This window comes from Engystomops pustulosus, chromosome 6 (genome assembly GCF_040894005.1).
Source record: "Engystomops pustulosus chromosome 6, aEngPut4.maternal, whole genome shotgun sequence".
Lineage (NCBI taxonomy): Eukaryota > Metazoa > Chordata > Amphibia > Anura > Leptodactylidae > Engystomops > Engystomops pustulosus.
The window spans coordinates 130,783,811-130,855,331 of NC_092416.1; the positions used below are offsets into that span (position 1 = coordinate 130,783,811).

Consider the following 71,521-nt stretch of genomic DNA (forward strand, 5'->3'; position numbering starts at 1 on the left):
CACAGTACAGGGGGGTCTCCTGAGTGTTATACACTGTATAGGGGGGTCTCCTTAGTGTTATACACAGTACAGGGGGGTCTCCTTAGTGTTATACACAGTACAGGGGGGTCTCCTGAGTGTTATACACAGTAAAGGGGGGGGGGGTCTCCTGAGTGTTATACACACTACAGCTAGGTCTCCTGAGTGTTATACACAGTACAGGGGGGTCTCCTGAGTGTTATACACAGTACAGGGGGGTCTCCTGAGTGTTATACACAGTACAAGGGGGTCTCCTGAGTGTTATACACAGTACAGGGGGGTCTCCTGAGTGTTATACACAGTACAGGGGGGTCTCCTGAGTGTTATACACAGTACAGGGGGGTCTCCTGAGTGTTATACACAGTACAGGGGGGGAAGGGGTCTCCCGAATGCTATAGACAGTACAGGGGGGTTTCTGAGTGTTATACACAGTACAGGGCGGGTCTCCCAAGTGTTATACACAGTACAGAGTGGGTGTCCCGAGTGTTATACACAGTACAGGGGGGTCCCCAGAGTGTTATACACAGTACAGGGCGAGTCTCCCGAGCGTTATATACAGCACAGGGGGTGGGGGTCTCCCGAGTGTTATACACAGTACGGGGGGGGGGGGGGTCTCCCGAGTGTTATACACAGTACAGGGGGGTTTCTGAGTGTTATACACAGTACAGAGGGGTCTCCCGAGTGTTATACACAGTACAGGGGGGTCTCCTGAGTGTTATACACTGCATAGGGGGGTCTCCTAAGTGTTATACACAGTACAGGGGGGTCTCCCGAGTGTTATACACAGTACAGGGGGGTCTCCTGAGTGTTATACACAGTACAGGGGGGTCTCCTTAGTGTTATACACAGTACAGGGGGGTCTCCTTAGTGTTATACACAGTACAGGGGAGGGAGGTTCCTGAGTGTTATACACAGTACAGGGGGGTCTCCTGAGTGTTATACACTGTATAGGGGGGTCTCCTAAGTCTTATACACAGTACAGGGGGGTCTCCTCAGTGTTATACACAGTACAGGGGGGTCTCCTGAATGTTATACACAGTACAGGGGAGGGAGGTTCCCGAGTGTTATACACAGTACAGGAAGGGTCTTCCGAGTGTTATACACAGTACAGGGTGGGTCTCCCGAGTGTTATACACAGTACAGGGGGGTCTCCTTAGTGTTATACACAGTACAGGGGGGTCTCCTCAGTGTTATACACTGTACAGGTGGGTCTCCTGAGTGTTATACACAGTACAGGGGAGGGAGGTTCCCGAGTGTTTTACACAGTACAGGAAGGGTCTTCCGATTGTTATACACAGTACAGGGTGGGTCTCCCGAGTGTTATACACAGTACAGAGGGGTCTCCTTAGGTCTCCTTAGTGTTACACACTGTACAGGGGGGTTTCCCGAGTGTTATACACAGTACAGGGGGGTCTCCTTAGTGTTTTACACAGTAAAGGCGGGGGGGGGGTCTCCTGAGTGTTATACACAGTACAGGGGGGTCTCCTGAGTGCTATACACAGTACAGGGGGGTCTCCTGAGTGCTATACACAGTACAAGGGGGTCTCCTGAGTGTTATACACAGTACAGGGGGGTCTCCTGAGTGTTATACACAGTGCAGGGGGGTCTCCTGAGTGTTATACACAATACAGGGGGGTCTTCTGAGTGTTATACACAGTACAGGGGGGTCTCCTTAGTGTTATACACAGTACAGGGGGGTCTCCTGAGTGTTATACACTGTATAGGGGGGTCTCCTAAGTGTTATACACAGTACAGGTGGGTCTCCTTAGTGTTATACACAGTACAGGGGGTCTCCCTAGTGTTATACACAGTACAGGTGGGTCTCCTTAGTGTTATACACAGTACAGGGGGGTCTCCTTAGTGTTATACACAGTACAGGGGATGGAGGTTCCCGAGTGTTATACACAGTATAGGAAGGGTCTTCCGAGTGTTATACACAGTACAGGAAGGGTCTTCCGAGTGTTATACACAGTACAGGGTGGGTCTCCCGAGTGTTATACACAGTACAGGGGGGTCTCCAGAGTGTTATACACAGTACAGGGGGGTCTCCTTAGTGTTATACACAGTACAGGGGGGTCTCCTGAGTGTTATACACTGTATAGGGGGGTCTCCTTAGTGTTATACACAGTACAGGGGGGTCTCCTTAGTGTTATACACAGTACAGGGGGGTCTCCTGAGTGTTATACACAGTACAAGGGGGTCTCCTGAGTGTTATACACACTACAGCTAGGTCTCCTGAGTGTTATACACAGTACAGGGGGGTCTCCTGAGTGTTATACACAGTACAGGGGGGTCTCCTGAGTGTTATACACAGTACAAGGGGGTCTCCTGAGTGTTATACACAGTACAGGGGGGTCTCCTGAGTGTTATACACAGTACAGGGGGGTCTCCTGAGTGTTATACACAGTACAGGGGGGTCTCCTGAGTGTTATACACAGTACAGGGGGGAAGGGGTCTCCCGAATGCTATAGACAGTACAGGGGGGTTTCTGAGTGTTATACACAGTACAGGGCGGGTCTCCCAAGTGTTATACACAGTACAGAGTGGGTGTCCCGAGTGTTATACACAGTACAGGGGATGGTCTCCCGAGTGTTATACACAGTAAGGGGGGGTCTCCCGAGTGTTATACACAGCACAGGGTGGGTTTTCCGAGTTTTATACACAGTACAGGGGGGTCTCCCGAGTGTTATACACAGTACAGAGTGGGTGTCCCGAGTGTTATACATAGTACAGGGGGGGGGGGGTCTTCCGAGTGTTATACACAGTACAGGGTGGGTGTCCCGAGTATAATACACAGTACAGGGGGGGGGGGGGGTCTTCCGAGTGTTATACACAGTACAGGGTGGGTCTCCCGAGTGTTATACGCAGTTCCGGGGGGGTCTTCTAAATGTTATACACAGTACAGGGGGTCTCCTGAGTGTTATGCACAGTACAGAGTGGGTGTCCCGAGTGTTATACACAGTACAAGGGGATCTCCTGAGTGTTATGCACAGTACAGGTGGGTCTCCTGAGTGTTATACACAGTACAGGGGGGTCTCCTTAGTGTTATACACAGTACAAGGGGATCTCCTGAGTGTTATGCACAGTACAGGTGGGTCTCCTGAGTGTTATACACAGTACAGAGTGGGTGTCCCGAGTGTTATACACAGTACAGGGGGGTCTCCTTAGTGTTATACACAGTACAGGGTGGGTGTCCCGAGTATAATACACAGTACAGGGGGGGGGGTCTTCCGAGTGTTATACACAGTACAGGGTGGGTCTCCCGAGTGTTATACGCAGTTCCGGGGGGGTCTTCTAAATGTTATACACAGTACAGGGGGGTCTCCTGAGTGTTAAGCACAGTACAGAGTGGGTGTCCCGAGTGTTATACACAGTACAAGGGGATCTCCTGAGTGTTATGCACAGTACAGGTGGGTCTCCTGAGTGTTATACACAGTACAGGGGGGTCTCCTTAGTGTTATACACAGTACAAGGGGATCTCCTGAGTGTTATGCACAGTACAGGTGGGTCTCCTGAGTGTTATACACAGTACAGAGTGGGTGTCCCGAGTGTTATACACAGTACAGGGGGGGTCTTCCGAGTGTTATACACAGTACAGGGTGGGTCTCCCGAGTGTTAAACACAGTACAGGGGGGTCTCTCGAGTGTTATACACAGTACAGGGTGGGTCTCCCGAGTGTTATACACAGTACAGGGGGGTTTCTGAGTGTTATACACAGTACATGGGGGTATTCTAAATGTTATACATACTACAGGGGGTTCTCTCGAGTGTTATACACAGTAATGCAGTGTGACATGTATGTAATGTGGGGGTGCAGGGTGACATGGATGTAATGTGGGGGTGCAGGGTGACATGGATGTAATGTGGGGGTGCAGGGTGACATGGGTGTAATGTTGGGTGCAGGGTGACATGGATGTAATGTTGGGTGCAGGGTGACATGGATGTAATGTGGGGCTACAGGGTGACATGGAAGTAATATGGGGGTGCAGGGTGACATGGATGTAATGTGGGGCTACAGGGTGACATGGATGTAATGTGGGGGTGCAGGGTGACATGGATGTAATGTGGGGGTACAGGGTGACATGGATGTAATGTAGTGGTGCAGGGTGACATGGATGTAATGTGGGGTGCAGGGTGACAAGGATGTAATGTGGGGGTGCAGGGTGACATGGATGTAATGTGGGGGTGCAGGGTGACATGGATGTAATGTGGGGGTGCAGGGTGACATGGGTGTAATGTTGGGTGCAGGGTGACATGGATGTAATGTTGGGTGCAGGGTGACATGGATGTAATGTGGGGCTACAGGGTGACATGGAAGTAATATGGGGGTGCAGGGTGACATGGATGTAATGTGGGGCTACAGGGTGACATGGATGTAATGTGGGGGTGCAGGGTGACATGGATGTAATGTGGGGGTACAGGGTGACATGGATGTAATGTAGTGGTGCAGGGTGACATGGATGTAATGTGGGGTGCAGGGTGACAAGGATGTAATGTGGGGGTGCAGGGTGACATGGATGTAATGTGGTGGTGCAGGGTGACATGGATGTAATGTGGGGAGCAGGGTGACATGGATGTAATGTGGGGAGCAGGGTGACATGGATGTAATGTTGGGTGCAGGGTGACATGGATGTAATGTGGGGAGCAGGGTGACACGGATGTAATGTGTGGTGCAGGGTGACATGGATGTAATGTGGGGTGCAGGGTGACATGGATGTCATGTTGGGAGCAGGTTGACATGGATGTAATGTGGGGAGCAGGGTGACATGGATGTTATGTGGGGGTGCGGGGTGACATGGTTGTAATGTGGGGTGCAGGGTGACATGGATGTTATGTGGGGGTGCGGGGTGACATGGTTGTAATGTGGGGTGCAGGGTGACATGGATGTAATGTGGGGAGCAGGGTGACATGAATGTAATGTGGGGTGCAGGGTGACATGGATGTGATGTGGGGTGCAGGATGACATGGATGTAATGTGGGGATGCAGTGTGACATGGATGTAATGTGGGGTGCAGGGTGACATGGATGTAATGTGGGGTGCAGGGTGACATGGATGTAATGTGGGGGTGCAGGGTGACATGAATGTAATGTGGGGGTTCAGGGTGACATGGATGTAATGTGGGGGAGCAGGGTGACATGGGTGTAATGTGGGGGTACAGGGTGACATGGATGTAATGTGGGGAGCAGGGTGGCATGGATGTAATGTGGGGAACTGGGTGACATGGATGTAATGTGGGGGTGCAGGGTGACATGGATGTAATGTGGGGGTACAGGGTGACATGGATGTAATGTGGGGGTGCAGGGTGACATGGATCTAATATGGGGGTGCAGGGTGATATGGATGTAATATGGGGGTGCAGGGTGACATGGGTGTAATGTGGGGTGCAGGGTGAGATGGATGTAATGCCGGGGTGCAGGTTGACATGGATGTTATGTGGGGGTGCGGGGTGACATGGTTGTAATGTGGGGTGCAGGGTGACATGGATGTAATGTTGGGTGCAGGGTGACATGGATGTAATGTGGGGCTACAGGGTGACATGGAAGTAATATGGGGGTGCAGGGTGACATGGATGTAATGTGGGGCTACAGGGTGACATGGATGTAATGTGGGGGTGCAGGGTGACATGGATGTAATGTGGGGGTACAGGGTGACATGGATGTAATGTAGTGGTGCAGGGTGACATGGATGTAATGTGGGGTGCAGGGTGACAAGGATGTAATGTGGGGGTGCAGGGTGACATGGATGTAATGTGGTGGTGCAGGGTGACATGGATGTAATGTGGGGAGCAGGGTGACATGGATGTAATGTGGGGAGCAGGGTGACATGGATGTAATGTTGGGTGCAGGGTGACATGGATGTAATGTGGGGAGCAGGGTGACACGGATGTAATGTGTGGTGCAGGGTGACATGGATGTAATGTGGGGTGCAGGGTGACATGGATGTCATGTTGGGAGCAGGTTGACATGGATGTAATGTGGGGAGCAGGGTGACATGGATGTTATGTGGGGGTGCGGGGTGACATGGTTGTAATGTGGGGTGCAGGGTGACATGGATGTAATGTGGGGTGCAGGGTGACATGGATGTTATGTGGGGGTGCGGGGTGACATGGTTGTAATGTGGGGTGCAGGGTGACATGGATGTAATGTGGGGAGCAGGGTGACATGAATGTAATGTGGGGTGCAGGGTGACATGGATGTGATGTGGGGTGCAGGATGACATGGATGTAATGTGGGGATGCAGTGTGACATGGATGTAATGTGGGGTGCAGGGTGACATGGATGTAATGTGGGGTGCAGGGTGACATGGATGTAATGTGGGGGTGCAGGGTGACATGAATGTAATGTGGGGGTTCAGGGTGACATGGATGTAATGTGGGGGAGCAGGGTGACATGGGTGTAATGTGGGGGTACAGGGTGACATGGATGTAATGTGGGGAGCAGGGTGGCATGGATGTAATGTGGGGAACTGGGTGACATGGATGTAATGTGGGGGTGCAGGGTGACATGGATGTAATGTGGGGGTACAGGGTGACATGGATGTAATGTGGGGGTGCAGGGTGACATGGATCTAATATGGGGGTGCAGGGTGATATGGATGTAATATGGGGGTGCAGGGTGACATGGGTGTAATGTGGGGTGCAGGGTGAGATGGATGTAATGCCGGGGTGCAGGTTGACATGGATGTTATGTGGGGGTGCGGGGTGACATGGTTGTAATGTGGGGTGCAGGGTGACATGGATGTAATGTGGGGAGCAGGGTGACATGAATGTAATGTGGGGTGCAGGGTGATATGAATGTAATGTGGGGTGCCGGGTGACATGGATGTAATGTGGGGTGCAGGGTGACATGAATGTAATGTGGGGAGCAGGTTGACATGGATGTAATGTGGGGTGCAGGGTGACATGGATGTAATGTGGGGAGCAGGGTCACATGAAGGTAATGCCGGGGTGCAGGGTGACATGGATGTAATGTGGGGGTGCAGGGTGACATGGATGTAATGTGGGGAGCAGGGTGACATGGATGTAATGTGGGGAACTGGGTGACATGTATGTAATGTGGGGTGCAGGGTGACATGAAGGTAATGCCGGGGTGCAGGGTGACATGGATGTAATGTGGGGGTGCAGGGTGACATGGATGTAATGTGGGGAGCAGGGTGACATGGATGTAATGTGGGGAACTGGGTGACATGGATGTAATGTGGGGGTGCAGGGTGACATGGATGTAATGTGGGGAGCAGGGTGACATGGATGTAATGTGGGGAGCAGGGTGACATGGATGTAATGTGGGGAACTGGGTGACATGTATGTAATGTGGGGAGCAGGGTGACATGGATGTAATGTTGGGTGCAGGGGGACATGGATGTAATGTGGGGGTGCAGGCTGATATGGATGTAATGTGGAGGAACAGGGTGACATGGATGTAATGTGGGGGTACAGGGTGACATGGATGTAATGTGGGGGTGCAGGGTGACATGGATGTAATGTGGGGGTACAGGGTGACATGGATGTAATGTGGGGGTGCAGGGTGACATGGATGTAATATGGGGGTGCAGGGTGACATGGATGTAATATGGGGGTGCAGGGTGACATGGATGTAATATGGGGGTGCAGGGTGAGATGGATGTAATGTGGGGGTGCAGGGTGACATGGATGTAATGTGGGGTGCAGGGAGACATAGATGTAATGTGGGTGCAGGGTGACATGGATGTAATGTGTGGTGCAGGGTGATATGGATGTAATGTGTGGTGCAGGGTGACATGTATGTAATGTCAGGGTGTAGGGTGACATGTATGTAATGTCAGGGTGTAGGGTGACATGGATGTAATGTGGAGGTGCAGGGTGAGATGGATGTAATGTAGGGAGCAGGGTGACATGGATGTAATGTGGGGTGCAAGGTGACATGGATGTAATTCGGGGATGTAGGGTGACATGGATGTAATGTGGGGTGCAGGGTGACATGGATGTAATGTGGGGGATCAGGGTGACATGGATGTAATGTGGGGTGCAGGGTGATATGGATTTAATGCCGGCGTGCAGTTTGACATGGATGTAATGTGGGGGTGCAGGGTGACATGGTTGTAATGTGGTGGTGCAGGGTGACATGGATGTAATGTGGAGGTGAAGGGTGACATGTGTGTAATGTGGGGAGCAGGGTGACATGGATGTAATGTGGGGAGCAGGGTGACATGAATGTAATGCCGGGGTGCAGGGTGACATGGATGTAATGTGGGGTGCAGGGTGACATGGGTGTAATGTGGGTGCAGGGTGACATGGGTGTAATGTGGGGGTGCAGGGTGACATGGATGTAATGTGGGGGTGCAGGGTGACATGGATGTAATGTGGGGGTGCAGGGTGACATGGATGTAATGTGGGGTGCAGGGTCACATGTATGTAATGTGGGGTGCAGGGTGACATGGATGTAATGTGGGGTGCAGGGTCACATGGATGTATTGTGGGGGTGCAGGGTGATATGGATGTAATGTGGGGTGCATGGTGACATGGGTGTAATGTGGGAGTGCAGGGTGACATGGATGTAATGTGGGGGTGCAGGGTGACACGGATGTAATGTGGGGTGCAGGGAGACATGGATGTAATGTGGAGGTGCAGGGTGATATGGATGTAATGTGGGGAGCAGGGTGACATGGGTGTAATGTGGGAGTGCAGGGTGACATGGATGTAATGTGGAGGTGCAGGGTGATATGGATGTTATGGTTATATGGATGTAATGGTCCTGGTTATGGATCTACTCCTCAGGACTCCATTTTAGTCTTAAACTTACAAAAGCAGAGTAAGTCCTCAAGCAGATGAATAAATGTTCTCCTGGGTGATCATACAGCCGCGCACAGGAGAGAGGAAGAGTGAGCGCTGCTCACCCGGGCGATCATAGAGCCGCGCACAGGAGAGAGGAGGAGTGAGCGCTGCTCTTCTGGGCAATCGTACAGCTGCGCACAGGAGAGAGGAAGAGTGAGTGCTGCTCACCCGGGCGATCATAGAGCCGCGCACAGGAGAGAGGAGGAGTGAGCGCTGCTCTCCTGGGCAATCGTACAGCTGCGCACAGGAGAGAGGAAGAGTGAGTGCTGCTCTCCCGGGTGATCATACAGCCGCGCACAGGAGAGAGGAAGAGTGAGCGCTGCTCTCCCGGGTGATCATACAGCCGCGCACAGGAGAGAGGAGGAGTGAGCGCTGCTCTTCTGGGCAATCGTACAGCTGCGCACAGGAGAGAGGAAGAGTGAGTGCTGCTCACCCGGGCGATCATAGAGCCGCGCACAGGAGAGAGAAGGAGTGAGTGCTGCTCTCCTGGGCAATCTTACAGCCGCGCACAGGAGAGAGGAAGAGTGAGCGCTGCTCTCCCGGGTGATCATACAGCCGCGCACAGGAGAGAGGAGGAGTGAGCGCTGCTCTTCTGGGCAATCGTACAGCTGCGCACAGGAGAGAGGAAGAGTGGGTGCTGCTCACCCGGGCGATCATAGAGCCGCGCACAGGAGAGAGGAGGAGTGAGCGCTGCTCTTCTGGGCAATCGTACAGCTGCGCACAGGAGAGAGGAAGAGTGAGTGCTGCTCACCCGGGCGATCATAGAGCCACGCACAGGAGAGAGGAGGAGTGAGTGCTGCTCTCCTGGGCAATCGTACAGCCGCGCACAGGAGAGAGGAAGAGTGAGCGCTGCTCTCCCGGGTGATCATACAGCCGCGCACAGGAGAGAGGAGGAGTGAGCGCTGCTCTTCTGGGCAATCGTACAGCTGCGCACAGGAGAGAGGAAGAGTGGGTGCTGCTCACCCGGGCGATCATAGAGCCGCGCACAGGAGAGAGGAGGAGTGAGCGCTGCTCTTCTGGGCAATCGTACAGCTGCGCACAGGAGAGAGGAAGAGTGAGTGCTGCTCACCCGGGCGATCATAGAGCCACGCACAGGAGAGAGGAGGAGTGAGTGCTGCTCTCCTGGGCAATCGTACAGCCGCGCACAGGAGAGAGGAAGAGTGAGCGCTGCTCTCCCGGGTGATCATACAGCCGCGCACAGGAGAGAGGAGGAGTGAGCGCTGCTCTTCTGGGCAATCGTACAGCTGCGCACAGGAGAGAGGAAGAGTGGGTGCTGCTCACCCGGGCGATCATAGAGCCGCGCACAGGAGAGAGGAGCAGCGAGTGGCTGGTGCTGTAGCAGAGCAAATTACAAGACATTTCCTTTGTTTTTCAGCTTGCTGTGCAGTGAGACAACGTATGCTCACCGGAATCAAGACCAGGCGCCATTTGTGTGCATGGGGCCTAAGGCCTTATGTACAGGAATGTGTGCGGGCTGGGTCGTGAGGTCCATCCATTCAGTATAAGGAGTGGGCACAGGAGTCCCATAGTCTCAGGAGCATAGTGCATGACATCTAATCCAAAAATAGGAAATAGTCATTTCTATATGAGGCGTCTATATCCCATAACTCAGAAGGACCTTCTCCTACATAACCCAATCTCCCCATATAGTAGATAGAAAAGGTCCTTCTGGATCATGGGAAATAGTCATTTCTATATGAGGCGGCTAAACCCCATTACTCAGAAGGACCTTCTCCAACATAACCCAATCTCCCCCTATAGTAGATAGAAAAGGTCCTTCTAGGTCATGGGAAATAGTCATTTCTATATGAGGCGGCTAAACCCCATTACTCAGAAGGACCTTCTCCAACATAACTCAATCTCCCCATATAGTAGATAGAAAAGGTCCTTCTGGGTCATGGGAAATAGTCATTTCTATATGAGGCGGCTAAACCCCATTACTCAGAAGGACCTTCTCCTACATAACCCAATCTCCCCATATAGTAGATAGAAAAGGTCCTTCTGGACAATGGGAAATAGTCATTTCTATAGGAGGCGGCTAATCCCCATTACTCAGAAGGACCTTCTCCAACATAACCCAATCTCCTCCTATAGTAGATAGAAAAGGTCCTTCTGGGTCATGGGAAATAGTCATTTCTATATGAGGCGGCTAAACCCCATTACTCAGAAGGACCATCTCCTACATAACCCAATCTCCCCATATAGTAGATAGAAAAGGTCCTTCTGGGTCATGGGAAATAGTCATTTCTATAGGAGGCGGCTAATCCCCATTACTCAGAAGGACCTTCTCCTACATAACCCAATCTCCCCATATAGTAGATAGAAAAGGTCCTTCTGGGTCATGGGAAATAGTCATTTCTATATGAGGCGGCTAAACCCCATTACTCAGAAGGACCTTCTCCTACATAACCCAATCTCCCCATATAGTAGATAGGAAAGGTCCTTCTGGATCATGGGAAATAGTCATTTCTATAAGAGGCGGCTAAACCCCATTATTCAGAAGGACCATCTCCTACATAACCCAATCTCCCCCTATAGTAGATAGAAAAGGTCCTTCTGTACAAGGGGAAATAGTCATTTCTATATGAGGCGGCTAAACCCCATTACTCAGAAGGACCTTCTCCTGCATAACCCAATCTCCCCATATAGTAGATAGAAAAGGTCCTTCTGGGTCATGGGAAATAGTCATTTCTATATGAGGCGGCTAAACCCCATTACTCAGAAGGACCTTCTCCTACATAACCCAATCTCCCCCTATAGTAGATAGAAAAGGTCCTTCTGGACAAGTGGAAGTGGTAGAGTTTGGTACTTTAGCCAATGTTAAAAATTATACAAAATATAAAATAAGTGTGTATTTAGCATGAAGAAGCCAAAAACCCTCATAGATCAAGTCCAAACCAATAAGAGAATAAAGAGTCCCTCCAGGTCATGGAAAATAGACAGTTGCTTCAGAGTTGGCTAATTCCCATGACTGGGGAGGACCAGGTCCCTCTGAGTTATAGGAAGTAGCCTCTTCCATGTGAGAAGGCTAAATCCTATAACTATCCAGCACCTTCACCACTAGGGGGCGCATAGGTCCTTCCCAGTCATGGGAAATAGACAGCTCATACAGAGCCAGCTAAATCCCATGACTGGGGAGGACGGGTACCTCTGAGTCATGGGATTTAGTCACAACCCTTCTATTACCTCTACTAGGTGGTTTGTGGTAGGTATTACTCATCACAGCACATCTATTTGTGTCAGGGAAATCCGCCTATCGATAAAGCTTTAAAAAAAAAAAAAAAAAAAAAAAAATTATAACATGTGACCCGGACATTACGTTTACACGCGCAGTTCCTTATATTACTTCTTTGGATTGGTTAAAAAATACCGGCACTTAACTGTGATTGGGTAACAAGCGACTCGGTCGTGATTGGTTTACAGATCCCTGTCCTCTTCTATGATTGGTTCTTTTTGAGTCTCTCCTTTTCCGGTCGCGTTCTCCTATTGACCTTCTGTCAGTGCCATTTCGGTCGGTGATCGTGTGCTTTGCGGCTGGAATCATGGTGGCGTACTGGAGACAGGCCGGGCTCAAGTAAGGAGCGAGCGAGCGCTGCTGCTGTGTAGCGTAATGCAGTATGGCTGTGCTGTGCAGGCCGCGTCATGTTGTGAGGGAGGCCTAAGGGACCAAGTCTATAACATCCACCGTCCTCCTATATATCAGCGGTGCCTCGTGTTCTGACAGGTTCTAATGTGGTCACCATTCACTGTTGTATATAAGGGGTTAAACATCTACAATCCTTTTACTTCTCCTATGTGCTACTGTAATGGTGAGCATTAACTGGTTGTGTGCTGTACTTCTGCACCTTCCCCTTAGGGGTTAATACCCTATGAAGCCCCAAATGCTTCTATTGACTTGCTATTCTGGTTCCCTGTCCCTGCATTGCTGCAGCTGCTGTTCTGGTGGTCATGGAGCCTGCTTCAGCCCATCAGTGACCTTCAGCACATGATCTGATATCCTCTAATGAATAGAAGTTAAAGGGGTGTTCCCACTTTGGTAAATTCGTGTTATTGTTTGTATGATGAAAAATCATCATACTTTTTTCCAATTAACTTCCTATATCCAGTGGACATAAATCTGACCCTGTCACACAGGTGCACGGCTCGTTATATCACACATCTCTGATTACTCTCTACGATATTAACAAGCCATGCACCTGTGTGACCATGGTCATATTTCTGTCTACTGGAAATAAACAATGAAGCTTTCTATAGAATGACAGCAAGCAGAGATCTATAAAACCGTGGGGAATTGATACAGAAAATGTATTAGAAATTTGTACAACTTTTCATTATTCTAACAATATCAATTACTTGCTGAAATGAGAATACCCCTTAAGTCCCATGGTCAGAGTAGACCACTCTTTGGATAAAATGTGACATTCCACCCCCTCCAATCCTGGCTGGGCGCTGGCTTGAAAACTGAAAGTACTTGACTGCCCCAGTAACTGGAGGACATAACTATTTCTGCTCTAACCCTTTTAATTAAGAACTTGCAGGAGACTGTAGTGACCGTGTGGCTGTAGGTAAGATTCTAATCATGAGGTTCTAACTAATACACCATCTCTTCACAGCTACATCCGCTACTCTCAGATCTGTGCCCGGGCGGTGAGAGCAGCTCTGAAACCACAGTTCAAATTGGAGGCTGAAAAGGTTTCGGCTGCCAATGTGAAGATCATGAAACCGAAGAAAGAGTGAAACGGGTGAGTTTACATCCCATATCCTTAGGGTGCGCTCACACCCACTTCTTTGACTCCGTTTAGAATCTGAATCAAAGCACACGGGGGAGTGACATTACCTGATCGCATATGTTTCTATGGAAACGCATGCGATCAGTAACCACCAACCAGTCTCTTGTATTGTTTAAATGCAAAAACTGGGTGCTGTTTACAGATCGCATATTAAAGCATATGGCTGTCCCTGTGCGCTTTGAGTCTGTTCCTCAACGGAGTCAGAGCGGTAGGTGTGACCGCACTCTTACTGCTCCTGTGGTGATGGTTGTCATTACTGGGGTCACTGGTTCATACAGGAATGTAAAACCAGTAAAGGTTATTTTATTTAGGAGTTATCATCAGCTGATGGTCATCACCCAGCCTTACCAAGTTAAAACTCCTTGTATTCATAATGTGGAATTGGATGCACTTCTACAAGTACTTGATATTAATACAACTTGGAAAGTTGAAAGAAGGTTCTGAAAGGATTTACAATAGTTTTAACATATTTACAGATTTTGTCCTGAATTTCACATCAATGTCTAACAACCAACACCCTCGAAGGATAGCTGTCCTCGAGAATTAGAAAGTGTATGGCTCCTTTGTCTATTTAGTGGTCAGACCAGGTTAGTTTAAAGGGTAACAACTTTCAAGTCCCTATTTGGGAGGTGGTTTGGCACTTAGGTGGATCTTTTTTTTTCCTATAAATGTGATCCATAATTACATTTCACCCCAAAGCATTTTACTTGAGTGCTGCAAGTTAGGATCTCTAATGTATTTCCATATAAACTTGTGTGTGTGACTCTATTATTTCTCTAGTCTTTCAGAACCTCTACATTAGAAACTCATTTATGGAACAAGATTCCCATGGAGCCGCTTCTACCTGCATCTAAAAATGTCACTGTTCATGTTCTAAATTATACTGACTAAATTGGTCAATAAAGTAGAATAATATTTGTAACTGTCTGTTTTTCTACATTCTTGTTTTATTCTATAGCTGGACTCCTGATATGGTTACTGTAGGTAACATCCATAATTTACCAGCCATATGTCTTGTGGTTTAGGAAGCTGAGATGTGTCCAGTTGTTTAATGGGTTCTCTCTCAACTATAGAGTTGCTGTAGCGACTTGGGCAGGTTGTTAATAATCGGTGGCGTAACAACATCCGTAGCGGCTGCTACGGGGCCCGGCATGATCAGGGGGTGGGAGAACCAAAATGCCATTATCCCGGGCCATCTCTCTACTGTTGCTTACAGAAATTTAATAGGGCCTGTCTGCTGTGCTGACCCCAGGCCCGCCCACCTTTTACTGGCCTCAAAATTGCCTGCCAGTTCGTCCGCCCACTCACCCAAACGACTACCAGCCTCCCTCCCTCCTGGCTGACGGCGCATCGAGACCACATCCCCAACCATCCACCCTTCAACCCGCTGGGTGACTGATCTAGCCGAACTCCCCCCGTCAAAGGTGTCCGACATAACAGACTCCCGAACACTCGCTGGCAACACAGCCACTGATTCTGAAAACACCATTATCAGCAGATCTAGTTTAAAATGTTAGTGTTTCCATCAAGAAATAAGTACGATGGAAGAACAGTACAGCTACATATATGATGGCCAATTCAGCACAAACGTCCTAGAACGCCTCTTCACAGGAAATCAGATGTTCAAAAAGATTTTTGGTGCAATATTAAGTGGCCACTACCTTGAGCAGCAATATGACATTTGTTAATTAAATCACCTTAACTTTAAAAATGTCTGTAGTACAATATTGAGTGACCACTAGTTGAGCAGCAAATACTTCGTAAGGTGGCATTTCAGAGTTTGGGCACCAAAATAAGTGTTTCCTAGTGTAATCATACGTCAGCCCATTCTGCAGCCAGGCAAAACCTGCTCTATATCCTCTTGGCATGGAGGTGGTTTAAGGGTGATATAGTAAAGATTCCTGACCATGAACACAGAATTTAAAACCGTTTTGAGACGGGAGTCCCTGCATCATATTTCCATATAATTCAGGGACTCCCGTTCACTGCACTTTGTTCAGCCTGTGTGGTCGTGCCACCATATGGCTCATATACACAGTGTGAAGCAGCCCTTACTGTACTCCAAAATGTCTTTAGTGCTGGGTTTTCCCATGAACCAAGTTAGCCGTAATCCACAGGATAGGGCCTAACTTGCTGATTGTTGGGGTCTCAGTGATGAGACCCCACAGATCACAAGAACAAGGGGTACGATGGGGTCCCAGAGTAAAAGAGCAGATGGCCACGCATGACAGTTCTGCTCCATTGAGATGAATGGAGCAGAACAGTCATGTGCAGCTGTCTGCTCCATTAATCTCTGGGAGCGACAAGGGGTCCGAGTGAGGTACCTGGGACCCCATTGGATCCCTCGTTCTTGTGGTTCTGAGACCCTACCGATCAGCAAGTTCCACAAACCTAATATGGTTTGTGGAAAACCCCTTTTAAGGTTCCTGGGGTATAATGGCACCAGTGACATGGTGCAGGGCCACACTTTCGCTGTAACAGTTTGACAATTTCTTAGACAATGGATTTGAGTAAGGGGTGAATTGAGTGGCCAGCTCCTTCTTCTAACTTGTTTGTCATTAGAATTCTTATTCTAGGGTTATTTAAAAAGCCGTGTCTACAGTACTTTTTGATACGCAAATTATTAAAAATGCTCTTAAGGAAACCTGTTGCCACATTTTCCTGACTGTCATCACCATCTCCCTCTGGAAATCTCGTGCATCCCCCGGGGAGTGCTGGCAATGTTGTTCTCGTGCATTCGCAGAATTTACGGAGAGATCTGGTGACGCCACCGTAGGCGGAACAAGTAGGCCCAGAGGCATGGATAAATTATATAACGGCGGAGCACGTTTGCTCATTTGCATATTTTATAAAGTTATGTTTCCACTAAATGCACCAGTTATACCAAAAGAAGATCAGTGCATCCGGGGACGGGGAGATGAGTTGTAATCATCTACCATCAGGTAATTTGATGCTACATGTTCTTTAACATTTGGAATGGAAAATAGATTTTCATAATTTGTAACCCACCTGCTCCGCACAACCGCCACAGGAGGAGGTGGTGTGTTAAATTTGGAAACATTGCTTTTTTTCATTGCTTTTTTCATAGCTTTTAGAAAAATATTGCATATGTGTATTTATGGAAATATCTCCCTTTTCAATGTTTTTGAACACATTTTGACTTTTGCCGATTACAGCGCCATCTGTCACCAACATTGAAAAAGACCCCGGTGAAATGTATGTAATTTTTCCTGGGGGATTTCTCTTAAGATTTTTAAGGTGCCCCATCCCCATAAAGTGGAGATAGGGGACTGGGTTTGGTATCATTGAATAGATTTTTGAAAAATATTTGATATTTTTAGTTTTCTTGTTTGTTTTTTGATATGTGTATTTTGAGAGAAATTCCATTGTCCTGAACTTTTGTCATAATTGCCGGATTGGCGAACAGCCATTACCATAGTGGTCCGTCAGGACACATCATTAGCTGATATCTCACACAATATGCTGTAACACTTCACCCTCAGGGCTTGGGTCACTTTCTCACACTCCTGCACTTGTACTGAAGCTCAGGCTGAAGGATAACGCTTATCCAATATCAGTATCTCACCTCACAAATGCTCTTCCAGTTCAATGAGCAAAAATTCCCATAGACGCACTCTAAAATCTAGCACAAAGCTGTCCCAGAAGATTGGAGGCCCACTCAATATAGTCATTACTGTGAAGAATGGGATGTCACTAACGCTCCTACAGGTGTAATATGTAGGTGTCTCAATATTTTTGTCCATTTAGTGCAGGGGTCAGGAACATTTTAGGGTGAGAGAGCCATAAGCGCCACATATTTTAAAATATAATTCTTGGAGAGCCTTATAATTTGTTTATACAGTATATAGCCAGACACCCCCCCCCCCAGTATACAGCCTGCAGCCCTCTGTATATATCCAGACTCCCCCCTGTATATTGCCAACCAGCCCCTGCCGTATATAACCTGCCCCCCAGTATACAGCCAGCGCCCCCCCCCCCAAGTCTACAGACTGCCCCCCAGTATAAAGCCAGCCAGCCCCCTATATATAGCCAGCTAGCCCCTCCCCTGTAAACAGCCATTCTGCCCCGCCTTTATACAACCCCACCTCCCCCCTGTATACAGGCAGACACCCCCCCCCTATATACAGCCATCCCCTCCCTTGTATACAGCCAGCCTTTCCCCCTGTATACAGCCAACTCTCCCTCCCCCCATGCATACAGCCAGCCAGTCCCCCACCCCAGTACATACAAATAAAAAACCATGTACTCACCTTTCCGATGCTCCCCTGCAGCTCCGCTACTTGATGCAGTCCGGCCAGTTGGGACAGCTCCAAGCTCGCCGGCGATTCACAGACCATGATGTGCCGCTATGTTAGCCGTTTTCCGTACTCTGAGCCATAGGTTCCCGACCCCTGATTTAGTGTATATGGCAGATTGTATAAAGCAAAATATGCTGAATGTTTCCAGGGAGTTCCTTCAACTCAACCCCATTCATCTGCATACAGCTCAGCTACAATACCGGCACAAGCCATGGTCAGGGGTGGTGCTGTTTCTGAAAGAAAGCAGCAATGTCTTCCAATCTTTGGATAACAATCAATGGGGCTTGCAGAAATTCATGTGATTGCTACAAGTTTTGTGCTTGTAAACCCATTTCAATTATTTAGGACAAAATAAATTGTAATGTGTTGTCCTAAACATGGTGAATACCTATGATTGATGGAGGTCTTATGGCGCCCTCTTCTGGTATTACTGACACAATAGAAACTTTCCATAAAACACTACAGGAGAAGAAGTACGTGTGACAATGACATATAAATTGAGATTAACCGGAATTTTGTTCTATTTGTGGTCCCCAGGAACCCTCCCTCCCCATAGTTCTTATTGAAGTCAACTTTCATCACCTATTGAGAGCTCTGCAGAATGGGAAACTGTGCCCAACTAGTGGTGTACTTAATGTACAGTCTGTAAAGGAGAACCACAGCAGATGAGGGTGCTGGGCTTCCGTCTTATGACCAGCTCACGTGTAATATCACACTGCTGTGTCTGCATTATGTGATGTATGGAAACCTGATAATGGGGGAAACTGACACAAGTGACTTATAGAAGGTTTGGTTTCTGGTAAATGTCACATGTCTCAGCAGATTTCCATACAACTAAGCATGTAACAGAGGGGGTAGCAGCTTTATAAGAAGAAAAATATTTGTTTCCGGTAGTTTCCTATTCTTCAGCTCCGATCCTGTTCCCCTATCTGAAGAACTATTGTTCTACAGGCAAAAAAAATTAACCATTTACTTACCCTATAGGAAAACTTTATTAATATATAATTTTTATTTAAAGTGGAGTTATGGTTTCTCTTTATATAGGAAAGCAGTGGTACTGAGGTGAAATGTGCAATATTTGACTATGACAAAACATTTATTAAAGCACCTATGAAAGCTCTACTCAATTCTTAAAGGAAACCTACCATTTGCTTTTATGTGTTATGAACCAAACCTACCTTGAGAAAGCTGTACCTACACTGATGCAGAAACATATCTTGTTTAATCCCTGAACTGAATGGTTTTGCAGGAAAAAAACTATTATAAAATTAAGCTATGTTGCTCCTTTGGCTGGCTCAGCTCTTCTCCTCTAATTATGCACTTCTCCAGCTTTGTCCCGCCCAGCATAAGCTGGTAATAGTAATCACTGTGTTGTCCCTGACAGTCAGAAGTAATTAATATGCTGCACCATTCCCAAGCTGCTGTGTATGAGTCATCCAACTCAGGTTGATTAGGCTTGTCTGGACAGTTCAGGAAGCTCCATGTGTAATGTGTTTATCTAGGCACCCAGCTTTCCCAAGGTCTTGAATTTTATAATAGTTTTTTAAGCAAAACCAGGGATTAAACAAGATATGTTTCCGCATCAGTGTAGCTACAGCATTCTCAATGTATGTTTGGTGCACAATGCAAAAAAAGAAGGAAATTTCCTTTAAGGAAATCTACTATCATCAAAACCCATCATGATAAACCAGGGCTTCCTGGCTTCAGTGATTTTTCACTGATTCCTTACTGAACCATTCTTTTCAATGTTTTTTCACACTAGTGCCCTGCACTTTTTGGTTCACCAAAAACTTTGGATCAGTTGAAAAAAATTTAAGCCCACTGAATAGAATGGTTCAGTAAGAAATCAGTGAGAAATCACTGAAGCCAGGAAGAGAAAAAAAAATCTGTATGTGTCCATAACCCGAAATGGTTCAGTTAGAAATCACTAATGTGAAAAAGCAACACTGTTAAAGAGCCCTTAGGATCCGCAGTGCATATTTTTTTTTTCTGCTTTGCTGCCATTTTTTGTCCGCAATCACATGTGCTCTCATTATGATGGCTACAAGTCCTGCTTGGCTGCAGGTCTAATGACCTGATCTAACAACATCAGATACTAATAGTCTTGGACCTGGTTGAATCAGGAGGGGCAGCTGTATTTTGTCCATTTGAAAAAGCATAAGTTTTACTTGGAAATCTCCATTGATCTTATTAACACCAAGTCCGGTCTTTTGCTAACCCTTTAGTACAGTCTCTGTTACTTGAACTACTTCAGTTTCTTCAACTTCTTCAAAATAGTCCTCAATATCTGCAGTGGCGTCCTGGTACTGCTGGTATTCTGCAATCAGATCATGTGTGTTACACTCTGCCTCGGTAAATTCCATCTCATCCATGCCCTCTCCTGTATACCAGTGAAGGAAAGCTTTCCTTCGGTACATAGCTGAGAACTGTTCAGCTATTCGCTTAAAGATTTCTTGGATGGCCGTGTTGTTGCCTATAAAAGTAGAAGCTAACTTCAGACCACGGGGTGCAATGTCACAAACTGCAACCTTGACATTGTTGGGAATCCACTCCACAAAGTAGGCACTGTTTTTGGACTGCACAGCCAACATCTGTTCATCTACTTCTTTGGTAGACATCCTTCCTCGGAAGATTCCAGCCACTGTCAGGTAGCGGCCATGATGTGGGTCACAAGCGGTCATCATGGTCCTGGCGTCAAACATCTGTTGGGTTAGCTCAGGGACTGTGAGAGCTTTATATTGCTGGCTTCTTCGAGATGTTAGTGGAGCAAACCCCGTCATAAAGAAGTGAAGACGAGGAAAAGGCACCATGTTGACTGCCAACTTCCTTAGATCAGCATTGAGCTGACCAGGGAAACGCAAAGATGTAGTCACCCCGCTCATGGTCATGGACACCAGATGGTTAAGGTCACCGTAGGTTGGGTTTGACATCTTCAGGGTACGGAAGCAAATATCGTACAAGGCCTCATTGTCAATGCAGAAGGTTTCATCTGTGTTCTCAATTAGTTGGTGAATAGATAAGATGGCATTGTAAGGTTCCACCACTGTGTCTGACACCTTGGGTGAAGGCATGATGCTGAAGGTGTTCATGATCCTGTCTGGGTATTCTTCACGAATCTTGTTAATAAGGAGAGTGCCCATTCCAGAGCCGGTTCCTCCCCCAAGAGAGTGCACCAGCTGAAATCCTTGTAGACAATCACAGCTCTCGCTCTCTTTTCTCACTACATCCATCACAGACTCAATCAGCTCTGCACCCTCCGTGTAGTGGCCTTTTGCCCAGTTGTTGCCAGCTCCAGAATTACCTGTTATGTAAAACATCAATGTTCATGTTAATTCCACTCCAAGAGATAAAGCATATAATGAAATCATCATCATTGTTGGTTTCTAGCTTGGACCTTCACTTGACTGCAGAACCAGATAAATGTAGCTTTTCTAAAACCATTTGTGTATCCCCAGATGTACCACAGTCATGTCTTTTTTATCAGATATGACAGAGATTTCAATCATTCATTTATATTGAAGCCAACATATATTTATTTATATTACCATGGATGAAGCTGTCTGGACGAAAGAGAGGTCCAATAGTGCTGGAGCGCAAACTGTCCATGGTGCCAGGTTCCAGATCCACAAGCACAGCTCTAGGAACATACTTATGAGCTATCGAAGGAGAGCAGAGATCAATGCATATGAAATATCAGTAATGTCAATGGGAAAGAAACAAAGGGCATCCTGAGAAGACACTTACAATGAGCCTCATTGAAGTAGACATTGATCCTCTCCAGCTGCAGGTCTGACTCTCCTTTGTAGTTGCCAACATTGTCGATACCATGCTCATCACTAATCACCTCCCAGAACTACGAGAAAACAGATCAGAAAGTACATTGAGAGACGTTATAGTCCACAACACACATGATATTCCAAAAACCCTTCCATTTCATTTTATTATTTATGTGTAGATAAAGTTATGTCTGAATTATAAATGTCAGACAAAATAAATGGAACATTACTCTAAACCCCATGCAAGGTCATCCAATAGAGTAACTGACATAAGGCAATGATATGCACATAAGCCGTTACTATTTACTGCTTTCATTGGTTGTGTCTGGGAAATTTGGCCATATGAAATGAGAGTCTAACCAACTGTGGTAAAGAAGCACTTTTCAATGTTGGGTTGAAAATTTCTATGACTCATGTAAGTCTCATATTTTTTCTGGAATACATTAGTTCCACACGTGAGCACCACACAGTCCCATAGGTTGTGTCTGCTGTTGCAATTCAATTTCAATGGAATGATAGGGTTGATTTTTGAACCACAGGCAATCCCTTTAAGGAGAGTATTAGAAGAAGTGGTTTGAGAAAAACAGAAGACCTCTTAGTATGACCTGTTACTCTGTCCGCAGGATGCATCCATTGAATTATGTTGCAAATGGATCAGCGCTTGTTGAAATGCCTTTTATTAGAGCAGTTGTCGGTAAGGAACAATTGTTAGTGTACAGACATTTTATGTAAAAGAAGTTGTGGTTTTCTGCAAGAGCATTGGATAATACAGCAGTAGTGGGAGACTCCTATCTTCATCAGCAGACGTGTCCATGTCCCCTTATCAAGCTCCTCCACAACACACCACAGTCTCAAGCATTGGGCACACCCTTAGCTCCAAACCCCCAGCCACTTATCACTTATTTACTGATATGGAGAGCGTCTTAAATAGACAATTAATGATCCAAGCTATTTTTTGCAGAGAAAACTCTATATAACAGTCACATCATGGAATTACATTGTCTGTCCATACCCGTGCATGAAGCGCCGGTCACCGGAGATCATGAATGCTAACCCCAATATGGGGCATGGTTGCCCAACAACTTTACTACCTACAGCCATTGTAACAACATATTATTCTTAAGATGACAGCACACAATGTACTATAGATGGTATACAGCAGAAAGCCTTGAAAACTCCTTATTAAAAAAAAAAAAGTCTTACTTGGCCAGATGTGCATGTTTTTATTCCACAGAGATAAGTGGCTGCCACATGCTGCAGTTCAGAGAAGATCAGACCAAAAACAATTGCCTGAATACACACTACATTGTCGATGGATGCAATCAAAATAGTTCAGGTATTTAAACAAATAAATCTTAAATGTTTTTAAGATCTATGTATAACTGTTCAGTAAAGTGTATATTGTAAGACACAGATAATTGCAAGGAGAAAATGGCCGTAAGTGAAGCAAGGATTCTTCTCGTCTTGGCTCCTGCCTCTACTAGAAACTTTTCATCTTCCAGATATCCGTTTTGATCCTTGTGCAGTCAACCACAGCACAAGAAGTAGAACACTTAGAAGATGAACGAAACCTAAAACTTCCTCTAGACTTGTGAGAACTGAAACACACAGACATGATGATAATGATGCATAACAAATTCCAGTCACTACACAATCTTCCCTTTTCAATGGCGGATAACAGAAATGTATTATTCCATACAGCAATTACATAACATCCGCCATGTTGTAATATTGATTATTCCTGTTTGGGGTAAGACATGGTCAGGCCCCTTACACTACAAGTTGCTAGAGGTAACTGAATTGGTCTCAACCGGTGGCGTTCCACGTTCAGAGGGCCACACTGTACTTCATCTGTGAATGCATTGACTTCCATAGCAATATTAAGGTATCCAAAACCTTGGTGTATTGGCCACATGCTGATTCAGCACTACCTCACACCTCCACTATTTATGTTTCCAGTGACAGCTTATCTCACTTGTGAATACAGGATACAAGATGTCGAAAACAACTCAACCTTTCTTTTGAAACCCCCAGTGATATTTAGAGGTCAGCAGACCCGACCGAAATTCATGATTTTGTTAGAGCTTTAGCGGACATGTAAAACCACCTTCAAGGGGTTGTCCATGTTACTTCATTTTGTTGTAATGTGTGTGTAGTGCAGGATATTAGGTAATTCCTAATTTATGTAATTTAGACATTCCTATCCATAAAATGGCCACCGATGGAGGATCATTTGATTTCTATCTGTCCATAAACATGTAGCATTGCTGAGTTTGTTTGCCACAGCGGATTTTGACATAATGATCTGTCACATTGTTTTATATAGAACTGCTGTCAACCCTGTGTCATTATCTCATAGCGGCCACATTAACAAATTTGGTACAATTCCGAATTCATCTCCAGAAAAGCTTAAAAATGTATAATCAGAAAAACATCTTCACAATTACAAGGCACAATTCTATCCTGTCTCCATGTACGTAGGCGTCACATCACCTATAGTTGTTGATGGGAAGTTTCTCACCTTTGCTCCAATTTGATTCCCGCATTGACCGATCTGCAGATGGACAATTTCACGCATCTTGAGCTTTTTGGAGGAACAGTCAGGTCAGTTCTGTGGTTCAAAGACTGTGATGCAGCAAAACTTCCTAGGGGATGATATACTTACACTGACGTCATAGTGAGTCTTATTATCTCTCTACAACTGCAGGGGGTATGGAACTGTGTATGCGTAGGTTATGGTATTCACAGAGTCATGCAGAACATATTTTGATTAGATTGAATGTTTTTTTTATTTTAAACTTTTGGATTTTTTTCATTTATGGCCCCCATTATTACTCGAGCAGGAGAGACAGTTGCGCTTTCAGTGAATGCTAAGTGTCCACTATTTATGAAACCCTAAAGTCAAATAGGAGTCTTGGTGGCTGTGTTTAATGTCTTCAGTTTTACCAGAACTGACCAAGAATAATATGAATAAGATGTTTTAGAATGGTCATAACTCCACAAATTTTCAATACAGTCAGAATGTAGTAACCACAGAGCAGGACTCGCCCACAGCTCAAACTGCGTCACCAGCACACCGTTATCTTCTGCCACACACATTACTCAGAATCTACTGTGGGTTTAAGAAGTATTTGGAATCTTTGAACCCTCATTTTTAAACTTTACAGTCACAAACTTTAATGTATTTTGACATTTTTCTATCACAAAATATTACGTATTAGTGAAGAAAATGACATGGTTTAGCAAATTTGCTCAAATGTAAAAAAAATGTGGCATCAACTGTTACAGTTTATGCAGATCAGCCGGCAGAAAGGGACTCCTTGTACCATATTTCTGTATGATGCAAGGACTGCACTGTGCTCACGCTGTGGGATTTGTCCGTTTCCACATACTGAATGCAGGAGGCCTTGGAATGATTTTAGATGCTTCCTTTATTTATGATACTTGATCAAGACCCTGGGGCTTATTTACTAAGGGTCCGCAGCGCAGCTGCACTGGCTTTCATGCGGCAAAAATCGGGGGCCGGCCATCGGACAATCCGACTGATTCAGACTGAGCGCGGGAATTAAATTTCAAATTTTTTTGCAAGATCAAGCACTTACATGCACCAGGAAGAAGAAGGTAAACTGTCGGACCTGAGCAGGTTATCTGGTGCATGATCTTAGTGAATCACGGCACAGTGCATTCCAGTCGGACAATGCACTTTTGGGGAATGCGTCAGGACAGGTAAGTAAATGTGCCCCTATATGTCTTTGCCACAAAGCTGCCTGATCACCAATAATAAAAAAAAAAGCTGTACTGTAATTTTGTTAAGTAATAAACAATAGATTGTATACAATTATTGCAAGAAAAATTTTTGTTATATAAAAATTACATAATATAAGGACAATTATTTTTCATGATTTTAGTTTTTTTTCCCCAGTCTTATAAACAATGCAGTAAAAAAAAAAAAGTGATTAAATCAATCCAGCCTCACAGGACCTAGGCACATAGGTCAAATAGTACATAACCTAAAGAACGAATGTAAAGTTACTGACAAATTGTTTGAAACATTCCATCAACTACATGTCCAAGGAGACCTACAAGGTCACCAATGAGTTCTCCTGCTTAGCTGGTGAAAAATAGGACTTCCGTGGTTTATTGTAATGTTTTGTTTCTGATGAGATGATATCACGTGCCGTGGTACACTGAGCCATAGGCGATTGTGCTATGTCTGCAGATTTCGTGTTGTACTATGTACTGCACAGCCTGTGCAACCACCTGTAACACATTCCTGAAAACAGAATGCTACACAATGTTTGTCCTTTTGGCTGTTCTGTCCCTGTTCTGTCAGAGTAGTAAACAAATATTAAACTTCCAGCGGAAGCTATTATGGCGGATATGAATGAGGCAAGTAGTTGTAGTCTAGAAGAAGTGTGCTTCTTCTGTAGCACAAGTCATGGTGCTGTAAATGGGGTAGAACACCTGACTTACAGACTACCCCTAGTTACAAAGGACTTCCCGATGATGGTAATTTACTGTAATTTAGCCTTAGGCTACAATAAACAGCTCAGGTGTCTGTAAGTAAGCTTTATTGTTAATCCTGGTTTTGATGAGAATCCAACATTTTTAAAATCTAATTGTCACAGAGACCAAAAAGTATTTATCTGGCGTTACAAAGTGTACAGTTCCGACTTACATACAAATTCAACTTAAAGGGAACCTACCACCAGGAATCTACCCATATAGGTAGATTGGGTATAAGGTGGATCTATAGGACGTGAGGAGATCCCTTTTAAAGGGCTAATCCTCACGTCCCCGCAATTTTTTAAAATAACTTTTTCCCTAATATGTAAATTTTGTAAAAAGGGTTCTGTGGGCGTGGAGTAGCCGGAACTGAGGCTACATGGCGCAGCTAGTCCACCCCCCAGTAGCCTCTTCGATCCACCTACCAGAAATCTTTGGTGTGCAGCTCCTCGTAGCTGCGTGCCCTCGTCCGAGAATCCTGCCATCTGCACATGTGCAGAACAGCTGGACCGCATCTGCGCAGCTCCGGCTTCAGAGCAGTGATCGCACAGAGGTGGGCCTGCTGTTCTGAGATGTGCAGGTGGCAGGTTTCTTGGATGAGGGCGAGCAGCTATGCGGAGCTGTATGCCGAAGATTTCCGAAGTAGCAACGCCATTTAGCTTCAGCTCCGGCTACTCCACGCCCCAGTAGCCTCTTTACAAAATGTACATATTAGAGGAATAAAAGTAATTAAAAAATTGCGGAGACTTGAGGATTAGCCCTTAAAGGAAACCGACCACATGAAATTCAACTTGTAAGCTTCGAATACCGAGCACCAGCCCAAGGTGAGCTGGTGCCGGAGCATATTTTTGTTATTCTCCTAAACCGCTGTATCGCGGTTTAAACACTTTAGTAATCTTTATATGTGAAGCCGCTTCGCCGCACCGTGGTACAGACTTGGCGCACCATGCGTGCGACTGTGCGCCGAGCGCCTAAATAGGAAGTACCAGAGAGCCGGTGACGTCGCGCATGGTGCGGCGAACCGGCTTCACATATAAAGATTGAAGCTTACAATTTGAATTTCATGTGGTCGGTTTCCTTTAAAAGGGCTATTCTCATGTCCTATAGATGCACCTACCACCCCATCTACCTTTATAGGTAGATTCGTGGGGGTAGGTTCCCTTTAAAAACAAACCTACAGAACCGATCTTACGTAACCGGGGGACTGCCTGTAGATAGATAGATAAATATATAGAGGGAGAGATGCATAAATCAGTATAATATGGTATGGGACAACTTATATATGTATAGGCCACTTCAATTTCTTTGGATTAATTTTGACCCAATCCAGGAAAGGTAAACTATATAGAACATGGGAAATATTTCCATTCTACATTACCGTATATCTGTAGTCTCCACAACTTATATCCACAAATGCTAAACAAAAAGTAAGTACTTCAGACATTCCTGGCATACTGTGGGGCTATTGTAAACCCTTACAGGGCAGCCTAGGTCAGGAAATGGGTGGGGGAGGGTTATAATGGAGCCATAAGAATATATTAGAAATTAATATTACTAAAGGGGCCAACTCCATATTGATCTCTAACTGTACCAATATCTTCTCCTATCATACATGAATGGTTACAGAAAGCTCAGCTTTCCCTGCTGCAGACTTGTGGAGAATGCTGGACTACGGTGATGGGGATTTGCACTGGTACACAGCAGGCTATCCTGCCTGACATTGTTAAGACAGATGGCAGCAGTACAATGTGCCTGTAGGATTGCTGCAGACACTGCCCTGTCCCCTCTCCCCTCCCCCACTTCCTCATAACTCGCTATCCCTTTAAGGTAAAAAAAAAAAAAAAAAAGCCAGTGAGTCAGCATTAGGGGAAGTGTCTTGTGTGTTTTCATGCAGTCCTTCCTGCCAGTCACATGAGAGATCTTCTGTTCTCCACCATGTACAGATACATCCTGCTTCTCCTCCTCATCTCCTGGGCTCATGGGGGGCTTTACTATCAGGAGGGTCAGCACTGCTACAAACCAGTGACCAGGGGCCACTTTGGTGTAAGGTAGGTACTGCTGTATAATGCTATGATTTGCCCAGTAGATGGTGGAATAGATGAGACTTCTGAAAGTTACAATTATTGTATAACTACACATCCCAGCCTGAGCTGCCAGCTATGGGGTTCCTCTGTAGGTAGAATCAAACTTGGTGGGTTACAACTCCCCAGGAGATGTTTTATGTCTTGAAGAAGACACTATGGGTGAATATCTTTATATTTACATTGTAAAGGTCCTGACCGAACACTACAGTCAGATCCAGCCTTTTGTTCTTCTCACTTACTTTAGAAACATCTATATTATACAGAGGATAAGAGGCTGTGACCAGGCACCCCCTGGACGCTTCTCCTTACAGACACAAAGCATCGGACAGGCCATCGCTTTATAAGGAGCGCTGAAATCTACATAAAATTACTGAGGCACATCCACCTATACCTGTTCACGTCACACAAATCACAAGATCTGATTGTGAAATCAAACCCCTTGAGCAATCCCTGCGCAGTGTCTTCAGTAGATCTACAAGTTTTCCCTTCTAAATAAATAAATACACACATACACTTACCTTCTCCATCGCTACCATTGTCCTGTGCCCCTGGTTTTTTTTTTTTTTTGTAAAGACTGGGTAACCCATTTAAACACCTCAGCTGCTGCAGAACCTCATAACACACACACACACACACAACATAAGGACCCACATCATGTCATATGGTCACATTTATTTTGTTACTTTACATAAGAGCAGACATGATCCCATAAATGATGTAGTGAAGAGGAACAAGGAAATAACGTATCTATGACTAATAAAATAACAACCCTACTCTTCTACAGGAACTACCCACGTCCGTATGAATATATTCCTGTAGATAGTCTGCCAAAAGTCTGGGACTGGCGTGACATCAACGGTACCAGCTATGTCAGCTTGACACGGAACCAGCATATCCCACAGTACTGTGGATCGTGCTGGGCACATGGTAGTACCAGTGCTATGGCCGGTAAGTCAAGAGAGAATTGTTTTTGCTAAATTGGAACTTTTTAACAACCAATTTTTAGGAAATTCCCAAAATGTTATGGCTTGAAACAATGCAAGGATCTCTATGGACAGAATGTGGAATAGGCCATAAGTGCCAGCAATGCTGCTAATAGATAGTTACAGGACAGACAGCATCTGGTAACAATAGACAGTGCCATTACACCTGGAGGCTCAAAAGCCACTGTGACAACTGAGGAGAGCTGCATGTCATTACCTCCTAGGAATTCTCCCCGAAATGGGTGGGGGGAGGGGAGCAAAACCTCCAGTAACCATTCCTTGTCCTGCAAGTTGGTTTGATCTCCCAAGATGATATCTGTGGAGTAAGGAATGCCACCCATTGACCTCTAGACAATAGTGGAGGTGGTCTAGGGATAGGTGATGTGTGGGATCTGTGTCCAGTATACACAAGACTGTACATTGATCTTCTAATTAGGCACTTCCTTCCCTGCTCTCTACCTGTACTCTTTGTCTCTGTTAATCTTACTCTTAGTACATCAACTTTTAAAGATCCAGTTATTATTGTTAATTTAATATTAACGAAAACCTAAAACTGAGCAGATTCTGTAGATTTACTTTAAGTCTTTCCAGGAGGGAAAAATGTTCTTTTTATCACTTTCAATTTGTAACTACTTACCATGTGACATACAAAACGTCATCTGTATTCTCTGGGATACAGCAATACCAGGTTTATATTGTTCTACCACTTTTGAATTTCTCTTACATCTATGTTTCGGCCATCAGAGCTTGGTGGGTTGGTGTCCTAGAACTTTTTTTTTTTTTTACTGTGTGGGATGGGAAAAAAACTGGCATTGTTTTAACCCCACTGCAGGACTTTTTGACATATGATGAGTTTGTTATTTGGCAAACAAGCAAAACAAAAAAAAGTGTTGATTTGGTCATTGATATTTTTTTTTTCTTAGTACAGTGTTATTTTGATAGATTGGGCATCATACCATCATATGCACTACTGATTTATGCAATTTGGCTTAGTTTAGCCATGCTTTTATTGGGAATTGTCTTTACCAAGAACAATGACACTGAATTCCAGAAGAGAAACTGATGTTTATATTTCTTTCAGATCGGATAAATATAAAGAGAAAAGCAGCGTGGCCATCAGCATACCTGTCCGTGCAGAACGTGATTGACTGTGGAGAGGCAGGATCCTGTGAGGGTGGTGACCACGGAGGAGTGTGGGAGTATGCCAACAAGCATGGCATCCCACATGAGACCTGTAACAACTACCAGGCAAAGGACCAGGGTAGGGGCATCTCCACCAGATAGGACTTGGTGCTTGTAATTGCCACCCTAGGATTTCTTTTGTAATGACATAGCATAACTTTATTTTGCACTGGCCCTGCTCTTTCCAGTCCTGGTTATATACAAGGAAATTTATATTAAGATTAGGTAACAAAGGAAAATCTGCCATGCTAATGATTAATAAATGGCATACAGTGCAGTTTGCAGTAGTTTTGATAAATGTGGCCACTGTGTTTGTGTGATGCTTCAGTCTGCCTCCAACAGGACGCAGCTAAGGAACGTGGAACGTATTAGTGCCCCACAACTTACTCCATGTACACAGGGAAGTGCTGCCAGACGATAGAGAAACAGTCACACCAACGACTCATCCTTGTATACCAGTGGTTCTCAACTTTTCTAATGCTGTGACCCCGCAATACAGTTCCTCATGCTGTGGTGACCCCAAACCATGCAATTCGCAGTAAAAACACAGTAAAATTGCGGCTCCGATGGCTTTAGGCAACCCCCGGTTTTTGGTCGTTCGACCCCTGCTGGGGTCCCGACCCACAGGTTGAGAACCACTGTTGTATACGATGATTGGAGACATTCAGATTAGTGATAATGTTATTTGTCACAAGGTACTGGCCAACAATGCAATTGTAGAGTAAAAATTGTAACAGCATGATGATTTTACCAATAGGGTCTGAAAGTTAGACAATATAAATTTACAACAGACAGTCTTAGGCCAAATGCATGGGAATGTATGCAGCCTGTGAAACCTGGACCAATCCCACGGGACTGCACACCTTTTAAGGGATCAGGGTCGTTGCATTATACAGAAATTACACAGCACTGAAGTTCTACCGCCACATATATAGCAACATGATGCAAGGATTCCTGTTCTGTGCAAGGTGTGCAGGCAATGGGATACGCCGCAACATACAGGCCCGTGTACAGACCGCTTTATGCAGTCCAGTAGCAGAGTTTAGGCAAAAAACGTTTTTGGCAAAACCTAGAAATTATAAAAATCTCATTGCATTTTAGGCAGATTTTTGGTGCTAAAAGATTGATAATATATATCCTATTATTTCTGACTATTTAGAGTGCAACAAGTTTAACCAGTGTGGTACCTGCATAACATTTAAAAAATGCTTCTACCTCTCCAACTACACTCTATGGAGAGTCGGTGACTTTGGCATGGTCAGCGGGAGGGAAAAGATGATGGCTGAAATCTACAAGAATGGACCCATCAGGTAAAAAAAACAAACAAACTGTATCACTGTAGAATAGCCAAGTCCAAACTATAATCCTGCAGTGTTGATTCGGAAGAGGAGGGAAAAAAAATAAAATAAATAATAACGTCCCAGAGCGCATAGAGGCAGGTCTGTAGTGGCTACAGGAGCCGTGGAGTAGCCCGTGCCCTCTGAGATTACTTATCATCCCCAGGAGCCTAGGAAATCAATTTGCATATTTGACAATGAAACTTTATTTCAGCAGCAGCTGAATTAGTGAAAAACGGGATGAAGCTGCTGCCTGGACAGGGAATCTTTCCAAAAATAGATTCCCTGTGGTAGATTTCCATTAAAGGAAGCCCAAGACTGATGCTAACTGGCCAAAAATAGAGGTCAGCCTGAATAATTCCATATAATACTCTGTAATCGAGTATTTTATTTGTTCATGTACCCTATGATTTTTAAAGCTACGTAATATGATTATTAAACTGTTCATAAACAAATAGTTGTATTAAGTTAAAATGAAAACCTAGATTTAACCCCTTTATTTTTGTGTCCTTAAGTTGTGGAATAATGGCTACAGAAAAGCTTGATGCCTATACTGGAGGGCTGTATGCAGAGTACCAGCCAAACCCGATGGTGAATCACATTGTATCAGTAGCTGGATGGGGCCTGGACGAAAATGGAGTAGAGTACTGGGTGGTGCGCAACTCCTGGGGAGAGCCCTGGGTAAGGATCCCCTCTACCATACTTGTAGAGATGTATGCTGCCGACATGGCACACATCAAAATATAGGAGGAGAAATCTCAGCACGGAGATCAAAGGCAAAGGCAATGTTTTCACCAAAGATTTACCCTTGGAAATTCAAAGGGGGAGATACATGGCAAAAATAATTGTCGGTTTTGCCATGTATATGTTGCCAATACAGCAAGCAGTATATACCTTACATATTTGGGGTCTTATATGTTATGCCGATTTTAAAAATGTCCTGTCAAGATTTTGAATTATTTCAGTAGTTTATACAAGTTTAATTCACATTACCTGGCTCCCTGCCAGCATCATATAGCGAGTCCCAGGGGAGAGCACAGCTGCAGCCCATTTGTCCTATACTCCACACTCATCCAGGGGAATAGTGTGGAGGAGGGCAAGAAAGTATGTGGAGACAAAGGCTGCAGCTGCCCCTCCCCATGGGACTGACTACACGCTGCTGGTAAAGAGCCAGTTAATTTGAAAAAAGTTTTATAAAATATTGAAATGATTCAGAATGCTAAAATTTTTAAAATCAGCAAAGCAATTGGAACCTGCACCAGCTAAAAAAAAAAAAAAATCACTTTCCTAGTGACAGGTTTGCTCCAATTCTGAAAAGATCAGAAACCAGTCAAAACTGCACTGTTAATGTGGAACACTGCAGATTTTCCAAGGTGAAAGCCTTGAATCCTAACACTGAGCAATAAGTCTTCATCACCTGATGTCCAGGCTGCCTCACACCAACATACCTCTTAATGGAAGGAGAACAAGAATATAACCTGTGTCCATTGCTTTTCAGGGTGAGAATGGCTGGCTGCGGATAGTGACAAGCAAATACAAAGGAGGTCAGGGAGCAGACTATAACCTGGCCATTGAAGAGGACTGTGTTTATGGAGACGTAATTGTCCCATGATGATGCGGTCATCTGACAACTAGTATTGACGCAAAAAACAGGAGCTGCAGTTACCGCCTTGCCAATAATGACAATCACTGTACAGATCAGAAGCTGCTTACCAGCCCAAAAGAATCACAGCATTTTACAGAAGCCAATCTGCAAGATTTTCTGACAGTGCCCAGACCACAATGCCAACAAGACATCTTTTATAATCTATGACTATGCTGACAAACACTGTGGTATAGATGATGACTTTTACCTGCAAGACTTGATCATTCCGCAGACTGTGCAATAAACTGAACAATGGAAAAATGAAATGCAAGAAACACTGTGATCTACTACAATGCAGAAGTGCAACTTGTACCAACTGTTATTCTATGTACATACTTGAATTGCAGCAAAAAATTAAATGTAGAACAGCGTCTATGCACAATATATGCTTGTTTTAAAGATTTATATTTACATTTGATGATAATATCATTAATAATTTTATAGGTAAAAGCATTTCAGCTCAAATGCTGCATAAGTGTTACTGCTAAAAAATACTTCAAATTAAAAAAATACAGAAACACATAACAGTACTGATCAAGTCACAATATCAAATTACCTATATGCAAATATCAGAGGTGTATTGCTCTGGATTTACCTAAGCAAAACAAATTCAAGGCAAAGCAGATATTCTGCATTATGCTTGGAACACCTTAAAAGGCCCCAAATGAATTGTTTGCACAATGGAACAAAAACATGGTAAGAAAGTCTATATATGGAGACATTGGCTTCTCATCCATCATCACATAACTTCTCAAAACACAAGTTTGTAAAATATTCTGTATTTCCATAAAAATAAAAAAACAGCAAATATTATAACCAAACTTCTTAAAAAGATGGGGGTGTATTATTTACAATTTAGAAACCAAAACTGAAAACGAAAAAGGGGGGGAGGGAGAAGACGCCTCTCACACCAAATACAGGATCTGTTCCAGAGCTGCTCAGTTGATCATGATGAATTTAGATTTACAGTGAGCTGAAATTGCAAAAAGAAAAAAAAATTTAGTTTTGCATGCATGTCTGTATTTTTGAATGCAATTCTTTCAGCTATACCAGTGCATGTGTAGATGCCCACAATGAAATGTATTAGGTGAACAGTCCTCATAGCTACAGCACATTTCTGAAATGCTCCAACCATGGGCCAGTGAGTCAATACTGCGGATGGAGATGTTACTTGAAATTTGTCATGAGGCTCTAATGTGCCATTTATACTACAGGTTTTTTTTTTATGTGGTAGTAGAGTTTTTGCCTCCCTAAGTACCTCGATATCCCCTATAGGCAGCCCATAAATATGGAGGACATGCATATAAATAATACACAATCGTGTCTGGGTTATGACAAATATGTATGCAAGAAGGCCCCACTACCGCAGGATGGAAAAGGAGTGCGAGGGTGCAGGTATCTACCTATAAACTCTGTCACAGGATCGTGTTCTCCTTCTGTTTTAATGGTGCCGGCTATGCTTTCATTCTCCAAGATGGGAAGAAAAAGCTGCACAAAGTCTGAGGTATAGGGAGGAGCAATAACATCCAGAACCTAAGGGAAATAATGTATAAAAAGTGGGAAAAGGTTGAGTAATAATTAATTGATCAGGGGATGATCTGTGACTATATTAATAAAACCTACCTCTGTAACAAAGTACCGTATAAGAGAGATGTCAGTGTCAAGTTTCTCCAGACATCTACGGATGTAGGTGACAACAGGCAGCACATACCCACGACTCAACAGGTGAACCATTCTGTCCAACAGCGTCTTCTTCAATTCCATCTATAGAGAGGTAAAAGAATAGGAGTGTTGGGTAAAAAAATTTATATTCTATATCAATTCCAGCAGAGCAGAAATCTCCCAAACTGTCCTTAATATAGACTGCCCACATATAAATAATAATTCTTTATTTATATAGCGCACACAGATTACGCAGCGCTTCACAAGCATGTCAAATTGGTCCCTGTCCCCATGGGGCTCACAATCTAAACAATCAATACCAAAAAGAAGCTATAACCACTACACAAGTAACATGTCCCTATACTGAAAACGATACACAATACCAACAATAGTAATCAGGACTATATTCATCAAAAAATCACGATACATAAAACAACAAAATTACAATAATCAAATTTTATTCCCACAAGGTACCAAAAAGGACAACACAATTTAAAAACATCGCTAAAATACACAACAACAAACACACAAGAGCGGTGGTGGTAAATAAATACACAGTTTCACCTGAATAGGTATAAGAGTAATTATTCATCATTTGAATAATTGCTGATGACATCCATACACGACCTCGTAGGACTCTTTCAACACTGGATCGCGTCAAAGTTGCTTCCTCATGGGGATGTTTCTATTGATGGTTATTCTGGCATGGTTTATGTAGACCTTGTTGTCTATTTAATTTCTTTCCTCTCTTTGGTCCAATTTTATGCTTACCTATACATTAAGTACACAATTCCTTATATAATGGGCACATATAGTGCTCCTTACATGCTTTAGGCACTTTCACACATAGCTTTCATCATATTTTGCACTACAGCACTTTACATCACATCGACATTTTACATGTAATAATTTTTATGAATTTTGCAATATACATTTTATACCACTCATGTTTGAGCCTGTTGATATTTGGCCATATTTAACTTTTACTTGTCACTACCTACTCTCCATATTATTCATTAATGCCCAGTCTTATTGCTAGGCATTTCATTTTGCCGATAGAACTTCTTGTTATGAATCATTAATCACATACACTATATTCATTTGCACACTTCTATACTAATTTGGTCAATGCAACAACATAGGGTGCAGTAATTAAAAATTCATTATACTATAATGATGTAATTATTATGTATCTCTTAATCACATCACGGTTTTTCTTTGTTCTTTTGTCTTTCACTTATTATTTTTTCACTTTTTTCCACGTGCACTTCACTTTTTTACACATGGTGTAGAATGCGCATCACGGACACTCATATATTATAATCTAATATTATAGGTAGCATGATGGTATGTGAGAACATAATCTGTCGTGCCATGGTTCCTCATCACTCATGAGGTATACTTACCGAGGGTCCATCTCCTGTTTTGCCCAATTCCAATATGGACGGCTGAAGCGCATTGTTCCGGCGCGCGTGCGCGTTCCGAACTTCCGGTCCGCATTTCCGGTGAACGATGACGCGCTAGTGATGCGCGCCATGCGTTTTTCCGGCGGTCTGGGCCTGATGTTTTTGGGACGTGCGCGGTGACCGGACCAATGCGCTTACACACACAGCCGATCCAATCCCTACTCATCAAGGTAACTTTTATGAATACACAAAGTGTTTCTATTGGCCCTTGTACAATTTTGGGTGGTTCCCTGGTCATACATACTCTCCTCTTGCCCTACTGCAGCACATCCCCTTGAGGAAGCGACGGCGAAACGTACGTCGGGGTGCTGCGGTGGTGGTCCTGTGAGTTGTTTTGGTAGAGTGGTAGGACCGTGCCGCCCACGTATCTGTAAAGTCATCTACAAATACCATTTTAAAAGCTCTGCTAGGCTAAACTGTGAAGGCTTCAAAATGAACCTGAATTTCCTATTCTGAAAAAAAGAGCAACAAATCTGCTTGTTTTCCCGAGACTGCAGATTTTCTAATGGATTAGTGTGGGAGCAACCAAGAGCTGAGGAGTGAGCAGCACAGACAAGTCACTTGTTGTTTTTTGAAATGCATCCGTACCAAAGCCCAACCCCTCGGACTACATAGAGGATTTTGCCAGGGTGCAAGGTAATTTATAACACACAATTATATTGTAATGCAAATGCTTAGAGAAAGCATAAAGACATATTTACACTGCAGGTGTGATGGGCTTTTACAACCTGTCTTTGGTGAAAATGAGGTCCCTGGTGACAGGTTCCCTTTAAGTACAGATCTGGTAGGTAAGAGGATATCCTGTTTGTATAAAGGGATTTATGTTGACTAGAAAGGCAATTCTGACCCATTGGAAGTCATAAGTGGTGTCAAAGTTTTTGGAATGGGAAAGAAAAATGGATTTATTGGCAACTTCATTGAAAAAGGAGAGTATGGTTTATCGAAACCAGGATTCAAAGTGATATGCTTGGCCTGGCATAGTATGTGCATTTAGATTTAAGAAAGGTATTTTTTTCCTTTTAACTCCCCGAGTGCTCCAGGGGTGGGTTGTGCCTATTTTGTATACGATTTTATAGGATTGTAACATTTGTATTTGGTGTGAAAAATTCACATGGAAGTTTAAAAGAAATTAATCTTGGTGATGTAAAGGAAAAGGTAGTTTCTTAATATAATAATATATAATTATGTGTGATTTTGTTATGTATTGAAATCTTCAAAAATGAATAAATAAAATTTAAAATATATGTGAATCAATCTTTATGGGAGGTCTCTGACACCAAACATGTTGATGATCTTCAATAAGGAAAAGTAAAACAATAAGATCTTTGCAACTTCCAGTATTGTGAGAAGAAACGGAATGAATAGATTTGCCATCCTCCAAAAACAAAGCCCCCAGTTTTTTTTGTTAAACCTGCCTCCCTTGGAAACTGTACCTTACAGCACGTAATAAAAAGCTAAAGATATGAGAGGCTATTCCTCAGGCCACTCACTTGTTCCATGACATCTAGCTGTGAGTGCTCAGTTTCAAAGAGCTTAATAAGCAGTTGCAGGACTTGGGGATGTAGAAGCTGGTGACAGGTACTGATCTGCAAAAATGGAGAAAGGATCATTAAAAATTCAATATTGGATACACAAGTTATTTCAGTATATTTGAACTAGAACTGAGGTCTTTTTGATCACCAAATCATTTCACCAGATAACAAGGATTATAAGGGACACTCCCAGCCAAACAGAATCCATGTGTGATGGCTAAAGTAAAGCCTAAAATTCTTTTATTTTACTCAAGCTTTTGTCCCGGAATTCAAAATGAAACTACCAGCGTGTTATTTTTGGGAGGAAGTAGTTGTACCCCAAACAAACACAAGAAAACTTAGGGAGAACATATGAACTAGGAGAGCGATGCATGAACACAAGGATTCAGCGATTCTCTTTGTGCCATACACGATTCCTCTTATTGCCTACACTAGACATAACGCATTGCACGCCTAAATTCCAATTCATGATGATACGGTTTTAGAACGTATCAATAAGACATGCTATAAAATGTTTATTAAATGGCTGCCATCATACCAAGAGTTATTATTCAAACTTCTAGTGGAATGCACACTGCATATGCTCAGCTGCTCTCCAGACAGTAAAATACAGTCTTGTACATCTGCACTTACCTCATCCAGCAGGGCCAGGTGTACGGGTGTATGATCCGTCTGTAGCTGGAAATAACGAGGTTCTGATACTGTCCAGTCCACCCACTTCAAAACACCCATTGCTACAACTGGGAACCTATTGCAGAAACATAACTGTTTAAGGGAGTCTACCAGTACAAGCAGCATTTTGTAGTGCACTTTATAAACTTCCCAGGCATAGATTTCACGTTTCCCAAGGATTTGTCACTTTAAAGAAAATTATGTTTTTATAGTAATGCAAATAAGCACCCGTTTCTATTTTCTATGTTTACCAGGATCTACCAGCCCAATTCTGGACAGCATTGGCAGATATTTTAAGTTTAGAAAGAACAAAATAGGTACACCAGCAGACACAGCACTGTCCATGCTGCAACATTAAGATTTGCATAAAGATAAAAACAGAATTTACAAACAATGAAAGGTTAGTCTAGATAGCCTTGGAATTGCCCTATACAATCCTGGTTTTACCTTTAGGCCGCATTCACACATAAGTAGGGGGACATATGTAGGGCCGCAAGCTTGCTGCCGTACATACGTCTCCCATAGACGGCAATGGCCACACTGAGCAATATGTGGGACTGTACCGCTCCGTACACTGGAAAAAGATAGGACATCTTCCATCTTTCCCTGTGTTACAGACTGTACGTCGTGCATTTCTATGGAGAGAGTAGGGATCACCCCTCCTACTGTCCATCGTGGCAGACGTATATGGTATACGTCAATGTGCATGCAGCCTTCGGGTAATTCTAAAGCAGCAGTGACACTGACCATCTTGTAATTCCTACATTATGATGACCTACCTGATACATTGATACAATGTGCCGAGCTCAGCTACAAGCTCTGAAGCACCCTTGTTTTCATTGCAGCACAGATTATGGACGGTCTCTATTGCTTTGGATGTGGACTTCAATTCATCTTTATTTATATTCACTCGTTTATTCTAGGTGAAATAAAAAAAATTTGGATGATTGGAGGTCAGAATTCATGTGTCTTTTCATATGCGACTCATTAAAACCAGAATGGCTACAATACTAGAAATGGCCATATGGGAAAAATGTTTTATCTTATTTTGGACAACCAGTTTATTTCCTAAGTGGAAACAGAAAGCTTTAAAAAGTTAACACAAGGTTAACTTATATATAAAGCATACCTTTTTCCATGTCTCCACCACGCTGGCAGCATAAGCCAGTATATGAATGTATTTATGTTTGTGGTCTTGGTTTATCTTCGCCCCAGGCTTGAAAAGTGACTGCATGAAGAGATCCAGAAACGCAGGAACACGGATCTAAAGAAAAGTAGCAGATGTGAGGAACACACAAAATTTTAAAGAACTGATGGGAATTATAATGCTTATAATTTCTGACATTCCTGAATCAATAGAAATGCACTGACATTCACAACTGCAAAGAGCCATCTCACCGTACTCACCAGCTCTACAGGAGGCGAGTCCATGCTTGTAAACATCTTGTACAGGACAGTAATGTCTGCTGGATTCAAAGCCCCTTTGGATAGCATAGCACCAAGTGCCTGACAGGCCCGAGGATAAGATGCAGCAGTTCCCAATGCAAGAGTGATCTGACTTGCATCATGGCCCCTAAAAAGCAAAAAAAATGCTTTTTATTATATCCAAGTTTCACATATTTACATGAATGACTAATTTGTGAATACACACACATAGTATATATAGTGGTGGATTAAGGGCACCACCGCGTACACTATGATGCGGCTGTGTCGCCGCTGATGACATCATCAGAGGCGACACCGCCGCATAATAGTGTGTGCCCGCTCTCAGGTCGCGTGGACGCGACTCTGCCTGCAAGAGAAGAGAGAAGAGGAGCTGCCAGGACCCGTGCCAACGATCCGGACACCGGAGGGTGAGTATTAAGTTTTATTTTTTTTTTGGCAGGGTCTGGCTAGCTGTGTACTACACCCTCGGCTTATACTTGAGTCAAAAGGTTTTCCCAGTTTTTGGTGGTAAAATTAGGGGTCTCGGCTTATACTCGGGTCGTTTTATACTTCAGTATACGGTACATTAAAACACTAACTTTTTGTTAGTTTACCTAAAAATTAAAGGGGTATTCCCATTTCAGCTAATAAAATGTTATTGTTTGAATAATGAAGTTATACATTTTTCCAAATATACTTCCTGTATCAATTCCTCACTATTTTCTATATCTTTGCTTGCTGTATTCTATAGAAAGCTTCATTGTCCATTTTAAGTGGACAGAAATCTGACCATTAAATACAGGTGCACGGCTCATTATAACCCAAAGCTCTGATTACTCTCCACCTGTGTGGCCATGGTCAGATTTCTGTACTGTACTGGAAGTAAACAGAGAAGCTTTTTTATAGAATGACAGAAAGCAGAGATCTAGAAAACAGTGTGAAATACAGATACAGAAAGTAGATTGGAACATTGTGTAAGTTTTCATAATATAAACAATAACAGAAATTTGGCGAAATGGTAATTCTTCTTTAAGGAACACTTATCCAGTATAGTAACAGTACAGCTTTGTAGAGTGACCTGAAATCTTAGGTTCCATACACGACCGCATTGTGGATTGTGATCTGGCAGCACAAATTGCAGCCAGATCACGATATCCATAAAGGCCTATGGCACCCAGTGACGGTGTGAGTACAAAATGTCAAGCCTCACTGTGACCGAGCCAGGCGGTGTACTTTTACCACACAACAGGACCCCAAACAGACCTTGATGCCATGTGGGGGATTTTTAACCAAAGAGAAAAGTGATAGAATGCTCCATTGTCTCCACAATCGCTGCATCTAAACCCTATTGAGATGATTTAAGATGAGCTGGTTCACAGTCTGAAGAAAAAACAGCTCCGGCTGAACTCCTTCAAAACTGTTAGGAAGACATTTCATCCAAAGTCAAAATTGTCAACTGCTTTCAAAGCGGTCCTGAAAGTAGAGGGGGCTACTTATTTCATTGTTTTCATCACTTTAAATTCAATCTACAATGGGAGAAAATAAAAAGCCATGGAGAGAAAAGTGGTGTCCAAAACACGTGCTTGATACTATATGCATCGCAAGAATCACATATATATGTATTTAACACTGCTTTCATCCCTTACTTTTCGTGAGCAAATCTTTGCACCTCCTGTGCAATCCTGCGCATGGCTGATCCACCCTGTTCCTCTTGTGCCAATATAGACATGATTGCTTGTGCAAACAAATAGGTGTGCTCTCCATGGCAAACCATTTTCTACAAAAACAAGAGACTTGATGGTTAGCATACTAGCATGTCAAGCTCCCAATATATGCAAATATGAGAAAAACCACATACAGCAAATTCTGGTAGGTTTTTTTCAAGGTTCTCCTCTCCTCCATCAAGTATGGTGGCCAGTGACGTACGAAGCACTCTAGAGAACACCTCTAGCTGCTGGCATGCTGTGGAGACGCTGGTGATTTCTCCCTGATAGCCAGCATCAGAGATGAGCTAGAAGACACAAAAATACTTATGATACAGTAAGCTGCACTTTACATTTTGTTGTTTAGAGCTGTAAAGAAACATGATCTATGGGCTCAGAATATTCCTGGGAATATATGGAGAAAGCAATTATTTTTCTTCAAAACCATTTCTGTGTTATTCCTTTCTTATTTCAGCTTGAAATTTATGAATAGATTGACTTCCATTCCCACTTTGTGTCCATTCACAGACTGGCATGGTTAACATTCATTGGACAATATCACACCTTGAAGAAACACACTTCCAACAAGTAACTCCACTTGTCAATTTATTTGTTAACAACTAGTAGGCCCCATCTATTAGAAAAAAAATCCTGTCTGGATATCTCTGCAGCTTAACCTACCTTCACAGTAAAGTTCAGCATCAAACAATCTGGATGCGCCTCTGCAAGCTTGTAAAACAAGTCTCTCCATGTGGTGTGTGCAATCATCTGCTCCAGCCACGCAGGGGTCTGTAAATCAACATTAGAGAAAGACAATGAAACATTCTCATTTACAGGTCAATTCATTTGCTAAAATATTACAATTATCAACAAATAGAAAAAAAAGCAGACCAAAAAAATATTAACTGTAGACATGAATTAAAGAGCTTATGTTTAAAATTAATAAGGTCTTATCACTTAAAGGAACTCTTCCATTTAAAAAAGTAAAAAAACACTTACATATACCACCTATGCTCCTCTTCATCTTGATCCTAGCGCTTGTCATGCCGGGATCACTTAGAAAAGACACTTATAATTAGCAGTCCAGAGCGTGAGGACAAGATGTCCGGCGCTCTGGGCTGCTAATTATGCACGCCCCCTTTGTTACGTCACCTCCCTCTCCAACATGGGAGAGGGAGGCATCAATCACGCAGAAGGCATAAATTCACTCCTCTCGTGGGAGGTGAAAGAGGTGTGAATAATTAAGTAAAATGTTTTGGTGGTCCTGGCGTGTCAAGCTTACAGATTACACAAGCACCGGGATCAAGACTAAAAGAAGCGTAGGTGAATATATCTATGTGGTTTTTACTTTTTTAAAGGGCATATTTCATTTAAATGTATGTAATTTATTTAGGAATTTAAAAGGAAAAAAAACCAAAGAATTATGAGTAATGCAATTTGCACAAATCAATTGTGCACATGATAATAGTAAACATTGTAATATACATTAAACCTTTTAAGATTTTATTTACTACTACTTGTAGAGGCGTTATCGTAATCTCTGGTTACATCTTATACCTTTACAAAAAATGTAAAAGCCTTGCATTAAAATAAAAACCTTCTGTCCGACACCTGTAACTTTTTCATATTTTGGTGTACATAGCAGAATAAGGTGTTATGGTTTGCAGGGACATTTTCATTGATATGTGTGCTACCATAGCAATCATAATAAAAAGGGCACAAGGACATAAAGAAATAGCTGTGACTACCTCTCCTTCCTCTGTGAAGATGGAGTCAGCTTTTCTTGGCTCAAAGTGTTTAATCAACAAACTTTTCAAGTGGTTTTCAACAGTTTCCTGGACTTGTACCGGTTCCACACCTGGAATACCAAATACAATACTACACAGTAAATGTACAGCTGGTATGTGCCCTCCTTATAGTGGGTTGTTTACCACTCTATGTATTCTGATTGTTAACTTTCCTGAGTGTAGGTTGTTCTATGTAGAATAATTGTTATAACCAACTCTGCCCCATTGTGATGCAGCTACATAGGTTAGGCACAAGTTAGGCACTGCTGTGCAAAATACCCCATGGTACCTTAATCACTGCTCTTCCATCACATCTCACTTCTAGATAGTAACGTCTCCGTGGACATCCCCGCAATCCAGGATAGTTCTATACCATATCACTGGGCTGCACTGAAGACTAAACCTTGCACCGCCATGCCAAACCTGCCTTACTAAGCTATGTGCCAAAGTTAAGGGGAGTCTACCATCCTCCCAAGCATACAAATATACAGGCAGCATGTTGTAGAGTCTACTTTGAAATGTATTATTAAAGTTGCATTTCTATCCATTATGCCATTTCTGAGAAATTCACATTTCAATCCCTATGTTAATAGGTAGTTGGTGCACCAAAGTTGTGTCCTTAGCACCTGGAGTACTGCCAGGGACCACTACCCTCTGTAGAATAAGAATGAAAATTGAATTGATTAAGACAGGAATAATATTGCCTCGAGTGCTAAGGAAAGATCCTTGTTACAACAACAGCCTCATTAGAATGCTGATTAAAATATGAATTTCTTAGAAATGGCAAAAATAACAGAAATGATAAAAGGTATGTTGAAAATCATACAAGAGGTGGTAGACCCCCATAAAGATCAGATTTTAGTTGGAGCCGAATTTTGATTGATTCACTATACTCCTCTTACTACCAGGTTACTCCACTAACAACTTGGGTCAATGACTGGCAAGTTCCTGCTCCTACATACCTGAATGAATGAGCCATTCTGCCAACAGGTTCACAGTCTGAGCTACAGCCGTGTAATTTTCTGACAGGAGTTGAATGACGTTCTCTGGAGACCCTCCTGCCTGGAAATACCTGGACACAACAGGAGGATCAAAAGTCATTCAGTCAAGCACTTCAGGGCAGCATTTCATTACCAGCAATTCACTGGAAAACAGTATTTATCCAGTGTTATCGTACAATTAGAATCTATGGCAATACTAGTTTTCTGTCATCTGCTATTTCCATCAATACATACATGACATGAACCTTGTGCTGTGAATAGAAGAGAGGTTGTACTAGTGTATTACTCATAGTAGCTTAAAACAACAGTATTGTGCCATTCACGAACAAACTACTATTGGTTCCAAGTTATCCACTACTTACTTAAAGGCATGTTTTATATTGTAACTGCTATCTATGTGAAATTGGTAAAAATTTATTGGTGCAATTTTCCTGCTTCTGTCCTAAGGTGTCCTGTGTTGTACTTAAAGAGGTTTTCCCACTAACAAAAGTTAGGCCCTGTCCACATGATGAGACCACCACAGATTACGAAAACGAGGGGTTCGATGGGTTCCCAGGTACCTCCGTCGGACCCCTCGTTGCTCCCTCAGACAGCCATGCATGACCGGTCTCTCTCTATGGAGCTGAGGGAGATCACCAAATGGGTCCGAGGGGCTCCAGGCTCCATTGGTGTTATTTGCAGGCTCATTTGCATAATGTTTAAAGCCTGCTATCTTAAAAGCAAGAGCATAAGAATCTTAAAGAAGAGCAGATCCTGCCAGTGGGGGCAGGCACCACTATGTCAGTGTGCTTGGTTTATAATCCTTCATCCTGGTGGTAGCTTTCCATTAAAGGGGTTGTCCGAGTTTAAAAAAATATATATATATATGTGACCGGGAGCGGGCTGCCTAAAATAATAAAGCTGTACTTACCTTCATGTGCCCTCCGGTATCCAGCGCTGCTGTCACTCCGGGCGCCATGTAAACAAACATGGCCACCGGAGCAGCGCTGCATTCAGCTTCCGGCCAGACCAGACAACCTTCCGGGCCCCCATACACAATGCTGTGTATAGGGACGGATAGGCGTACCCGGCCACGGCCAGCCGGAAGCTGAATGCAGCGCTGCTCCGGCGGCCATGTTTGTTTTACAAAGCTGTACAATAAGTACAGCTTTATTGTTTTAGGCAGTCCGATCCCGGCTATATATATATATATATATATATATATATATATATATATATATTTTTTTTTTTAAACTCAGACAACCCCTTTTATGCCTGTAGCACGCCTACTGATCTGAACCTTAATGACTATTACCAGTGCCAAGTCATTTTGAGCAGGAAGTCTTGCAGCCGTTCTCTACTCTAATGTAAGAGCCACACCATGATGTTTTTATGGCCTAATAGGACTGTTAAATTCAATTTGTACCCTATCCAAACAAAATCCATACTTGTAGATATGAACACTGGGATTACTGCTGATCATGAAAATGATCCAATTTAGATCCAATCCAATATAGAGAAAACTTTCAGATATTCCTCACGCTTTTGTTTTGTTGGACTGTCAAAAGTAACTAATTTGAATAGAGCTGCAGAGTGTCCAAATGTCCATCACTATCTGCAAACATAGGGACTCAATTTCTTGTGACCTTGTGAGTACCAATGGGGCAATGATTCCATCAACCTACAAGTAATCCCCTATTCAAAGAAAAATGGGGTGTAGTTGGATAGTTAGAATATATGAAAGCAGTCTCCACCTCTTTAATGTGTTAAATATGGCAGGTTCCATGATGTAGTCACGACTGGATAGCTTCTGTAGGCATTCCTGTTGCACCTCAGCATCATCCTCAGCTTCAGCATATTCTTCATCCTACCATAAAACAAAAAGCATCAGAGTGTTGGTCAATATGGCTAAAGTAAAAGCTTTAAAGGGTCTTTACTTGAAACGGGATAGAAAAATGAAACCCCTTCTAATCTGCTTACGTCGCCTACAATTGGTATTCAGAGTGTGCCCCAGATTAGCACCCTCCACTACACCAGGTAAAGGCTGGGAGCGCTTGCTCAGGCGATCCATAAGTCTTCTCATCTGATGGCACAGCGCTATTCCTAGACATTTTGTACCATGGAAAGATAGGAATCAGAAGCAGCAGGGAATGATGATCAGTGAGAAAAGTAACTAGTTGTAGCTTTATTTCAGACAATAACTTTTATTCATCTGAAAAATGCCTTTAAATGCAGGGCAAAGACTTTACACATAACAGTAAGGAAGAATATGATGGCCTCCATTATTCATTGTAAACCTTCCTGTAGCACTACATCTCCCAGCGTGACACCACCAGCAGCAGCGCCGTCCTGCACTACTCACCGCTCCTCTCTCCTCCCAGTCCCCAATAATAGTCCCAGAGCTGATTGCTGGCACACTGCTGCTCCCTATGAAGTAGTCGGGTTCCATTCTCCCGGGATAGAGGGGTCCCAAGCTTCCTCTATTGACTTTCCGTAGTTTCCGGACGCGATATGATGACGTATCTGTATACCGGAAGTGCAGAGGGACTCGAGACAAGAATCAAGAAGACGGAATTTGTCTACAAGGCGGCGGCGACGGCCATGTTTTTGAAGCCCTGTAGGAGCGCAAGTAGTTAGAGTAGTAGTCTCTCTCCTTATAATATATATCGTATCTACAGATGCACGAATTGTTAGTGAAGCCATATAGGCAGAAGCATATATATCTATATAATTGGTACAGGTGAAGCACATAGCAGAGGTGTCACCCAGGGAGAACACAGGGTGATTCACGAATGGGAGTGTGTGACATATACAAGACATAACTTGTGAGCCCTTCACATTCCTGACCATACCGTCTAGAACTAGTTAACCCATTCATGACCTGGCCCTTTTTTGTGTTTTTGTCTCAATTTTTCACTCCCCACCTTCAAAGCTTTATGAGGTCTTGTTTTCTGAGTAACACATTGTACTTCCTAGGGTCAGTATTTATTATTTCATGCCAAGTACTAGGAAGCGGAAAAAAATTCCAAATTTATTTGTGGGATCTGTTTTTATTGCTTTCATTGTTAACACCGAATAACACCTCTACATTATTCTTTTGGTCACTGAGATACCAATTTAGATAAATTTTATTATTAGGTTTTAATTATGGTTAAAGGGGTTTTCCCACAAAACAAGTCCTTGCTGATCAGTGGGGTCAGCAATCTCCATTTGCTCTATAGAGAGGAACAGGGCAATCTGACCATGTGCGACCGGCTGCTCGGCTCATCCCACCAGAGCAATCAAGGGTCTGACTGGGGTACATAGGACCTCATTGGAACCCTGTTCTTGTGGAATTTATCCCTTACAATACAAAGTTTGAGCTTTGCCCAAATACAAATGCAACAGAACCCAAATTTCAGCTATTTCTCATACTTGTGGAAAAGCTGCAGAATTACAGCTTGGGTATATTCTGTAGTAATTTTACCTCAGGCTGCTTCATCATGGCAGTTTCCCACATACTACACACCTTGTAGAGAAGGGGAGTCCTTGCATTATACCAAAATATGATGCCAGGATTTCTTATAACTTACTGTTACAGTGCTGGTGCACTGAAACAAAAAAATAAAATGTAGACATTTTTGCTAATTTATTAAACAAGGTCACATGCTGTCCATTTCCTTCTGATCCTCCTTGAGATGGTTCTACTCCTTCATTGGAGTCCAGTTGTGTTTAATTAACCTTAGTATTATAGTTTATACGGTTGAAAAAAGAAACTTGTCCATCAAGTTCAACCAAGGAAGGGAAGGGATTGGATGAGAAAGGGATTTAGGGGAAACATTTCTATATAACATAACCATCAATGTTATTTAGGTGTTACAACGCATCTAGACCCTTCTTGAAGCTCTCTGCTGTCCCTGCTGTGACCAGCGCCTGAGGCAGGCTATTCCACAGATTGACAGTTCTCACAGTAAAAAAAAGCCCTATTGCCTCTGGTGATTAAACCTTGTTTTCTCCAAACGGAGACAGTGCCCTCTCGTCTTCTGATTTGAATTTATCTGGAACAACTTTCCACCATACTTTTGTATGGACGATTCATATATTTATATAAATTAATCATATGCCCTCTTAATTGTCTCTTCTAAAGACTAAATAAATCTAGTTGTTTTAATCTTTCCTCATACCCAAGACCCTCCCTACCCCTTATAATTTTTGTGTCTCTTCGTTGAACCCTCTCCAGCTCCAGGGCATCCTTTTTATGAACCATCACCCAGAACTGAACAGCATATTCCAGGTGAGGCAAGAAAAATGCCTTGTACAGTGGTAATATTACATCCCTATCACGAGAGTCACTTGTGATACATGACAAGATCTTGCTGGCTTTAGAGGCAGCTGATTGACATTGCATTCTGTTATTTAATTTATGATCTACTAGTACTCTCCCAGATTTACTCCCCCAAGGATATATGTTCCCTGAGGATTATTAGCCCCCAGGTGCATAACCTTACATTTATCCACATTGAACCTCATTTGCCAAGTGGATGACCAAATTCTTAGTTTGTCCAAGTCAACCTGCAGCCTATGAACATCCTCCATAGACTGTATTACACTACACAGCTTGGTGTCATCTGCAAAAATAGGCACAGTGCTATTAATTCCTACCTCTATATTAATTATTAATACATAAATTAAATAGTTGTGGGCCAAGCACAGAACCCTGGGGTACACCACTAATAACTGGTGACCATTCCGACTAGGAATCATTGACCACAACTTTCAGGATATGATGCTTCAGCCTGTTTTCAATCCACTTGCAAATGATTCCTGCCAAACCAATAGATTTTATTTTACCCATCAGCCGTCTATGAGGGACAGTGTCAAATGCCTTTGCAAAGTACAAGAACAGAATATCCACAGCAGCTCCTCTGTCCAGGCATCTGCTCACCTCTTCATAGAAGCAGATCAGGTTAGTCTGACAACTTCTATCCTTCGTAAACCCATGCTGACTGTCACTTATTATACTATTTGATGTCACGTATGCCTGTATGTCACCTTTTACTAACCCTTCTAATATTTTCCCCTCAATGGAAGTTAAGCTTACAGGCCTGGACTTAGACCCTCTGCTCGTTATCGATTAGAAGGAGCTTTTTAGACTCAGCCATGAGTCTTGGAAATGAGGCAACAAGTTTTCCACACCTGGGTTTGGGGATCCTCTGCCTCTTTCTTGCAGATCCTCTCCAGTTCTCTTAGGTTGGATGTTGAACGTTGGTGGAAGCCATTTTCAAGTCTCTCCAGAGATGCTCAATTGGGTTTAGGTCAGGGCTCTGGCTGGGCCACTCCAGAATGGTCACAGAGCTGTTCTGAAGCCACTGCTTTGTTCATAGTATCATAGTATATAAGGCTGGAAGGAGACGCAAGTCCAACCTTTAAGAATTAAATAAATGTTTAATCCCCATAACCTGTGATATTTTTTCTCTCCAGAAAGGCATCCAGGCCTCTCTTGAACATGTACATAGAGTCCGCCATAACAACCTCCTGCGGCAGAGAGTTCCACAGTCTCACTGCTCTTACAGTAAAGAACCTTTGTCTATGTTGATGGTAAAATCGCCTCTCCTCTAGGCGCAGAGGATGCCCCCTTGTCCTGGTCACAGGCCGAGGTATAAAAAGATCTTTGGAGAGATCCTTGTACTATCCGTTCAGGTATTTGTACATTGTAATGAGGTCTCCCCTCAGTCGTCTTTTTTCTAAACTGAATAATCCCAAATTTTTTAATCTGTCAGTGTATTCTAGTTCCCCCATTCCCCTAATAATCCTGGTTGCTCTTCTCTGCACCCGTTCCAGCTCTACTATATCCTTTTTATACACTGGTGCCCAAAACTGTCCACAATATTCCATGTGTGGTCTGACCAGGGACTTGTATAAGGGCAAAACTATGTCTTTATCATGGGAATCTATTCCTCTCTTGATACATCCCATTATTTTATTTGCTTTAGCAGCAGCCGCCTGGCTCTGGTCACTAAAATTAAGTTTACCATCCACCAATACCCCCAAGTCCTTTTCAGCTTCAGTTTTACTAAGTAATTGACCGTTTAGAACATAATTATACTTTTTGTTTCCATGGCCCAAGTGCATAACTTTACATTTATCTAAATTAAACCTCATCAACCATTTTTCTGCCCATCCCTCAAGCTTCCACAAATCCCTCTGTAATGCTAAACTATCGACCTCAGTATTTATTACTTTACACAGCTTAGTATCATCTGCAAATATTGAAACTTGACTGTGTAAACCCACTACAAGGTCATTAATAAAAATATTAAAAAGAAGTGGCCCCAATACTGACCCCTGTGGCACTCCACTGGTAACATCAACCCAATCTGAGATTGTGCCTTTAATGACCACCCTCTGTTTTCTATCACTAAGCCAATTACCCAAATACACAGATTTTCTCCTATTCCCAGCAGTCTCATTTTATATACCAACCTTTTATGTGGCACGGTGTCAAATGCCTTTGAAAAGTCCAGATATACAACATCCACAGCGTCCCCCAGATCCAGTCTTGAAATTACCCCTCGTAGAAACCAATCAGATTAGTCTGACAGGACCGATCTCATAAACCTATGCTGAGGCTGGGTTATAAGGTTGTGCACAGTGAGATACTCCAGGATAGCATCTCTAACAAACCCCTCAAATATTTTCCCCACCACAGCAGTTAGACTCACGGGTCTGTAGTTTCCAGGATCGCTATTTAATCCTTTTTTGTATATTGGTACCACATTTGCTATGCGCCATTCCTGTGGAACATAATCAGTCCTCAGTGAATCTTCAAATATTAAAAATAACAGTCTGCCTATCACCGTACATAATTCATGCAGAACCCGGGGGTGTATGCCATCTGGCCCAGGTGATTTATCTATCTTAGTGGTTGCGAGGCGGCGCCGTACCTCTTCCTGGGTTAAACTGTTGACATTATAAAAAGAATTAACATTATTCCTCATTGTGTCTTCCACCAGGGGATTTTCCTGGGTAAAGACAGTTGAGAAGGCGACATTCAGTAGATTGGCCCTTTCCTCATCTCCTTCCACCATGACCCCCATGTTATTTCTAAGGGGCCCACACTCTCTGTTTTTAGTTTCTTATCATTTATATACTTGAAAAATAATTTGGGATTATTTTTGCTCTCCCTGGCAATATTTCTCTCAGTCTCTATTTTGCGGCCTTTATCTGCTTTTTACAGGATTTATTTTTCTCTCTATAATCCTGTAATGCCTCATCGCTACCTTAACGTTTTAGCACCTTAAACGCTTTATCTTTCTCGCTTATTGCTTTCCTTACAAGACTAGTTAGCCACATAGGGTTTTTCTTGTTCCTTTTATGCTTTTTCCTTAAGGTATGTGTTTCTCACAGGACTTTTTCAGAATATATGAGAAAAAGTCGCATTTTGGGGGGGGGGCTTTTGTCTTTGAGAACATTATCCCAGTCTATGCCTTTAAGGTCTTCCCTTAGTTGCTGAAAATTTGCCCTCCTGAAGTTTAGAGTGTTGGTTGCCCCTTCACTAACGCTCTTAGTAAAGCGTAATACAAAATCAATGATATTATGATCACTATTACCCAGGTTCCCCCCAACCTGTAGTTTTGATACCCTATCAGGTCTGTTGGTGAGGATAAGGTCCAGCAGTGCCCCCCCTCTTGTTGGCTCCAGGACTAGTTGCGACAGGTAATTGTCATTTGTTGTTGACAAGAACCTGCTACCTTTGAAGGACCTGCAGGTTTCTGCCCCCCAGTCAATATCTGGGTAGTTGAAGTCTCCCATGATAAGTACTTCACCATGCTTTGAAGCCGCATCCATTTCACTTATCAGCATTTCCACTGCTACCTCCATTATATTTGGAACCTTATAACAAACCCCTAGTAATATTTTATTATTCTTTTTCCCTCCTCTTATCTCAACCCATAGAGACTCCACATTTGCGTTACTGATGTCATCTCGCAGGACGGGCTTGAGGCAAGAATTCACATATAAACAAACCCCTCCCCCTTTTTTATTTATACGATCCTTTCTAAAAAGACTATAACCATCTATAGTAACAGCCCAGTCATAGCTACTGTCCAGCCATGTCTCGCTGATACCCACTATATCATATTTCCGCTCCAACATCAAGAGTTCCAGTTCCTCCATTTTGTTTGTGAGGCTTCTGGCATTTGTGTACATACACTTTATATGGTTTTCCCTGTCCGTATTCCTTTTGTCCTTATTCCCCAATCTCATTCCAGCCCCCCTTCCTTCCACATGGACTATGACTCTTCCCAGCTCTCTATGTACACTGTCTATTTGCCCTGCACAAGTGTAGTTGCCCTCCCCCCAGGTCTCTAGTTTAAACACTCCTCCAACCTTTTAGCCATTTTTTCCCCTAAACCAGCGGCCCCCTCCCCATTGAGGTGCAGCCCATCCCTACTGTAGAGCCTGTAGCCGACAGAAAAGTCAGTCCAGTTCTCCATGAACCCAAAACCCTCCTTCCTACACCAACTTTTGAGCCACTTATTTACCTGCTTGATCTCCCGCTGCCTTTAGTATTTCGGAGAAAATTACCTTTGAGGTCCTTGCCCTGAGCTTATGGCCTAAATCTCTGAAATCATTTTTAAGGACCTTCCACCTACCTCTTACTTTGTCATTAGTGCCAATGTGGACCATGACCGCTGGTTCCTCACCAGCCCCTCCCAGTAATCCGTCAACCCGATCCGCAACATGCCAAACCCGAGCACTTGGCAAACAACACACTGTTCGGTATGCACGGTCTTTGTGACAGATTGCCCTGTGTGTTCCCCTAATAATCGAATCTCCCACTACCAGCACCTGTCTGACCTTGCCTGTGCTCCCATTACCCTTCTTACTGGAGCAGACATTCCCCAGGTTGCTAGCGGCCACGTCTTTCTGCAGCATTGCTACCCCAGAGCCGATATCCCCCTCATCCGCCAGCCTGGCAAACTTATTGGGGTGCACCAGATCAGGACTAGACTCCCTACAACTCTTCCCTCTACCCCGCCTTCTACATGTTACCCAACTAGCTGCCCCCTCACTCTGCACCTCCATACTTCCCTCCCCACACCCATCTTCCCCAGAGAGTTTGTGCTCCAGGAGCAGCAAACTTCGTTCCATATTATCAATTGCCCGCAGCCTTGAAACTTGCTCATTTAGATCCAGTATCTGGGCTTCCAGGTGAGCAATTTTCACACACCCCACACAGCAGTATTCCCCCTCGAACGGCTGTTCAAGGAAAGCATACATGGCACAGGATGTACACTGTGTAGCAATGCCACTTATGGAGTCCATTATTCTAATGGGGATTACAATAGAAATATGCACAGAAAGAAGAATTTACAGTCGAAGTAACACAAAATACAGCAGTTACCTGCTAAAGCCCCTCAAACTTAATTCCCTTAAACCTAAGTCACACTTAAGACACTGCACACACTTGGGATCAATGCACACTTGTTTTTCTGATGCTTTTTTTTTAAAGGTTATCTGCCTCAAAAATCTGCAGAGCTCACTGCAACAAGATCTGGCTGCAAACCACCAAACAAACTGACCACAGAAGTATATAAAGGCTGCTAATTAGATAGTCACACCCCACTATTAATTAGGCAGCACCTGTGACTATACTGTCTAGATAAGCAAGGTGAATGCCTCCCTATACCCCCCACACAATATACAGATTATGCAAGTAAAATACCTTCAGATCTACTTGGTTGCAATAAAAATCACACAATGAATATCAGCAAATAAAAATGTAGATGCACTTATCTATTTGTTGCTGGATCCAAAAAGTACTCCTTCCCTTAAAAATAAGTCACACTTAAGACACTGCACACACTTCGGATCAATGCACACTCGCCGCCAAGCTCGTACACTCGCTTTTCTGATGCTTTTTTTTTTAATGGTTATCTGCCTCAAAAATCTGCAGAGCTCACTGCAACAAGATCTGGCTGCAGCTTTAGCTGTCAGCTTAGGGTCATTGTCTTGTTGGGAGGTGAACCTTCAGCCCACTCGGAGGTCCAGAGCACTCTGGAAGAGGTTTTCATCCAGGATATCTCTGTACTTGGCCGCATTCATATTTCCTTTAATTGCAACCAGTCGTCCCTGCAGCTGAAATACAACCTATAGCATGATGCTGCCATTAACATGTGTCACTGTTCTAATTTTTCATAGTCTGGGAGTCCTTCATGTGTTTTTTTGCAAACTCCATGCAGTTTTTACATGTCTTGCACTGAGGAGAGTCTTCTGTCAGCACACTCTGCCATAAAGCCGCACTCCCTACTGCATCACTGGAGCTCAGCCATAGTGATATTGGGGCTTTTCTCTCACAAATGCTTAGTTTGGCTGGATGGCAGCTTGAGGAAGAGTTGTGGTCATCCCAAACTTCTTCCATTTAAAGATTATGGAGGCAACTTAGGAACCTAGAGTCCTGCAGAAATTCCTTTGTAAACCAGATCTGTGCCTTGCCACAATTCTGTCTCTAAGCTCCTTGGGCAGTTCCTTAGACCTCTTGATTCTCATGTGCTCTGATATGCACTGTGAGTTCTTATACAGACAGGTGCGTGCCATTCCTAATAAAGTCCAATCTGTTTAATTAAACACAGCTGGACTCAAAAGAAGGAGTAGAACAATCTCAAAGATTAGAATGAAATGGAAAACATACGAGTTAAATATGAGTGTCACAGCAAAAGGTCTGAATACTAATGACCATGTGATATTTCAGTTTTTCTTATTTAATAAAATTAGCAAAAATATCTAATCTCCTGGGTTTTTTTCAGGCAAGATGAGTGCAGAGTATACATCAATGAGCAAAAAAAACAAAGAGTGAAAAATGTAAAGGGGTCCGAATACTTTCCGTACCCACTTTATATAACTGACTCATCATACTGACAGTTATGATCTGCCTTTGAATGACTACACATGCAGTCAATAACTTGCTGTTGGTGTAGAGGTCACCACTGATAACTGTAATTTGTTATAACAGTGACCTGCCCACAAATGAAACATAAGATGAAAGAACAGATTTACCTGCCCAAACCCAGCACAGCTGAGCCTATTGCAGCATACTATTTTAGTTGGGTCTTCACTGGTAAGTCTGGCCAATACAGAGACTAAATTTGTCAGAACAAGCTTGCTTGTGTACAACAGTATTTTGCATTAGTATATTTAACCCCTAGGCGCACCAGGACGTTATAGTACGTCCCCGGGGCTAGATGCTTAGCGCACGGGGACGTTCTATAACGTCCTGCTTCTGGCACCGGCTCACGAACGGAGCCGGTACCAGAAGCAGCGGCTGTCAGCTGTCTAGTACAGCTGACAGCCTGCGCTAACACCCGCGATCGGAGCCGGCTCCGATCGCGGGTGTTAACCCCTTACACGCCGCGGTCAAACATAACCGCGGCGTGTAAGGGTGTTTGCGCTGTGGATCGGATCCCCCGTGCCGCTTACCGGGGGATCCGATCCACTTCTGGGCAGCTCCGAGGACTGGCATGTGCCCCGGAGCTGCCCGGTCTCCATGGCAGCCAGACCCCTTCCGGGTCTGGCTGTAAACTGTCTGAGCATGGGCAAGCTTGCTCAGACAGTTTACACTGCTCTACAATAAAATAGTATTGTAGAGCAGTGTATTGAACTTAAACCAGTGATCAGAGCATCACTGGTTTAAGTTCAAGTATGTATAAGTAAAAATATGCAAAAACAGTTAACACTACACATTATAATAAATAAAAAATAAATACATAAAAATATAAGCCCCTAAAATGTCACTTTCCCATAAAAAAACTTAATAAAGTATAAAAAACATAAAAACACAAAAAAACCCTGCATATTTGGTATTGCCGCGTCCGTAACAATCTGCATAATAAAACAGAATTGTTACTGGACCCGCACGGTAAACGCCGGAGGAAAAAAATGCAAAAAACATTCCGAAAAAAGATAATTTTTAATTAATACCCTATAAAAAATGCTCTAAAAAGTGATTTAAAAAATGTTATGCACTCCAAAATAAGCCCACTAAAAAGAACAACTGTTCTCGCAAAAAATAAGCCCCTAACAAGATTTATCTGCCAAAAAATAAAAAAGTTATGCATATAAAAAGATGGTGATGCTAAAATGAATAAGATTTTCTCCAAATTAGTTTTTATTCAGTACAATTGAATAAAATACACAAAACCCCCACATATTTGGTATCCCTGCGTCCGTAACAATCTGTATAATAAAACAGAATCATTATTAGATCCGCAAAGTGAACCCCGTAAAAAACAACCTAAAAAAACTCTCTCTGATAAAGATGATTTTTTATTAATGCCCTTTAAAAATGCTCTAAAAAAGTGATTTTAAAAAGTTAATCTAATCTAAAATAAGACCACTAAAAAGAGCTATCATTCTTGCAAAAAATAAGCCCTTAAACAGATTTGTGAGGTGAAAAATAAAAAAGTTATGCATATGAAAGACGGTGATGCCAAAATTAACAACAATTTTGCCAAATTACTTTTTATTCAGTAAAAATGGGAAAAAATTAAAAAATATATATAAATGAAGTATTTTCATAAACGTGGCGACCCATAGAATAAAAATAATATACTATTTTCATGGTATGGTTAACGGCCAAAAAAAAAACCACATAAAAATGTTCCTAAAAATTGATGATTTTCATTTCCTCCACCAACAAAGAGTTAATTAAATCTCACCAATTAGCTATAGATGCCCCAAAATTATGTATTAGAAAAGTGCATCTCATGTGGCAAAAGAAATAAGCCCCTATAGGTCCTCAATAAAAAAAAAGAAAAAAATTATAGCCTGTACAATGTGACATAGCAAATCTGATTTGAATGGCGCCTCCTTCCCTTCTATGCCCGGCCGTGCGCCCATACAGCAGGTTACCACCACATATAGGGTATCCGTGCACTCGGGAGAGATTGGGTAACAAACTTTGTGGAGCCTTTTTTCATTTTATCCATTACAAATGTTTAATTTTCCACCCAAAATGAGTGTATTGTGAAAAAATATTACAATTTGCAGACTCCACCTCCATTTTGTTTTAACCCCTATAAAACACGTAAAGGGTTAACAAACTTCTTAAAAGTGGTTTTTCATACGTTGAGGGGTGTAGTTTCCACAATGGGGTAATTTACGAGTCTCGCTATTATTTAGGCCTCTCAGTGTCAATTAGAAGTTGAGCAGGTCCATCTAAATACAGGTTTTGGTGATTTTACAAAAAATGTGAAAAATGGCACCCAAATTCTGAGCCTCATAACATTCTAGTAAAATATGTGGAATCTGAAAAACCCATGCCAACATAAAGCAGACATTTGGGAAATGTAAGTTATGAATTTATTTGGGTGCTATGACTTTCTGAATCAAAAGTAGAGAATTTAGAACGTTGAAAATAAAGAATTTTTCAAAATTTTTGCCAAATTTTGTTTTTTTTCATAACTAAACGCAAAAGATTTCATCCAAATTTTTAAACTAATTTGAAGTACAATGTGTCACGAGAAAACAATCTCAAAATCCCCTGGATATCTCATAGCGTTCCCACGCTATAACCACTTATAGTGACACAGGCCAGATTTGAAAAATGGGGCCGCGTCCTTTAGGCCAAAAGATGCTGTGTCCCGTAGGGGTTAAGAAAATAAAACCCAATCTTAGTACTGCAATGTATTATTTGTACAACATCTCTGCTAGATACTCTTTTTGGCCTCCATGGGGTGAATCTGCTTTTTCACCCAAAGTTCTGCTACGTCTCAGGCTGTGCACACCTTTCTGATTAGTGTGATAATAAAACTAAATGATTAGTTTGGTTCCCATATTATATTGCATATATTAACTCTATCATTCCTAAAAGAATGGGAAACAAACAGATCCTGTACTTCTGGCTATTAGAAAAACTGCCTTTAGGGTATCTGCACACATTGCAGATTTTTTTGCGGAAAATCTGCAGAGTACTACAGTAGCATTAACCCCTTAGTGGTTAGGCCCTTTTTCAGTTTTTGTGTTTCCATTTTTCATTCCTCACCTTCAAAAATCGTTTTTAAAAAAAGTTTTAAAATATTTTTTACTTATTTATATCACTTCCAGGGAAAGGGGGAGGGTGATTTGAATGTGTAGGCTTTTATTTTTAAAAAAATATTTTTCAGATCCTGTAGGGCAGTGGTGGCGTACGCAGCACTCCAAGCCCTTTCTGTGCGCACCTGGGCCATCGCCCCAGCACACCAGACAAAACTCAAAGAATATTCCTGCAGTTCCAAGCAACTTAAATGATGCTGCTTTCAGTGATAGTTACTTGGCTACTTGGGACTGTAGGAAGAGGGAGAATTTGTAGACAGGATTCTCTGTGTACAAAGGGAGACTGGAAAGAAGCTACAATTATGCAAATTTCCCCTCTTTTTTCTACTGTGTTGGTGTTCTAAGGAGGCCAGTATGATTGAACATTGTTGAAGAACAGGGAGCAATAAGTTACTGCTTTAATATTTGGTTGGCACCTCGCGATAAATGAGGGGGGTTTGGGGTTGCAGTTTGCGCACTCAGTCACTAAAAGGTTCGCCATCACTGCTGTAGGGTACTCTAACCCTAGGTTGCCTGTTTGATCCTACCATACTACAGTATGGTAGTATATAGGGATTTAGCACATCATAATAGATCAGCTAAAATGAGACCCAAGGCTGGCATGGTAACAGATCACAACTCTCTGATGACATCACGGGGAGCCACAATTTTAAGCCAATATGGTGGTGCTTTTTAATGCCGTCGGCAGCACTGATCACAGGCGTTACCGGTGGGCGTTTGCTGCAATAGGCTAAGCCCTCTCCATGCACCCGCAGTTGACTGTGACATAATACACCACACGTTGGTAAGGGTTAGAGTAAATGTGATTTGGAAAAAGTAATGCAGACTATGATTTTGGAAGTTTGTGGTTGAATCAGGAAGAAGCATTTGTTTTCTGGACCTCTAATAGACTTATATAAGAACTTCTCCCTCTTAACTTGACGTTCTCCCGTTTGGTACTATAATATATACCATGTCTAGTAGTACATACATAACTTAATGAATAGCATGTGCCTTGGAACCCCCTTTTTAATTAGCAATGAAGAACTTTAAAGATGTAAAATGATAGGAATCCCTCTAAAACTGTGTCCAGGCAAAGATCTTGACATTCAGTACCCGCCTCTTCAGTCCCTGGCATCATTAGAATAATAATGAATAATTAGGATCATGAATAATATTTCCTATCCATAACATTTTCTGCTAAGCGGAGCAAAATTTTTAATAACTAATTACACAATAGCTTATATTTTGAGTACCTGTTTGTATGTGAATTATGCTTATTCCTAGAATACTCCTTTAAAGGAAATCTAAAATCTTAATCCATCATTGCTCGTAGATCCGGGCACAGTGACTGTGGTAATCTTCTTATATTTGTTATCCATGCTCTCCTCGTAAAATAAACTTTTATAATTATGCTAATGAGTCTGAAAGGCTCTGGTGGGCGTTTCATCTCCTCGCAACTGTCAGCTTCCGGTCAGATGCACATCTATGCTTTATCCACACACACACACACACACACTATGACCCAGCATGTCACTGCCCGATTACAGTCATGGCCATAAGTTTTGAGAATGATACAAATGTTAATTTTTACAAAGTCTACTGCATCAGGTTTTATAATGGCAATTTACATATAAAGAGTGATCAGCTTAACAGCAATTAATTGCAAAGTCAGTATTTGCCTAGAAAATAAACTTTCCCCCCAAAACACATTTCAACTTCATTGCAGGCCTGCCTTAACCCCTTAACGCTCTACGTTAAGGTGCAGGGAATGTATGAAGAGGGCTCACGGGCTGAGTCCTCTTCATACAATGGTGGGGGTTGTTGCATATTGCAGCAAACCCCCACCGCTAATAACCCCGGTCGGTGCTTGCATCGATCGCAGCTATTAACCTTTCCGATGCCGTCAGCAAAGTCGCCGGCGGCATTTAAAAGGCGGCGCATGGGCACCTTCTTTCTTCCGATTGGTGCTCCCCCGAACGTCATCTCGGGGGCAGCGATCGGTTGCCGTGACAGCCTCGGGTCTTTGTCGGACCCGAGGCTCAATGGCTTCTGCAGATTCGTTACATTGAACCAGTGGCTCATTGTAACGTATCACATGCAAAAACGCCATATACCGCAATACAGAAGTATTGCAGTATATGGTAGAAACGATATGACCATCTAGGGATAATGTACCCTAGATGGTCTAAGTTAAAAAAAAATTAAAATGTGATGAAAATGTTGCACAGACCTCAAAATGGTACCAATGAAAACGTTGGCTCATTTCACAAAAAATGACATATCACACATCTCTGTACACCAAAGTATGAAAAAGTTATTAGCCTCAGAAGATGGCAAAAATTTTTCTTCTTTTTTGTACATATTCGTTTAATTTTTGAAAATGTATTAAAACGCAATAAAACCTGTATAAATGTGGTATCACCGCAATCGTACCAAGCCAAAGAATAAAGCAGACATGTTATTTGGAGTGAAAAGTCAAAGTCGTAAAAACGGAGCCCACAAGAACGTGACGTTTTTTAAATTTTTCCACATTTGGAATTTTTTCCAGCTTCCCAGTGCACGGCATGTCACGGGAAAGTAAAATTTATTATGCACAAAATAAGCCCTCACACAACTCTGTACACGTAAAAATGAAAAAGTTATGGATTTTTGAAGGTGGAGAGCAAGAAATTTGCGAAAAAACCTTGCGTCCTTGAGGCCTGCCTTAAAAGGAGCAGCTAACATCGTTTCAGTGATTGCTCCAGTAACACAGGTGTGGGTGTTGATGAGGACAGGGCTGGAGATCAATCTGTCATGATTAAGTAAGAATCACACCACTGGACACTTTAAAAGGCTGGTGCTTGGCATCATTGTTTCCCTTCTGTTAACCACGGTTTTCTCTAAAGAAACATGTGCAGTCATCATTGCACTGCACAACACTGACCAAACAGGGAAGAGTATCGCAGCTAAAAAGATTGCACCTCAGTCAACAATCTATTGTTGGAAATCAAGGAGAGAGGTTCCATTGTTGCCAAAAAGGCTCCAGGACGCCCAAGAAGGACCAGCAAGCACCAGGACCGTCTCTTAAAAGTGTTTCAGCTTCGGGATCGGGCTACCAGCAGTGCAGAACTTGCTCAGGAATGACAGCAGGCAGGTGTAAGTGCATCTGCATGTATTGCGAGGCGGAGACTCTTGGAGCAAGGCCTGGTGTCAAGAAGGGCAGCAAAGAAGCCACTTCTCTCCAGAAAAAACATCAGGGACAGACTGATATTCTGCAAAAGTGGAGTGGACTGCTGGGGACTGGGGTAAAGTCATTTTCTCTGATGAATCCCCTTTCTGATTGTTTGGAACATCTGGAAAACAGCTTGTTCGGAGAAGACAAGGTGAGGGATACCACCAGTCATGTCTCATGCCAACTGTAAAGCATCCTACAACCATTCATGTGTGGGGCGGCTTCTCAGCCAAGGGAATCGGCTCTGTCACAGTCTTGCCTAAAAACACATCCATGGATAAAGAATGGTACCAGAATGTCCTCCAAGAGCAACTTCTCCCAACCGTCCAAGAGCAGTTTGGTGATCACCAATGCCTTTTCCAGCATGATGGAGCACCTTGCCATAAATCAAAGGTGATAACTAAATGACTCAGGGAACAAAAAAGATTTTGGGTCCATGGCCTGGAAACTCACCAGATCTTAATCCCATTGAGAACTTGTGCTCAATCATCAAGAGACGGGTGGACAAACAAAAACCAACAAATTGTGACAAAATGCAAGCATTGATTGTGCAAGAATGGACGGCTATCAGTCAGGATTTGGTCCAGAAGTTGATTGAGAGCTGCCAGGGAGAATTGCAGAGGTCCTGCAAATATTGACTTGCTGCAGTAACTCATTCATGTCAAAAGCTTTTGTTACTCATAATATGATTGCACTTGTATTTCTGTATGTGATAAAAACATCTGACCAACACTCATAAAAACCAGAGGGCAACAGATCAGGTGAAAATATAATATTTGTGTCATTCTCAAAACTTAGGGCCATGACTGTACATCACACCGCATCAAAGCATAGACCTGCACTGCCTGAAGATACAGAGAGTAGAAGCTTCAGATGCCATTGTCTTAGTACAAACCATCAATATCAATATGGTAAGATTCTGCTCCTTCCCTGAGTGGAGGCTGTTTGAGTTTCTTCGTCGATCCAGTATCTAGTACAGGACGCCTTCTACTATATACCTTTAAATGGTTTTGTACTCATTACTGAGCCATTGTCAATACTTGTTACCAAGTACCTACCTTGAACCTTCAGAATAATAGAAGGAAAAACAAAATGTTAAAAGGACAATGACTATTGCCGTGTCTCAAAAAAAGTCTGATGTACATGAAAAGTTTACTTTATGAAGGAAAAACTGTATTTCTGAAGTGATCATATTGGTACAGCTATCCTACAGCTCAATAAGCTGCAAATAGTTTGGTGCCTATGGTTGTTGGTCCAAGAGGTGTCTCTGGCATGGAAATGGTTTCCCAAGGCTCAGAACAGCCCGATGCAGCTTCATCTACATGGTGAAGGCAGAACAGCAAAACCTATTTAACAGTTCAATGAAAGGCAACAAGTATTACTTTCCCCATTAGCAGTTTTGTCTCTCAAGCCAATGCAAAACTACAATACTTAGTATACCTTTATGGCTAAGGCTTTAAGCTAACAGCTGGAGATCAATTCCTAAAATTAGTAACAAACAGGTAATGCACAGGGAGTCATATGCTGGTGCACTTAGCACTAGCCTATAATCAATGTGCCCCTGTGTGTATATGGTGTGTTTATACTGTATGTCTAAGTATATGATGTATGTATGTACTATATAGTATTAACTTTATTAAAGCCCCTGCGTCAGGTTTTTGTCTGCAGTTTAACTTTGCACTGATAAGAACATGTAGACAAAAAACTAGTGTATATACAAGTGTATAAATGTATATCAGTGCATAAAGGTGTCCCTATTAGTGAATAAATGTATTTATGAGTGTAAAAGTGACTGTATGAGTGTATATAAATGTGTACACAAATATGTATAGAATTTTTTTTAAGGGGAATGAGGGCCCCATGCAGAAGTTTGCTATGGGGCCCGGCCTCTCCTAGTTACCCCACTGATCGCAGGAGGAAGCAGCATGGAAAGACGCAGCTTGCTGCATCTGTCATCTAGTTTTCAGCACAGTATACGACGTATACACTCACCGGCCACTTTATTAGGTACACCTGTCCAACTGCTCGTTAACACTTAATTTCTAATCAGCCAATCACATGGCGGCAACTGTGTGATGCCATCATGTCAATATGGACCAAAATCTCTGAGGAGCTTCCAGCACCTTGTTGAATCTATGCCACGAAGAATTGAGGCAGTTCTGAAGGCAAAAGGGGGTCCAACCCGTTACTAGCATGGTGTACCTAATAAAGTGGCCGGTGAGTGTACAGTAAAGACGGAGGCAAAATGCATGTATGCCATTATAAATGTTCATGTATATGCTCAGCTTTGTGTTTTTCATTGTATACGCCGGAAAATCTCCCATGTGAACCTAGCCTAGGGCCCCTTTCACACTGCACATGTAAGGACGTATACAGGCAGTCCCCGGGTTACATACAAGATAGGGTCCGGAGGTTTGTTCTTAAGTTGAATTTGTATGCAAGTCGAAACTGTATATTTTATAATTGTAGATCCAGACAAAAAAAATGTTTTGGCCCCAGTGACAATTGGAGTTTGAACATTTTTTGCTGTAATGAGACCAAGGATTATCAATAAAGCTTCATTACAGACACCTTACAGCTGATTATTGCAGTCTGGGACTATAGTAAAGCATTCAGAAAGCTTCACCAGAGGTCAGAGGGTCTGTCTGAAACTATGGGTTGTCTGTAAGTCGGGTGTACTTAAGTAGGGGACCGCCTGTATTCAATACATATTCTAATAAATGGCTACAGCTCCATTTTTCCCTGTGTGTACCACTTGGCATTGCTGGAGAGAAAGGAGGGGTGAGCAGCACCACTTTCCAGCGTGCTGCTGTGTGCTTTCTCAGGGTAACACACAGCAGTGTGAAAGTAGCCCAAGCCTCTTGCTCAGGAGCCAGGTTTACATAGTTTATTCTGTGCACATGGTGTACGGCAAGGCAACCTAAATGAAGGATTCCAGCTAATATTGATCCAACATCTGAGCAAACATCTGCCATAAGCCACATGTATGGTTAAGCTAAAATGTACCTACAATTATGACAATGGTCATATGTTTAGAAAAAGTTTACATCTGACAACAGAAGATGCTGATGGGAGAGTTAAAGCAAAGTAACCAGGCATATACGTCGGATATATGTCCCCCCCATAGGCTGGCAATAGGTGCGCGCTGCCGTCTGGAGCGGTACGGCGCAGCACAGTACCGTTCCATAGCCGTAGGACGTGTCCTATCTTTTCCTCGGCGCTGACATGTGAATATAGACTTAGAACTAGGTATTTGAACATCTGGGTTTTGGTTTACGAAGATATTAGAACAATAGCTACAGTAACGATAAAAGCACTAGTTCTTATTTGTAGCAAAATTTGGTTAATGTGTAAATAAGCCATGTTATTTTTGCACTTGGATAGGTGTTTAAATGAGATCAAGCTGAAAGCATGATGAAGCCACAGTGGGTCACATAGATTAGACCCACGTTAGAAGTGGTTAAATTTGAAACATTTTTACAATTTTATGTAATTTTTACTCAACAGCCATTTGGCTTTTTTTTTTTTTAAACCAGAAAAAAAAAATATTACTACAGATTGATTTTCTCCAATGTTGAGTGGACGCAGGAAGATAAACAGGGAGGAGGGGCATACTTACAACTTAGCTCATCGCACAGGGCACAGCCAAAATCAAGGCACAAAGCTCTTCTACAAGTTTTTTTTTTTCAATAAAGTTGTACAAAATAATACATTTTACATTCTGTACAAAGAATAATCCAGCAGTAAAATAAAAACAAAACAAAAAAAAAAAAAAAACATGAAAAGAAAGTGAGGGGTGTTGTACAGAAGGAAAGGGAGTGATCATGTTTGTGAAGACAGAGGTCTAACATTCTGCTCAGGATTGAAGATTTAAAGATCACACAAGGTTGTTTAAAGGGCAAAGTGGGTAGAGAGGGGGGAAAAAAAAAAAAATTAATAAAGCGTGGCTAACTCCGCACAAATGTCCAGGTTTTTTTTTGTTTTTGGAAATAAATACATCGATATGTTGAAATTCATATCCAAGTATTTATTGTTTTTTTTTTTTTCTTAAAAAAAAAAAAAAAGAAAAGAAAAAAAAAAAGAATGGCACCCTTGTTAAAGGCATAAAATCTCTTGCCACTGCCCTCCCAGTGATGGCAGGGAGCTTCCCAGCTCCATAATATCAAGACACAATATTAGTCAAGAGTCAAGTGTCCTTTCTCAGTTGGCGGTCAGCAATGCAGTGAAGGAATACAAAGTTGATATAATGGGTGAAGGTCAGGATAGAATTAGGCCCATATTGAGGGATGGAAATAATCAGTACAGTCTCCAGCCCACCGCACAGACCTCTTCCAGACACATGTGTATACATTATATGAAGTCAAAATCCTCCACACGCACTGCATTTTACATTGGCATTTCTAAAAGGGGTGGGGCATCAGGGTTCAGGACAATAGTCCATAAGTCAAGGGTACATTTGGCGCCAGCCCGTGCTGTTTCAGGGCAGGGAGAAGGGGGGGCGAGGGTCAGCAAGCTAACAGTTCCACAAATTGTCCGACAGCAAGGAAACAAGCAAAAAAAAAAAAAAAAAAAAAAGGGTGCAAGCTGGAGAGGGAGATTGCACCCAGTTTTTCCATCCCTTCATGGTTGGATTGTTTCCCCACCCCCTTTGTTTTATGGTTGTATGTGTGGCATCTTTGTAGTTTCATTTTTTTTTATTTGAATTAAGAGTCCAGGAAAAAAAAAAAAATGGGAAAAAAAAAAAAACAAAAACGGGAACAAAATTTTTTTTTTTAGAATATCTCCATCACAACAGTTCGTATTGACGGAGGTGCATCCTTTGGATAATGTCCCGACAATCATTAAAAACCCTTCGAATATTTTCCGTATCAACTGCACACGTGAAGTGAGGGTAACAGTAGTGCCGCCCATCCCCGCTCGCTGTACTGATTCTCTGTAGAAAGGGAACAGAAAAAGCTCATTTAGTATAACTTGTATCATTTAAGTTTATAAATGCACAAAAAATATGTGAAATATGTAAACATATAAACCTATAAAATCTCTATTACAATTTTAAATATATCCTTGTCCACAGCCCCCCTTCTCTTCTTGGAAATCCCACAGAAGTGATTGCATGTGGGGAAGGAAGGAGGGGTTCTTGGCTGCCAGACACCCTGGGATCATACACACTTACACCTTTAAAGGGCTTTTCCTACAAGGGAAAGTTAGGCCCTATCCACAACTTGCTGAGACCCTGCAGATCGCAAAAACAAGGGGTCGGTCAAGTGCAGCCATCTGCTCCATTAGTCTGAGGAGCGGCGAGGGGTCTGTTGGAATCCTTGTATTAGTGATCTGCAGGGGGGGTTTCAGCACAGAGACCCAAACTAATCAACAGGTTCATTGGAAAACCACTTTAACTACTAATCCAATAAAACCTTGAACCTTTAAATCATAGTTACATATTAGAACCATTAGCTTATTATAGTCCTAGCTAACAACATCATGCATCAGAGAAACTGCTGCAAAAAGTGATTAAATCCACACAGAAACCAGAGAACAAAACCAACATTTTAGGTTGTCTGTAAATATAATAATAATAATAATAATAATAATCTTTATTTATATATGTTCAGGTTTTGTGACAGTTTCTAAAACAAAAAAAAACAAGCAAAAGAATGGAATATATTTATAACCACCTTTTATATTAAAGAGCAGGATAAAAATCTTGTTTGGTTTTAGCTTCAAAAATTACATTAAAACTTAAATAAATGATCAAAGCCTGGACATGCCCTGGCCCCTGAGGGCACTATACAGATGGGTGGGAAGCATTAAAAAAAAGAAAAAAAAACACACAAAGATAAATTGAGGTGATCATCATCTACAATTATAACTCTCAGCATCAGAAGTGCAAGCCTCTAGGAAACAGTCCCTATAGTGTGCTGCCCCGAAGTGTATGCATTCAAAGGGAGATGCTTTGCCACCAAATCTAGAGAACGCAAAAACCATCACTCCCCCTTCACCAAGTTTAGAGAACCTACTGAATTCCACATATAGGGGCCCTGTGGGCACTTGTAATCACAGTGCTAGGGTAATGAATTTATTATGCTCATTATTATGATCCATTTTACAATTAGGACAATGTGCACATAAAAAAAAAAGTATAAAAACTTACAAGAAACTCATCTCTAATAAAATACTTGGCCCTTGTGACTCTCGGGTCCTCCCCGGGTTCTGGAATTGCTAGCATGAGAAAAAAACAAAACAGATTTACAGAAATTTTTTTTTGCATGTGGCTATACAAGTCACATTACTACAATTGTCAGATTTTGTTGAACATGACAAGGAAACTCACCATCATCTGGGGTGGTGTAGCGACCAAAATCTGGAAAGTAGTCCTCAATTTTCGATTTTCCAGCCAAAACTTTCTCTGCAAGTAGATCTTGTTTATTTAAGAAGAGAATGACTGAAATGGTCCGTAGCCACCTGTTAAGGAAAGGAAATAAAAGGAAACTTAATCAGTTGTCAATTGCCATGGTAATCCGCGCATTTATGTGGTGGATACCAGCAGAGCAAAGCTTTCTAGAACATTTCATAGATAAACATGCCTAGTATGTTGTGGAAAACTGTTCGGTGTGAAAAGCTACAGCTATTGCTGTAACCGCCACCAAAGACATGGGCTGGAGACTTCAACTGCTTGGTTTTTTTTGTTGGCCAGAAAATATAGTAAAATAAACCAAAACACGAGTCCTTTAATAATCAGAAATGCAAATACCCCATAAAAAATAAATAAGGAAAATAAAAATGAACTTGATACCTATTGTTCCAGATGCTCTTAAAGAGGTTTAGTGCTTCCTGGAGTCTGTTGGTCTGATTGTCCTCCCGAATCACCATATTATAGCTGCTGCTGGCGACCACAAATATTATCGCTGTCACATCTGAAAGAAAATATCTGGTTTGTTAGCACAGTGACAAATATACCAAGTCATCCAACAGCAAATAAGCCGGGAAGGAAGGGCGGCATCAGCCCCACTGGTACTAGGCTTTGCCTACACCAAGACTCATTGGTAAATGGAAAAGACCATCTGGTAGGCGAACAGATTTCTCATGAGGCAAATTTTAGGTGGTTGTACTATAATCCATTATACCACATGAAGTAAAGCAGGATCCTTTTGGTCTTACCATTAAAGCACTGGATCCATTTTCTGCGTTCATCACGTTGGCCGCCAACATCAAACATGCTAAGAGAGAGAAAGCATCAGACACCACAAGTTACCAATCATGTTATCAATCATAGACAGACATACAAATACTAAATGTAATTCTGTACTTACTGAAAGTTCACTTTATCAACCTGAAACTTGGTTTCAAATATTCCTGATGTCAGGACTCTGCACCGTAGTAAATCCTAGAGCAAGAAAATCTGTATCACACCCAACAGCCAGTTTTAATTATTATTATTTTTTTTTTATTACACGTTTTTAGAAGATGGTACCCTCAGACTGATGTGGAATAAAGGGGTTAAATGTCTGATCTCAGTGGTTCCATCTAATAGGACTACCCACAATTGGCAGAACAGGGGACTGCAGGTCCTCTTAGTCCGTCCATGACTGGTGCCTGAAAGCCCATAAAAATGGGGCACAGGGTAAACCCTTTTAATGCGTTTTTGCCAAGTAAATTGCCCAGTTACTTTCTGGCTTTCGTGCAGAGAAATCTTCATTATGGTGCAGAACACACAATATGCAGAATTTGGGGGCCCCCCATATACTATATACACTCACCTGATCAGTGGGTGTATAGTCATTCTGTTGCACAATGTCAATCTTGTCTAGAAAACTGGAAGGGAAGAAAAAAAATACAAAAGATCATTAACCTTTTTGTAATACAAGTTTACAGACACAAAAAAAGCCGAAAGAGACACCATTTTTGATGCCACCCAAAGAAATGAAGTCAATGATTTTTATTATTATTTTTTTACTTATTTAGTTATTGCCATTGATTAAAACATTTCTGGGATCCAGCTTGCAACTTCGGTGATACATGTGATACAATTACCTGGGCTGTACCACACAGGCCTTCCACAGGGGGGCAGTAATAAGCTATCAGCTATTGATTTTTTATTACACAACTCTAATGATTGAGGAGAGTGTGGTCTCCAGGATGTATACTCACCTCTAGATCTAGTAGGAGAATGCAGTGAGATCTACTACACTGCCCCCCCACAGGAAGAAATGATACAGTGTCTAGCTACCCAAGTGATGCTCTGCTGATGCATCATGGGTACTATAAAAGACAGCACAGAGCTAGACATAACTAGAAGTCATAGTGGTGTCTGGAGTCTCTCGAACTCCTTGCACTTCTTACACATTCTCTACAATCAGATAAGCAGTGAAAAACAACAAAGGTTTTTCCTGGAGTGTCCCTCCATTGTGACCACTTCAATGTTAGTGATGGAGGGTCACATGGCAGGAAAGGGAAACTATAACAGGGTAAGTATGATGTAGGTAAACCTATTAGGTACTGCTGCTGATAAAGTTTGCAACAAGTGCTCTTTAAAGTACAGGCGGTCCCCTACTTAAAGGGGTTGTGTCACCATTGCACATTGCTGTAATTGGGTCCAATGCATTGTTAAAAGTACTTTCACCATTTACACTTATTACAAAATCTGCAGCCTTACTGAGATAACTCCTTTTGTCCTGGTTGCTGGCGCCCTCTAGTGGTAGCTGTGTCCCGTCCTGAGCTACAGCTGATCTGGCGGAGTCTGCGCACAAACATTCCACCAGCTGCTCTGCACTACAGATCACTCCACACTGAGAGATCACCTGACACACTGCAGCCAATAGGAAGTGAGACAGGGGACAGAGAGCTCAGCCGTCTACACCAGTGAATGAGGCGATTTCCACTGCTCCAAAGTTGATTCCAGCAGCAGATACAAGGTAACTGCAGATATACATGACATCTGCTGCACAGAGGAGTCCCCCCTAACATGGATCATAGCAATGTATCAGCCCTCTCCTCCCTCCACCATTAGTCAGGTCACACAGGAGGCTGCAGAGATAACACAAGTAACAGGCTGAGCTCTGACCTCTCCTGATACAGTCCTCCCCCTGTACTCTCCACCATTGACTGTCCCTCCATGTTACACTGCTGTCCTGCAGTCCTCCTCCTACTCTCCACCATTCACTGTCCCTCCATGTTACCCTGCTGTCCTGCAGTCCTCCTCCTGTACTCTCCTCCATTCACTGTCCCTCCATGCTACCCTGCTGTCCTGCAGTCCTCCTCCTGTACTCTCCTCCATTCACTGTCCCTCCATGTTACACTGCTGTCCTGCAGTCCTCCTCCTGTACTCTCCTCCATTCACTGTCCCTCCATGTTACACTGCTGTCCTGTCCCTGACTAGCAGGGAAGTAGCTAAAGATCAGTAACATGTGAGAAGCTGTCACCTATTTATGCATCCATGCATGTCAGCCTGACCGACCATGATGCTGTGAGAATACATAGTACATGTGTACTATGTGCAGTGTCCTGTGTATAATACAGGGGGCGCCAGATTCAGGATTTCTAGCGCACGTTCTTCATGAATCTGGTGCCCCCTGCATTGC

General features: G+C 42.8%; 5 protein-coding genes across 6 annotated transcripts in view; 2 read left to right on the forward strand and 3 right to left on the reverse strand.

Annotated features, from left to right (window-relative positions):
- The first annotated feature begins 12,241 nt into the window (after positions 1–12,241).
- On the forward strand, positions 12,242–14,540 carry ATP5F1E (ATP synthase F1 subunit epsilon). Its single transcript, XM_072111019.1, has 3 exons — positions 12,242–12,402; positions 13,442–13,570; positions 14,399–14,540. Exons 1-2 carry the CDS (start codon positions 12,371–12,373, stop codon positions 13,563–13,565), a joined length of 156 nt encoding a protein of 51 aa, XP_071967120.1. The 5' UTR covers positions 12,242–12,370; the 3' UTR covers positions 13,566–13,570; positions 14,399–14,540.
- A 5,287-nt stretch (positions 14,541–19,827) lies between these two features.
- TUBB1 (tubulin beta 1 class VI) lies at positions 19,828–24,404 on the reverse strand. Its single transcript, XM_072111020.1, has 4 exons — positions 24,235–24,404; positions 21,682–21,790; positions 21,483–21,593; positions 19,828–21,238 (listed from the first exon to the last, which is right to left on the reverse strand). The coding sequence occupies exons 1-4, from the start codon at positions 24,289–24,291 to the stop codon at positions 20,151–20,153; spliced, it is 1,365 nt and encodes a 454-aa protein (XP_071967121.1). The 5' UTR covers positions 24,292–24,404; the 3' UTR covers positions 19,828–20,150.
- Positions 24,405–28,108: 3,704 nt separating this feature from the next.
- CTSZ (cathepsin Z) lies at positions 28,109–33,834 on the forward strand. The gene is made up of 6 exons (XM_072111023.1): positions 28,109–28,267; positions 29,088–29,251; positions 30,368–30,547; positions 31,628–31,778; positions 32,321–32,486; positions 33,304–33,834. Exons 1-6 carry the CDS (start codon positions 28,131–28,133, stop codon positions 33,415–33,417), a joined length of 912 nt encoding a protein of 303 aa, XP_071967124.1. The 5' UTR covers positions 28,109–28,130; the 3' UTR covers positions 33,418–33,834.
- Positions 33,835–34,272: 438 nt separating this feature from the next.
- NELFCD (negative elongation factor complex member C/D) lies at positions 34,273–47,233 on the reverse strand. Its single transcript, XM_072111022.1, has 15 exons — positions 47,040–47,233; positions 46,432–46,544; positions 44,660–44,769; positions 43,659–43,768; positions 42,592–42,699; positions 42,066–42,218; positions 41,854–41,984; positions 40,190–40,355; positions 39,912–40,046; positions 39,562–39,701; positions 38,744–38,858; positions 38,069–38,164; positions 35,074–35,214; positions 34,854–34,983; positions 34,273–34,423 (listed from the first exon to the last, which is right to left on the reverse strand). Exons 1-15 carry the CDS (start codon positions 47,124–47,126, stop codon positions 34,389–34,391), a joined length of 1,770 nt encoding a protein of 589 aa, XP_071967123.1. The 5' UTR covers positions 47,127–47,233; the 3' UTR covers positions 34,273–34,388.
- Positions 47,234–65,859: 18,626 nt separating this feature from the next.
- The window catches only part of GNAS (GNAS complex locus), a 123,227-nt gene continuing 117,565 nt past the window's right edge, over positions 65,860–71,521 (reverse strand). For both annotated transcript variants that reach the window (XM_072111024.1, XM_072111025.1), the window contains 7 exons: positions 69,701–69,755; positions 69,254–69,327; positions 69,102–69,160; positions 68,737–68,857; positions 68,275–68,405; positions 68,095–68,162; positions 65,860–66,876 (listed from right to left, as the gene is read on the reverse strand). In XM_072111024.1, the coding sequence (XP_071967125.1) occupies positions 66,730–66,876; positions 68,095–68,162; positions 68,275–68,405; positions 68,737–68,857; positions 69,102–69,160; positions 69,254–69,327; positions 69,701–69,755 (655 nt within the window). In that variant the 3' untranslated portion in view covers positions 65,860–66,729. The remainder of the gene's footprint in view (positions 66,877–68,094; positions 68,163–68,274; positions 68,406–68,736; positions 68,858–69,101; positions 69,161–69,253; positions 69,328–69,700; positions 69,756–71,521) is intronic.

What these genes read in the sequence shown, in the direction of transcription:
- TUBB1 (XM_072111020.1), bottom strand. Translation starts at nt 24,291, where the DNA reads ATGCGTGAAATTGTCCATCTGCAGATCGGTCAATGCGGGAATCAAATT. An exon ending in GGAATCAAATTGGAGCAAAG is followed by an intron (nt 21,791 to 24,234) that starts GTGAGAAACTTC and finishes GTTTTCTCGTAG; the next exon opens with TTCTGGGAGGTGATTAGTGA. An exon ending in CTACTTCAATGAGGCTCATT is followed by an intron (nt 21,594 to 21,681) that starts GTAAGTGTCTTC and finishes CTCCTTCGATAG; the next exon opens with CTCATAAGTATGTTCCTAGA.
- CTSZ (XM_072111023.1), top strand. Translation starts at nt 28,131, where the DNA reads ATGAGAGATCTTCTGTTCTCCACCATGTACAGATACATCCTGCTTCTC. An exon ending in TAGTACCAGTGCTATGGCCG is followed by an intron (nt 29,252 to 30,367) that starts GTAAGTCAAGAG and finishes TATTTCTTTCAG; the next exon opens with ATCGGATAAATATAAAGAGA. An exon ending in ACTCCTGGGGAGAGCCCTGG is followed by an intron (nt 32,487 to 33,303) that starts GTAAGGATCCCC and finishes ATTGCTTTTCAG; the next exon opens with GGTGAGAATGGCTGGCTGCG.
- NELFCD (XM_072111022.1), bottom strand. Translation starts at nt 47,126, where the DNA reads ATGGAACCCGACTACTTCATAGGGAGCAGCAGTGTGCCAGCAATCAGC. An exon ending in TCTTCACAGAGGAAGGAGAG is followed by an intron (nt 42,700 to 43,658) that starts GTAGTCACAGCT and finishes GTTGATTTACAG; the next exon opens with ACCCCTGCGTGGCTGGAGCA. An exon ending in TGGTGGAGACATGGAAAAAG is followed by an intron (nt 39,702 to 39,911) that starts GTATGCTTTATA and finishes TATTTCACCTAG; the next exon opens with AATAAACGAGTGAATATAAA.
- ATP5F1E (XM_072111019.1), top strand. Translation starts at nt 12,371, where the DNA reads ATGGTGGCGTACTGGAGACAGGCCGGGCTCAA. An exon ending in TGGAGACAGGCCGGGCTCAA is followed by an intron (nt 12,403 to 13,441) that starts GTAAGGAGCGAG and finishes ATCTCTTCACAG; the next exon opens with CTACATCCGCTACTCTCAGA.